Raw genomic sequence first — 72,089 nt, forward strand, 5'->3', positions numbered from 1 at the left:
ATGATGGTTAAATTTCAAGATCAAGTCTTTTAATATTGCCAATAGTCTCTGAGTATTTTGTGCAGGTCTGGCCAAAATGTTGTATAAGATGTGCACCATTTCAGCTAACCAAGTTGGAACTGTCTTGTGCAGCTGGTACCCAAAGCAGGTCTTGTTGTAGCGCTATCAGTATCATGACGTCATATCAACCAGGTGGAGTTGTTGTTATGGGGCCCCATCTTCTTCCTGGAAACTTCAAATGTCACTTCAGGAAAAACTCATTGTTCATTATGAAAAACTTAAGCATTAATCATATAGACATATATATATATATATTCAATGAAAGACATGATAGATATATTCAATGAAAAGTATGATAGATATGAAGAAAAGCAAAGATGTTTTCTAAACTCATATTTCTTTCTGTCCCACATCATGGCTCTTGACATGAGACAGAAACTCCAGAAACTCTGGGTTTTTCTCTTACTAACAGGCTTGGAATTGGAGAGGGACTGAGCCAGAGTCCAACTTCAAAACCAGCTTTATAAATTTAGAAATATGGTTTAATATTACTTACACAACCCATTCAGTTTTCTTGATATTTCCTATCGGGCAGGTATTTTTCCATCTGTCAGTATCCAAACATCCAGGGTCCCTTGAATTTCTCAAAGATGAGTGTTTTCCTGTGGAGATAAGAACAGAACCCTGCCCCCATTCTATATGTTTTTCTTACCACCTGTATGAATATCATCATTGTGGATGAGTTGTCATTTCTCCTTTCCAAGAGGTTTCTCTTCTTCAAATCGAAACTTTATTAATTTTGATGGTATCCACAATTTTTCTTCTCCTGTGGAAACAAGAGCAAAACCCCTTCCCCAACGTAGCACATCTCCTGGCTTCCACTGAGAGGTCAGCACATCTTTGAAATAAATCGGTTGATTTAGTTCAGCAGACTTTTCCATTATCCAATGTCTTTCTGCTGCTGTCGTTCCTTTCTCATTAGCGTTAAGAAAATTCAAGGTTAATAAAGCATTATGTAATCTATTTCTGGGGGTATTTTCGGTCCCTTTCTGTTTGTTCAGCATATCCTTTATAGTACGATTTGATCTTTCTATAACTGCCTGACCTGTAGGATTATTTGGTATACCTGTAATGTGTTTTATATTATAATAATCAAAAAAGCGTTTCATTTTCTTAGATACATATGCTGGACCATTATCTGTCTTTATTTGTGCAGGTATACCCATGATGGCCATAACTTCCAATAAATGTGTGATTACTGAATCAGCCTTTTCTGAGCTCAGGGCAGTAGCCCATTGAAAACCTGAATACGTGTCTATGGTGTGGTGTACATATTTTAATTTACCAAATTCCATAAAGTGGAACACATCCATCTGCCAGATTTCATTTCTCTTAGTGCCCTTTGGGTTACTCCCTGCAGGCAACGGTGTTTGATTATAGAAAGAACAAGTAGGACATCTCTTTATAATGTCCTTAGCTTGTTGCCAAGTAATGGAAAATTCTTTCTTTAGGCCTTTACTATTGACATGATGCTTCTTATGAAATTCTGAGGCCTGCAACACACTTCCAATCAATAATTGATCAATCTCAGCGTTGCCTTGGGCTAGAGGACCAGGCAGACCTGTATGGGACCGGATGTGTGTTATGTACATCGGACAAAGCCTGTTCCTGATTATGTCTTGTACCTGGATAAACAATGAAGTCAACTCTGTGTCATCTGGTATAAATTCAGCGGTTTCAATATGCAAGATAACTCTTTCTGCATATTGTGAATCTGTAACTATATTAAGAGGTTCTTTAAAATCCCTTAGCACCATAAGAATGGCATATAACTCTGCCTTCTGGACAGAATTATAAGGGCTTTGTTCCACCTTACTCAATTCATCTGACTTGTAACCTGCTTTCCCTGATTTATTTGCATCAGTATAGAACGTACGGGCTCCAGTTATTGGAGCATCACGTACAATTCTAGGAAGAATCCAAGAAGTTCTTTTTATGAGGTTAAGTCTACCACTTTTGGGATAGTTGCTATTAATTTCTCCCAAAAAATTAGCACAAGCTCTTTGCCACGGTTCATTGTCTTCCCATAACTTTTTTATTTCTTCAGTAGTAAAAGGCACTATAATTTCTGCTGGGTCTATACCTGCTAGTTGACGAAGTCTCAGCTTACCTTTTATAATTAATTCAGAGACTTTTTCCACATAAGTTTTTAATTTTTTACTTGGTTTATTAGGTATAAATATCCACTCTAAAATAATATCTTCCCTCTGCATTAGAATCCCTGTAGGAGAAATTCTGGAAGGCAATATGACTAGGATGCAGCTAAGATTTGGGTTCACCCTATCCACATGTGCCTCCTGTAATTTTTCCTCAATCATTGTCAGTTCCTTTTCTGCTTCAGCTGTCAGTTTTCTTGGACTATTCAAATCTTTATCACCATCTAAGGTTTTGTTTAAATGGACTATTAGATCAGGTGTTATCCCAACAGCTGGTCGTAGACTGGAAATGTCTCCTAACAATCTTTGGAAGTCATTAAGAGTCTTTAAGCGGTCTCTCCTAATTTGTGCCTTTTGCGTTTTAATTTTCTCTAACCCTATTCTGTAACCTAGGTAATTAATAGAGTTTCCTCTTTGAATCTTTTCAGGGGCAATTTGTAATCCCCACCTAGGCAAGACTTTCTTTACTTCTTCAAACATCCTTTCTAAAGTATCTTTATTTGAATCAGATAACAAGATGTCATCCATGTAATGATAAATAATGGACTTGGGGAATTGTTTACGAATTATTTCCAATGGCTTACTTACAAAATATTGGCACAGTGTAGGACTATTGAGCATACCCTGTGGGAGGACAGTCCATTGATATCTCCTATTGGGCTGAGAATTATTATAAGTAGGCACTGTAAAGGCAAATTTTTCTCTATCCTTTTCTTGTAATGGTATAGTGAAAAAACAATCTTTCAAATCAATAACTATAAGAGGCCATCCTTTTGGTAACAGAGAAGGCAAAGGAATTCCAGATTGTAGTGAGCCCATAGGTTGAATTACTTTGTTGACAGCTCTTAGATCTGTCACCATTCTCCATTTACCAGATTTGTTTTTTACAACAAACACAGGAGAATTCCAAGGGCTGGTTGATTCTTCAATGTGGTGAGCATCTAGTTGCTCCTGCACCAGCTGTTCCAATGCCTGTAGTTTATCTTCAGCTAGAGGCCACTGTTTGATCCATATTGGCTTCTCAGTTAGCCATTTTAAAGGTAGGGCTGTTGGTACCTCTAAAGGTTTGGTATTTGCTGTATGTTCTTGTACAGCCTGAATGGCTAGTGACCTTTTTCCATAATACCTCATCATATCCTTCCCAGAATTATGGGTTCCTGGAACTACAGGAATGTTAATCTGGGTATTCCATTGCTGTAGCAGGTCACGGCCCCATAAATTTATGGCAATATTGGCTATATATGGCCTTAGTCTTCCTATTTGCCCTTCGGGCCCTATGCATTCAACCCATCTTGTGCTTTGTTTTACACGAGATAGGGTTCCAATTCCCAGGAACTGAACATCTACCTCTTGAAGAGGCCAATTCGGATGCCAAGATTCTGGGGTAATGATACTTACATCCGCACCTGTGTCTAATAAGCCTTCAATAAAAGTGCCATTTATACAGACTCTTAGCTTTGGTCTTTGATCATTAATAGAAGTCTGCCAAAATATACGTTTACTCTGTCCAACTGGGTTTTTTGACTCATCCTCCACATGGATTTCATCATTTAGACCAGTATTACTTTTTACAGCAGAAATTGGAGCTTTTAATTTTCTTGGTGAGGCACGTTCTCCACTGTGACTGGGAATGACTGGGCCACTGTTGGCTTGGGGGCCTGCGAGAGGCCCCTCAAGGAGTTTCCCGACGGTATCGGGTTGCCTTGTTTGTCTGTTGTTGACCTGCATTCATTGGACCAATGTCGGCCTTTACCGCATCTCCTACATATACCTGAAGGCCTAGGTCTCCTATCTTTGTCATTCCCAGAGGAGATAATATTCCTAGAAATTCTGTGCCTGCAATCCCTTTTCAGATGTCCTAATTTACCACAATTAAAACACCTGGCAGTTTGATGTCTCCTCATTGCTGTGGAAATCGCTTCTCCTACCCAAGATTCATCGTTATAGCTAAACGTCTCAACATTCATCGTATGCTGAATCCATTCATCCATAGGTGCTGATCTAGACTTTAAAGGCCCAATTATCTTTTTGCATTCTATGTTTGCATTCTCAAAAGCTAGAGATTCAAGAAGTATTCGTCTAGCTTCTGGGTCTGTTACCCCTATGTCTAGAGCCTTAATTAATCTTTGCAAAAAGTCAATAAAGGGTTCTCTCTGTCCCTGCCTAATTCTGGTATATGATTCAACCCTTTTTGCTGGATCTTGTATCCTATTCCAAGCATTTAAAGCTGCTTGGTGACATAGACACAGTACTTCATCATCATAAAGAGCTTGGACCTGTGGATCAGCATATTCTCCTGCACCAAGAATTTGGTCTTGGGAAACCTCAATACCTTTTGCTCTTCCTTGCTGTTCCATATGTTTGGATTCTTCTCTGAAATAAATTCCAAACATCAAGGAAGGTCCATTATCTAAAACTGCAGACACTAACTGATGGAAATCATGGGGGGTAGCTCTAGCATTAGAAGCCCAAGTCCTTATCATTTCCTTTACGTATGCAGAGTGCAAGCCAAAATTAACAATAGCTTGCTTAATTTCTTTTAGATCATTCATTGCTATTGGCGTCCATCTAGCTTCTCTGACTCCCTTTGAGCCTTTAGAAGTTGACGCTTTGTCAGAATTAAGTATAGGGTATGCTGCTAAAACCTTTGGTAAGCCAGTTCTAATAGCTGGTGTTGGCATTGTATCCTGTCCTTGTGCCTTATTACTCTGTTCACCAGCTCCAATCATTTCTTCAATCATTTCAAGTCTTTTTATTATTGTCTCTTTTGAATCCTTAATCTCCTGACCTGCATGAGTTTCTAGTAAAGATTGTATGGTTCTTAGGAGTGCCATGATCTTCCTAAATGATAGAATATGCAAAAGAATACTAAAACCTAGTAACCAGTAAATTAAGTTATCCCCATAGTCATATAAACCTTGCATGATATAACCCATTGTATTGGTAACCAGAACAGTAAAATTCGCGTTAGAAACGGGAACTGCCATATTACCTATTATCCAGCAGGTGGCGCTGTTGCCAAGTCTTGACGAAAACACGGTCCTGTTTCAGAGTCCGCCTAGTATTTGTTAAAAACTGGAAAATGTAAGTTGCTCAACAAAGTAAATGTAATTAAATCAATTCCAGAGATGGAACCAGAAACCAGAATCCAGGGGTAGAGAAGAGCAACCTGGAAGCCGCTTATGCCTCCACGTGACAGAGTCACCCTGAGGGGTTGCAGCTTTCAGCAACCGCGTGCTCTGGTTCGCGCCACTTAAGAGCTGTGCTTGCAAGGGAGATTTAAAAACGACTCAGAAAAGAGCAAACCAGGCGGGCAGAGACTACGCGGGCCTGTGGAGTTTAAATCCACAGGCAGCGGCTGAGGAAGCAAGGGCTCCCGCCAAGCTGAACAAGCGCCCGCCAAGCCGAACTTGCGGCCGCCAAGCCGAACTTCCGGCCGCCAAGCCGAACTCGCGGCTGCGAGCCGGGAGAGGTTCTAAAACCAAACGTTGGGCGCCAAATGAAGGCGTAAGTCACAAACAATGCCACACCAGTTTGGAATTATGATTAATAGGGTGGTATTTATTTAAAGGGGAAAAAACTTACAGATCACTGTCAGCCCTCTGCGTAACCAGGAAGGAAGTCAAGTCACCGGCGGAGCAGGAAGTGAAGAGAGAGAGGAGAGGGAAGTGGCTGCTTTTTTAAAGGGAGAGAGACCACGCCCCAAGGGGCTGGTATTTCAGCGGCGATAGGCTGGAGGAGTGGGAGGACCTCCCGCAACAATGGTATTAGGGTTTTAAGGATTACTTGAAATTAGGCCAAGCTGATAGAAAAATAAATCTATATATTACATATTCAAAAGAAAAGGATTTTTAAAGTTCTGGAGTTACTTTTGTGTTGACTTAGTATCATGAAGACTGAACTTGTCTTTTATAAAGTTATGGGTGAGGTGAAAAGTAAACAGATTTAATTACATAATATTTGGGGGAGCAATTTTGTATTTTTTACTTCTAATTTAAAGGGAGTAGTATGAGTTGGAGAGCATTTTGATTGAAACATCAGATATCTTAAGTTGTCTGGGGCAAATAACACCACAGAGAACCTTTAACTATGTCAGTGTTCTCTTTCTGAGTGTGTAGGTGACAGACTACAAAGTATTATCTCACGTCTAACTGGTTTTGTTCAAGAAAATACATATAATTGTCTTACAGTGGCATTTACTTAGGAATGATGCAATTTCTCTGAAACTAAAATAATACTAGGTGAAAGCACTTGTTTAAATGTTCTGTCTATTGAACTACTATAGCATGAAAGCCTTTTGCTCATTTATTTGTATGCCTGTAAATGAAGTCATGAATCTGTTTGGTGGGAAAGCTTTTATATTAATTAAAGAAACTTTCTGAGAGTGGTGGCACATGTCTATAACCCGAATATTAAAGAGTTTGGGATAAGTTTAGTGCTCTTTGAGACCAGCTTGTCCTACATAACAAAAACTTTTCTCAAGCAAACAGAAAAAAAAATATCTGGGGAGATGATTCCATGGATAGAACATTTGCCTTGCCAGCTTAAGAACATAGGTTAATTAATGTCCATTATCCACATATGTCTCTGTATAATAGCACACATCTATAATCACAGCCACGTGAGAGGCAGAAACTGAGAAATCCCAAGAAGCTCCAAGGGCCTGCTAGGCTGGCATACACAACAAATAACAGACCCTATCTCAAAAAAGGTGAAAGGTGAGGCAGACACATGAGGATGTCCTCTGACCTCCACACATGTACACCTACACACACATGCATTGCTGTGTGACCTAATCCTGGGAAAACATGAACATAGTCCCCACATATAGGGAACGAACAACAGACTAAAATAAAGATACCACTGAAGTTCAGTTTGATGAACCAGTAAGATTATTGGGGTTACTAATTAAAGTATGAATGAGGGATTACTCACAGAAGAAGGAATGTCTCAAAATCATCTGCATCATGGAAATCCCATTCTAATATCAGTGACAGTTCAGGAATGCCAGGACTCTGGGGCCCATTGCCATCTTGCAGGCAACTCAACAGCTTCACAGTAGCTTTGCTCATCTAGTCCAGGTCTCTAGCAGTCCCTACTGTTTATATAACACTGGGTGAGAGGGCCTTTATACATCTGTTTGGTCAATTTCAAGGACTTTCTGAGTAATTTATTTCCTGAGTCTCAATGAGGCTCCTTTTAGAACTTGCTGCGTCTTGTGGAGTTTGAGAAATGATTGTGACAGCATGCACAGTACCTCAGACTAGATGAATTCCCAGCATGTTGAGGAGAGATGGGTAATTTCTATTGGCAATTGATAGCTGCTTGGGGAGGGAAGTCAGTTTTCTTCAAGGGTATAGCCCTAGCATGTCACTCCCACTCAAGCAGATTGCTACATACATGTATATGGGCAGCTCAGATTGGAGTTGATGCATTTTAAAAATAGGAGGACTCAAAGTTGAGTTGCTAGGGTGTAGTAGGACCTCCTACACCACTAGGGGAGGAAATGGGAGGTGGTTCTGGGAGGAGTCATGGGAAGAGGGTGAATATGGTCAAAATAGATTGTATGAAATGCTCAAAGAATTAATTTTTGAAGAAAGGTCTAACTTTCTTTATTAAGAGTGCTTGCTCTTTCCAAGGACCAGATCTTAGCTCCCACATGGAAGCTAGGTGCTTCACAACTGCCTGTAATTCTGTTAGCAGTTGCTGCGGTATTCCAAATTTATTGCTATTCTAGTGTTAGAGTTTTTTAAGGGTTAACAGTTGTTCTATATGTTCTGAAATACTGTGAACTTTGCTATAGTTTTTTGACTAAGAACAAGTTATTGTCATATGATTGTTTTTCCTTTTTTTCATTTTCCTGTAATTTCTCGTGCAGATGAAATTAGATTCTGTAGACATCTTGAAGCCGCTAACACTGAAAGGGAATACAATGGGCAGAATGACACACATAGACTAAACTCCAGAGAGCGAGTCCTTATCCATAGGTATCTCCAGGAGGGAGGTAAAGTACATTTTCAAAAAGCACACATGGTAAAAAGTAACATGTGGATTCTAGAACTTTCAGTGTTCTAATATGTTATGTTACATGTTTTATTTCTTTCAGAAATGGACTTGTACGGTTGGTAAGAATTTATTCCAGATCAAATGAAAGAAATGTTTAATTGATGAGTTACTTTACTAATGGAGAACAGGGTGAAAATTAACAATGAAGGCAATAACTGTTTTAGATTCGCCTAGTTGCTCCACTTTTAGGAGGCGATACAGGGATGTTAAGCTACAGGAGATCTGAAATTTTATTAATTAAAATAATAAAAAGAACGTGATCAATAACCTAACCACTCTAGCAGCCACATTTTGTTACAAAGGAATGTCAATGGGTAAAGAGAACGAGGTAGAATATGAAGACTGTCTCCTAGAGCCTTAAGAGCCTTGCTTGGAGCACTGAACATATTTTATTATAAAAATGCTGTACAGATTGTCACTGTAAAGATGTATTTTCAACAATTAAGGGTCTCTCTGGTGTATTCAACAGTTAAGCATCATCTTAACACCATACATATTGCAAGCCTATAAAAGTTTACCCAAATCTATTGCAGTCCTCATATGAATCTTTCAGGGGCTCATTCTCTAATGAGAAAGAGAGAGATTAGTTTTTGTAGGGGCAGTACAGCTAAGACAGGTAAGAAAGTCTATTCTCTTGTATTTCCCAATAAAACCTAAAATTGACCTTCATAAGCTTTTCAGAGATTTTTATTTTTTTTAGTTAAGTTGTTTTTCTGAGATAGGATTGTATGTACTGTAGGCTAGCTTCCCACTCACTGTGTATCCAAGGATAACGTTAAACTTCTGATTTTCCTGCCTCGACCTGTCAAGTGCCAATACTATCTGTCAAGTGCCAATACTACAGATATGGGTTAGTACACTGAGTTTTATGTTGTGTTAGAGATCAAACAGCGATTTTTTGCATGCTAAGAAAGCAGTCTGCCAAATGATCTATATTCCCAGATCATATTTTATAAACATTTCCTAAGCTATCTCTATTTCCAAAGCAGATAATTGAAACAAATATTGATATGATTAATAAAAAGCATCAGTTTCCCATCTCTCTTTTTATGCTGGCAATTTATTTGAATTAATTCCAACTTTGTACCATATACAACCAAATATGTCTCAACTTTGGTGCTATATACAATCAAATCTTAAATAGTGTGTAAAATGATGATTGCCCCTTCTAAGTAGTAAGTTTAGATAAGATGGGCAAAAGTGGTTGTGGAATTCAGTGAGAAAATCAGACACTGTGAGGGTGTTGAAAGAATGTTGTACAAAAACTCATTCTGAAAGCTGCTGAATTCACTGAGGTAAATACAGAAAATAATTTTTGTCAAAATAATATGCAGGATTCAGAAGTGGTGGTAGGGGAAGAAACATGAATTTCTTTGGACAAAGACTTTCAGAAAACCAGCCTCCACTTCATCTGGTAAGTCAACACCAAAGGTAACAGAAATCAAGAGTCTGAAATGTAATATTGTTCATTTTTAAATGTGTGTTTGTGTGTGCTTGTTTTGAGACAAGGTCTTGCTATATATGACAAACTAAGCTGACAAAGAACTTGTAATGGTTCTCCTGCCTCAGTCCTCAGAGTCCTGGGACCACACACATGTTGAGTGTCTTAATTACTTTTCTGTTCCTGTAACAAAACACCATGAGCTCACGGTTCCAGAGGGATAGCAGAAAGAGTTTATGTCTCATCCACAAACATGAGAGAGAGAGAGAGAGAGAGAGAGAGAGAGAGAGAGAGAGAGAGAGAGAGAGAGAGAGAGAGAGAGAGAAAGGGAGAGAGAACACACGACAGCGAGCAAGCTAACTAGGAATAGCACGGACTTTTGAAACCTCAAAGCCCCCACCCACACGTGACACATCTTCAACAAGGCAATCCCTCCTAGTTTTTCCTGTGGTGGTTTGAATGAAAATGACTCCCATGATCTCATGGGAAGTGGCACTATTAGGAGCTGTGACATTGTTAGAGAAAGTGTGTCATGCGATAGGCTTTTTAAGGTTTCAGATGGTCAAGCCCAGTATCATTCTCTCTTCTTGCTGCCTGCCAATCCAGTTGTAGAACTCTAGGCTTCTTCTATCAGCACCATGTCTTCCTGTGTGTCACCATGCTTCCCACCACGATGACAATGGTTGACCTCTGAACTGTAAGCCAGTCACCAATTAAATGTTTTTCCTGAGTTGCTGTGATCATGGTGTCTTTCCACAGCAATAGAAACCCTAACTAAGACACTTTTCAAGCAGTTCCAATAACTACAGACCAAGCATTTAAATATATGAACCTATGGGGGCCACTCTTATTCTAAACACTATACCCAACTAACATATTTTATAATAAGATAGTTTTAAATTTTGGTGATAACAGGGATTTCTTCTTAGTATTTTTCCATACTACCCTATATTTAATTTAAATATTATGTTTTTAGTTAACCTGTTATCACTGCAACTATTTCAATAAACATTTTATTTTTATTTTCAATTTTCATCAGGAATTTTGAATTTATAAAAATGTAAAAAATAGATTGTTGGTGATTGTGTCATTTATCTATCCTACATAATCATTCTAAATTTATCTTCAACCTTTTTTTTGAGACAGGGTTTCTCTGTGTATCTTTGGAGCCTGTCCTGACACTTGCTCTGTAGCCTCAAAATCACATTGATCCACCTGCCTCTGTCTCTCGAGTGCTGGGATTAAAGGTGTATGCCACCACTGTCTGTTTCTCCTACAATTTTGTATAGTTACAATGTAAAAATAGACTTAAAAATTGATTGTGTAAACCAGAAATCAAGACTAGAGAGATGTCTCTGTGGTTAAGAGCCCTTGCTGCTCTTCCAGAGAACCCAAATTCAATTCTGAGTACCAATATCGGGTGGCTCACACCATCCTGTTACTCCAGCTCCAAGGGTTTTGATGCCTTTTCTGGCCTTTGTGGACAGACACATATGTGACATCAGCCTTTCAAGTGCTAGGATTATAGGCATAATCTTACCACACCTTGTCTATATAATTATTTGTGATAGGTTTGTGCTTGTAAATAGGAAAGATCATGGTAAAGGTACTTGCCACACAAGCCTATCCAACCCAGTTGAATCTTTAGGACCGTTGTAGAAGTGGAAGGAAAAAGTAGGCTAATACAAAATTGGCTTCTGACTTTCACATGCACACCATAGCACATATACCCATACATACCACAGACACATATACACAACTATATATACATATATATAGTAGAAGTTATATATATAACACCTTTATGATTATTTCTTTTCTTAATATTTACTCTTTTTTAACAGTATTTCTTTTTTTAAATTTAGGAATCTTATAGTACTTAACTTGATATAAATAATTTCTTAGGAATACAACAGTTGGAAATGATAGCCCTGCTCATACTTAACATGTATTGTACCATTGAGCTATAACCCCAGCACAGAAAATATTCCTTACATCAACATTAATGAAAATATTGAAAATTCTGTTAAAAGGGTCTTCAGGAGATGTGCCTCAATCCTGCTTTTCATGATGACCTACTGTTCTCCCAACACTAGTCACTTAAAATGAAAAAAGTAGCATGGGTATTCTACCTACTGTACTTATTCATGTTTTCAATAGAAATACTGGAGAGTGGCTATGGATTTAGCCTTCAGAAAATCAGCTGATTTTTTCATACTTTTATTTTATTCAAGTTGTGTATATATAATATTCTTTGTACTAGTACCTTCCTCATATTTAGCAGTTACTTCCAGTATTTAACAGTGTAATAGCAGGACACAGTAATGCCAGATATAAGGATATTTTCCTTACTAAGCAACATACACTAGTTTAAAGCTTGCTTTCTTGTCACAGTTCATATTATGTTATTCATTTACTCTTTTGGACATCATAGACATTTGTCAACGTTTTCATTATTTTCTTTTATGGTGTTTCACTCTACAGCCATTTTGGTAGAAAAGCTGAGTTATTACCAGATCAGTTTGCTTACACTGCATCAAGCCAACACTTTGCTTCCTTTAGAGCATACTTCCCACTTGATTTGGTTTTTCTCCTTAAAATTAGATATTTTTTATATTAAAAGGTAGTTTTGAATGATCCCTGGACAGGGAAATAACAGAATAATTTGTAATGCTCTTCTTTGATCTTAAGAAGTTGTTTTAAGAACATTATTAAATACTCTATTGCTCTTGGGGCTGTGGAAGTACTTCAGTTGGTAGAATATTTGCCTTAGCATGCATAAAGATCTGGGTTCAATCCTCAGTACCACATAATACCAGATGTTGTGGCACGTGTTTTTAATCAGAGCACTTGAGGTGAAAGCAGGAGTTTCAGAAATTTGAGGTTATGCTTGGATACATAGTGAGTTTCTGGCCAGCATAAGATCCTAACTGCTCCCCTCCCCACAATCTATCTCCTCAATTATAAAGTCACATAGTTTGTTTCTTATTAAAAATCACAAGACATCTAATATTCCATATTTTTATGTTACATTTGTTAATAATCTTTGTGCAAGTGACATGGTACATGAGACTTCGGTCTTTAAGTTGCATCTGGAAAATAGTATATAAAATGAGTCATAGTATAATTCTAGGAGAAAGCCACTGATAGAAATGGTTTCGAGAAGCTAGGTGTGGTGGCACAAGCCTATTGAAGTATTCATGAGAATCTCAACTTCCAGGCTAACCTATACTATATACTATATAGTGAGACTCTGTCTCAAAGAAGTAAAGGGGGGAGGGTGGGATAGGAAAAGTAATGAAGGAGAGAAACAAGGGTTGTGAACAATATCCTTATGACTTAATCAAATCATGGACTATCTGTTTTATATGTATTATGTATTTGGGCTCATTTGTAGATAAGATATGACAACAGTGAAGTTCGATCAGGGTGGAATCGAAACCAATCAGAAGAGAGACATCCACAAATAGAAAGAAATCAAGTTTCCTTTGGGAGATTTCATGGCCACTCCCAATCTCGTGTCTGCCACATTAGCAGATCTCATGGCCACCCCTCCAGAAGATCTTATAGCCACGTCAGGAGCACTCCTGTCAACTCAGATAGACCACATCATGACCGCTCAGTTAGACCCCCTCATGAACACTCAGATGGGCGCCATCATGACCACTCAGTTAGACCCCCTCATGAACACTCAGATGGACGGCATCATGACCACTCAGGTAGACCTCATCATGACCACTCAGATAGACACTATCGTGACCATTCAGGTAGATCTCATCATGACCATTCAGGTAGGTTCCATCTTGGCCACACAGGAAGAGCTCATCCTAGCCACTCTGGTATAGCTCATCAAAACCATGCAGAAAGAGCTCAACTTAGCCCTGCAGGACTATCTCACCATGACCACAGAGGGAGAGCTCATCTTAACTACACAAGGCTGATTCCTTACAACCGTCCTGAGAGAGCTTCTATTAGACACATGGAACTAGCTCATCGTGGCCACAAAGTGGGAGCTCATCCTAACTATACAGGGCTAGCTCATCACAACCATGCTGGGAGAGTTAATCATGACCACTCAGGGAGAGCTCATAACAATCGTACATGGAGATCTTGCAGTCATGAAGAGAGATATCGTGGTCGAACAGGAAGAGTTGAAAGAATCCAAACATCATCAGACTCTGACTCTGAAATTGACAGGTAATCAGTATGTTATCAATGTTAGTACAGTGTTTTGAATGATATGGAAATGTATAAGCATGTTTTCTATTTCTCTATCTTATTAGCTAAATATGTCTTTTCCTAATTCAGAAATTGTTCCAATTCAGACTATTCCAGTTATATGGCTCAGGGTATCAAGAGTCATGCACATGCAGTTACCTAAGTTTGTTTCCCAGTTTCTGACCTTTCCTACGAAGCCTACCCAATAACCAAAATATGTTCACTTAGTGTCTAGTTCTTTTGCATCTTTCAAACTTGTAGGCAAGGTAATGTACTGACAAATTATGTAAAATCAATAAGATATAACAAATGGTAACAAATTTGTTTCCTTCCTTTTTCTCCTCCCTAAGGAGTCCTAAGAGTCTTTAGCAGACAGTAATCTCTCTGTGTGTATGTCTGTGTCTCTTTCTTGTTGTTAGAAATCATGCCCAAAACCTGATATATGTTAGGCAAGTGATTTACCTCTGAGCCACAACCTCCGCCCAGCAAATATGTCTTTGCGCAGCTCAGTTCCTCCATGTCCACTGTCTAACATGTGTGCTGTCTTCAGCAGGGTCATACCTTCAAGTTATGCAAGGCAAACAAGGGCAACAGCAATAGCCCACATTGTTTTGGGAGTCTCTTCTACTCTCAGTAGCAACAATTGAAAGGGATATTTCCCATTCCTAGCACTAGGCTTTTGTTAGGTTGTCTATGATCCTTGTGGGGAGCATTGGAACTTAAAATGGCACAACTTCATTCAAACTACATTCATATGTTTAAGTACATATGTTTATGTGTATTTTAAGTACATGAAACAAAATTACTCTTATGACTTTGTTAAGCATTCTTAGTGTTAATTATTGTTCCATCCTTTTCCCTCTATATTTCCTCCACACTTTCCAGTTAAATCCCCAACCTAGTTTGTGATTTTCCCCTTCACAGCCACAGTGTCCTACTCTGCACGACTCTAGAGTGCCTCCTCCTCCCACTATTGTACTTTCCTGGTTTCCGAGGTTACTTCAGATCATGTATTTTCATCTAATGATTCAGAGGACCCCCGAAAAAGAGAGAACATGCAGCATTTGTCTTTCTGAGTCTGGGTTACCTCACTTGGTATATTTCCTAATTTCGTCTATTTTCCTAGATGTAGCATATAGCTAATAACTGACTATTTTACATTTCAGTATCATAAAGAGAATTAATTTGTAATGTTCTCCTTAAAAATGTTAACTAGAGGGCTGGAGAAATAGCAGTAGAGCCCTTGATGTGCTGCACCCACACCAGATGTCCTAGTTGTGGTAGTTACTGAACTGGGGAGAGACAAGACTGGTCACTGAGGCTTGCTGGCTTCCAGACTAGCCAAGAAAAGGCAAGTCCCAATATCAGGGAGAAACCTTTCTTAAAACAATATGTGGAAATTGATTATGGAGAACACTTGGTGCCGTCTTCTGGCATCTCCATGTGCATACTCCGAGAGAAAAGCATATATACATACTTAAAATTGAATAAATCATTCACAGATGTTGAATCATCTGTCAATGATATGTTTTAGTAAAAAATTATTTTTCTGAATTTTCACCCTTTATGATGAACATCAGATTTTCTTCAATAAGAGAAATGACTGAATACTTATTGGATCAGGAACAGCAGAGAAATGAGCTAATTAATCTCAATAGAGGGGTAAGTGTAATGATTTCTACTTTCTACCTCAAAAATCTGTGTGGTTTTATGTAATGTTTTCATTAATTAGGCTTTCCTTTTGTGTCATTTTGGTTCTTTGAAAATTTGGCATTTATTTGTATTAATGATTATTTTCATGAGTTTAAAAACTCAAAAAGTTAGCAATATCAGTGTACAAAGAAGCCATATGCCATGTTATATATGCTTACAAAAATTGTTTCCAGTCTTACAGTAGAACTGCTTTTTAATTGCCCTCAGAACTGGGCATGGTGGCAGACACCTAAGTTTCCAGCATTTGGGAAGTTCAGACAGAGAGAGCTTAAATTCAAGACAGTCCTCTGAATCACTACTATAAGGCCTTGGGGAAGTCACTTGATTCTTCTCAACTGCAGTTTTCCAACATGTTAAGAAAGCTTTGACTGATTTACCTCTAAGAGCACACTGCCTATGGCATTCTTGTAAATGTATACAATCTCAGAAATTGAGTGTTGCACTAGTAATGTGACTCTGGACTGATAGTGGGAAAACCTGCATAGAACCAAACTAGACCCACTGAATTTGGGGGACAGTTGTGAGGCTTGGACAGACTGTGGGGCACTGGCAGTGGAACAAGAATTCATCCATAATGCTTGAACTGACATCTATGAGCACATTCTTTTTGGAAGGATATCTTGCTCAGTCTAGATATAGAGGGAGGGCCTGGGTCTTGCCTCGAAGTGAAGTGTCAGACTTGATGACTCCCTATGGGAAGGCTTGCTCTTTCTGAGGATTGGTTAGGGAGGTGGGGTCGGGGGAAGGTGGAGGAAGTAGGAGAAGTTGGGGAAGTGGGAATGGCGATAGTTATATAAAGTGAGAAAAGATTGTATTTTTAAAATTCTTAATAAAAAAGGGAGATAAAAGAACTTTAAAAGAGAATGAAAAGCAAACAAGGGACTGGGTGACTCCATAACAGCATGGGATATATTTGGGAAAAGACATGTACTAGGGAGATCGCTAGTTCAAGAGACTAGAGAGCCTGTGATCCCCTTAGACACAAATAGTTACAGGGTGGCTACTGCTAAGAGTTACCAGTTTGTGTGAACATAGTGTCAGGGGATCTTGGCTAGCCACTACGGGGATTGGAAAGCATAGGGTCGGCAAGAAACTAGGAAAGCAGTTTTCTTTAGTTCTAGGAATTGAGTCACTTTAGTTTGGGAATTGCCATGGTTAACCAAGATGAAGACACTTTACAAGATGACCAAGGCCAGAGCTAACACTATTAAGAACCAAGCAAAGGGAATATTGTCATTTAAATGCTGAGAGTTGCAGTTTAGATTAAAAAACAACACCTTGTACTGAATAAAGATGTCATTTCAATAATTTGTTTCAACTTTTTTCCATTTAGATGATAGAAGAAGGCTATAGGAGCTCTGCTGAAAGTGATGATAGCTCTGACAGGTAACTTTAGACAGACTTTGTATAATTCTTAAGGGGAAAATATGAAAACTGGCATTGGATTTATATTTAATGTTATGTTATCATCTAGCCCAGAGCCCTTACAATCTGACTTTGAAAACAATCAATTTGTGTAAATAATCCTAATAAGAATTAGAAAACTCTTTATTATGACTGCTTGGCTTGGATTTATTTTTACTTCTAAGACTTTTATATATCATATTCTGATGTTATATCTTCAATATAATTTTGGAATCTAAACTGGCTGTTTTTATCTACAGGAATTGTCACTGGGGAAATCAGAACTATTTAGATTTTTGTCTTCATTTCAATTTTAAGATTGGAAACTCTTGTGTGCAATTATAGGGTCTGCTAGACAAGCTAGATGAATTTCAGTATGCTATTTTAGCAGCAATAGTAGCAAGACTTGGTATCAGGGAGGCAAGAATTCTATGTTCCTTTACCCTTTCTTAGATGTTATTTGATATAGATCCCTGTAAAAAATGTTGAAATGTGAGCATAAGAGAAACAGAAGTTTCGTAACATGACTGTGTGCTGTACAAGTGGTAGGTAATGAGGGTCCCTACCGTAAGGACAGACTTGAACATGGTCTGTTAGATTTTGTACTTAAATATCATTCTCCCTGAAATAAACAGATTTGGGGAAAGGCCTGTTCAGGGAGATAGTCAGGAAAAGAATGGAAAATGAGATCTACATTTATTACTTATCCTTCTTTTTGCAGGGCACGAAGGGGAAACACTTCTAAATGGAGATTACCTTTGCAGATGTACACATTTCTCTCATAAGAGGGAGGCTTTGATTTTTTTATATTTATTTATTTATTTTATTATGTATATAGTATTCTGTCTGTGTGTATGCCTGCAGGCCAGAAGAGGGCACCATACCTCATTACAGATGGATGTGAGCCACTATGTGGTTAATGCTCTTAACCACTGAGCCATCTCTCCAGCCCCAAGACTTTGATTTTTTTATTTGCTTTTCACAGCTTCCCTCGTGTCTTGTGTTTTCCAAAAGGATTGGCTCAGCATAATGGTTACAGGAAAGAGGCTAATTATGGATAGTATACTTTGGCCTCTTACAGTGGAATTTAAGAGTTAGCTTCTTGCGGTGGATTTTGGGGGTGGCTGTCTAAAATTCGTTCAGTGATACTGGGAGAATTTGTGCAAATGGGAAGGCAAAAATGTTGCTATACTACTGTTTAAATGGGCATAACCAAAGGAACTAATGAAATAATTGAAAGCTGTAAGTAAACACTTTTATATTCATAATTTAATTTAGCTGTAGAGTTCCTTTGTGGTAAGGCATTAGCATTTCCATATTACAGAGTGATACATTGAAACTGAAGAAGGGGTGGTTGTTTTTTCTGGTACTACTAGAGATAAAACCTAGAATCATGTGCACATACAAAAAGATTTACAACTCTGCCATGGAGTGCCACTCTAGGAAAGGATGTTGTAATAGGAGCGGTGGGGCTGCGTCCCCGGCACCCCGGCCGTCTGGCTAGCTTATGCCCTGAAATAACAACACACAAACTGTATTCATTTAAACACTGCTTGGCCCATTAGCTTTAGCCCTTACTGGCTAATTCTGATATCCTGATCAACCCATCTCTAATAAACTGTAGCACCGGTCTTACCGGGAAAGATTCTAGCCTATGTCCATCCTGGGTTGGAGCTTCATTGCGTGTGCCTCAAAGAGCAGAGCTCTCACGTCCGCCCTGGAGAGGGGAGCATGGCGTCTCTCTGAGCTCACTTCCTCTTCCTCCCAGCATTCTGTTCTGTTTACTCCTCCCACCTATGTTTTAACCTATCAGGGCCAAGCAGTTTCTTTATTGCTTAACCAATGAAATCAACAGATTGATATATGACACTCCCACATCTAAAGGAAGGTGATTTTTTTGTTTTGCTTTGTTTTTGTTTTTTTAACTTCCCCAAATCATACAACTAATAAAAGTTCAAAGGTACATTCAAATAGTTTGTGTCTACAAAACCTATGGGACTAAGCAGTGGTGATGCACACCCATAATCCCAGTACTCAGGAGGCAGAGGCAGAGACAGATGGATCTCTGTGAGTTCAGTGCCAGCCTGGTCTACAGAGTGAGTTCTAGGACAGCCAGAGCAACACAGAGAAATCCTTTATCAAAACAAAACAGAACAAAACTTTCTTGTTCTATAATGTCTTTTAGTAACTACAAGTACAAAGGAGGTCTAATATTTGCAACACGAGAATATTCACTTTCTTTTGTTGCTTAAAAATTTACTATGGCTATAGGCAGTAGATTCAGTCTTGATGAGTCAGAAAAGGATGACCACAACCAGGTAAAAAAAAATTGAAAAGAGGTTTATTAATTGAACAAGTTCTTGATGAGCTTAGCCTTGGAGGGCTAGTGTCATGGAAAACTCAAGAGCCACCAAAGCCACTGGCTTTCTAGTTTGTGTCTTAAAATTTGAAGAGCAAAGTTCATGGGTCACAGAAGGTGAGTTTTAAGAAGAGTATTTTGTTAGAGCTAGCTTAAAAGAAATAATGAATAGTTCCTTATAGAGGAAGAGTGGGTCTCCAGGGACAGAGGACCATCAAGATGCTACTCTGGGCATATTTTTAAGAACTTTGAAAAGAAACTGGTGTGAGGTATAAGGAGGGGAATACACTGGTCAGTCCTGTAGGTTACCCAATAGGAGGCGTCTAGGAACCTCCTCTCTGTCTCAGTCACTCCCTCCTGCTGAGCTTCCAGGCAAGGCTAAGAGGTAATAAGAAACCAGGAAACAGAACTCTGTCCAATGTTCTTGGCCTTCAAAGAGGACATTCTCAGAACTGCTGCTTTGAAGCCCAACACATTATAAGACATGTATCATATGATTGAGATCAGAGATCATATATCATATGTTAAAAAACAAAACAAAAACCCTGCCAACTGCCTCTAGGTGGAGAATTTAGTACAATAATCAGTAAAGTATATTCAAGGTCAGCTGAAGTGAATGAGTCACAGACTGAATGTTTCTCTAAGAGCTTTAGCTAAAACAGTAGCACAACAAACATATTTGAAAGCTGGGGGCATCTAAAAAGTCATTCAAAAGATGAATAGCCCTTTTACCACAACCACCCCATATACATGGAAACTTGCCCACAATGGGCCTGCCTGGCATCTACCTTTACTGTGCACAGCGACTTAGAACAGAACCCATTCATCATCTCCCAGTTTGGCAGCTCAGATATCCAGGTTTGCTTGTCTGCTAAACACTCACATGCCTGGAATCATGGTGTTGCCTGGGGTACCCTCTTATTAGAAGTTTCTAGGGAGGTACCTACTACCAAGATCATTGTAGTGGTTGGCAGAATCTAGTTTCTGGCTGCTTGTCAGCTAGAGTCCATTCTGCAAACAAAAACATCTGAACTACCCAACTTGCCCTCTTGTAAGATACCAGTTCTATCTTTAACATAACGTGCACACACATTTTCACCAAAATCACATCCTTCTCAGTGTCAGTCATTCCGACTTTCACCTTTCACCTTGTCTTATGATTTCATTAGGCTAAATCAGGTACATGTTGTTAAAGGGAAAAATTAAGAAAAAAAGAAAAGGCCAGAGAAAATGAACAATAATTTTACAAGGAAATTTAACATTAAAGGATTCGGTTCAAGGGCTTGCCTGGATTTATATATAGCCCTGAGTTTGAGGCCTAATGCTGTAAAAAGAGGAATGGCAGACAAGGAAGAAAGGAAAGAAGGAAGGAGAGAGGTGTACGAAGGAAGGGAGAAAGGAAACCATTATATATCTCATTATTTACTGAACTCTCATCCCCCCCCAAAAGCAGTTTGGGGCCACTCAAAACCAAATAGGAACAATATTTATAGCAAGACAAAAAGCTATTATAGAAAACACTTTATCTATATAGAACTGCTGACTAGAAAATCTCAAGTGTTGTGTGAGCTGCGGGTTGTGTTCCTGCCACCCCAGCTCCTGCACGGCTAGCTTTACACCAGAAATAACAACACAGAAATTGTATTCTTTTAAACACTGCTTGGCCCATTATATCTAGCCTCTTCTCAGCTAACTCTCGCACCTGGACAAGCCCATTTCTAATAATGTGTGTAGCACCCCTAGGTGCACTTACAGGGAAGATTCTAGCCTACATCCATCCTGGGTCGGAGCTTCATCGATCGCATCTGCCCGGGAGAGGGGAGCATGGCCTCTGAGCTCATTTCCTCTTCCTCCCAGCATTCTGTTCTGTTTACTCCACCCACCTATGTTTTAACCTATCAGGGCCAAGCAGTTTCTTTATTACTTAACCAATGAAATCAACAGATTGACATATGACACTCCCATATCACTCAAGTAATAATATCAAGACAACTACATAGCCTTTGGACCTTTGTTGTATTATGGAAAAGTGTGACTATATATGATGAACTTACTCCCTGATACTATTTTAGCTACCCAATAAAAAATTTCCCCTTGGATTGAGGGTATAGTCCAGTTGGTAGACTGCTTGTCTTATATGTATGAATCTTTTGATTCATTCCCTAGAAGGGCATAATACCAGTCTTATTGGCTAATGTCTGCAATTCCAACACTCAGGAGCTAGAGGCAAGACCTTCCAAAGTTCAAGGTCATCTTCAACTATTTAATGAAATTGAAGTCAGCCTAAGATACATGAGATGCTGTGCTGTTTACTGACAGAAAGAGCTATTAATAAGGCAAAACATAACCCAGAACAACTAGCAGCCACCCATGGGACCCTTTCTGGAACACTTCTTTGCAACATGGCCCAACAAATTTCACAGAAATCCAAGCTTGCTTTCAAATTCAAGATACTTGTGCCTCAAACTCTTGGTTTGGGATATTCTACATATATGCTACCACATTGTTTTCTACTAATTTTTTCTCTTGGGAGGGAGACACCAAGGTCTTGATATCATGGGATGGTTTCTACCTTCTATGTAACCAGGTTGCCCTTAAACTTGGGATCCTCTCACCTTGCTCTCCTGGTTTGGGGGCATCTAGGTTTGTGCTACCCTGTTGACTTTTAATTCAATTTTGATTTAGGATTTTTATGGTGTGGAGAATGATACTTGGGGCTTCATACAATCTAATCAAGTATTCTGCCACTGTTCTGCACCCTTAGCCCTCCAGCTAACATTTTTGTAACTTTCTTCATTTTGCTTAAACATAAGGACCATTTTATGAGTTAGAAAAAAGAAATAGTGACAGGGCAGACAAGTTGTAAATCTCAGCAGCTGCCAGGAGGAGGAAGATGGAGAAGCAGAAGAGAGGAAGATGTCTTTTGATGTAAGGTCCAAGAAAACAAGCATATTTATAAACTTCATGTGGAAGAGTAGGCCTCAGACTGTCTGAACAAGCTCAGGATTTTAGCCACTATCAAAAGTGATAGAAAAGGGGAAAGGGAAGGTTACATTTTTAAAGTCGGGACTCAGAAAAGTAGGTAGGCCTAGTGGTGAAGATAGCAAGCAGCTGCTTGCTTTGGATTTTTTTTGAGACAGTCTCATATATTCAAGACTGGCCTCAAACTCTATGTTGCCAAGGATATCCATGAACTCCTGATTCTTCTGCCTGTACCTCCTGAGTGTTAGGATTATAGCCACAGTTTCTAATAGTTTTACTAAGCTACAATTTTTATACTATGTAGTTAAACTGCACAGTTCTGTGGCTTTTAGTATATTAAAAAATGTAGAGTCTTCATCATAGTCTGATTTTAGAACGTTTTCACAGTCATTCCCTAAAATTTTATACTCTTTATATGTGACTCTTCATTCGGACCATCCCTTCCCCATATTTTCCCCCATCCTAGTCCAAGGCAATCACAAATCCGTTTTCTTCCTATGAAAGTTGCAATTACTTTTGTTACAAATATACAATACTTAAAGCAGAGTAAAACTGGGTTCCTATCTAGCAAGTAAAAACTCATCTAAAGGGGTAGTGATATTTTGTTTGTAATCTAACAAATAAAGCTTGCCTGAAGATCAGAGTACAGAGCTAACCCAATAGTTAATCATAGAGGCCAGGCAGTGGTGGCGCACATCTTTAATCCCAGGACTCCATAAACAGAGGCAGATTTATCTCTGTGCGCTCAAGGCTACCCTGGGCTACACAATATTGAATCTGTTTAAAAAAGAAACAGCTCATACAGAGGTGTTCCCAACACTCTAGAATCCCATGCCTTTAATCCCAGCACGAGGAGGTGGAGACAGTAGTGATATGGCTGAGAGAGGAATATAAGGTGGGAGGAGACAGGAGCTCAGTGCAGTCTGAGGCAGCAGCCAGTCTAAAGATGCAGTCTGAGAAAGTAGTCTGGGACAGGATTGCTCTTTTGTCTGAGCATTGGTAGAGATAAATAGCTGGCCGCTCTGCCTCTCTGATCCTTCAGCTTTCTCCCTGCTAGCTGACTCTGTGTTTTTATTATTAAGACCAATTAGAATACGTGCTACATAAAGATGTGAAGGAAATTAGGGTTTGGAGTATAGTTCAGTGATAAAGCATATACCTTCTTCAATTAGACCTTTAGAAATGAGACCTACAGACACTTAAGTTGAAGGCCTCAAAGTTGATCATCTGATTAGTGGCCACTGTATCTACTTATTAATTATTATGTTTTAATTGACAGTTTATGGAGATATGAAGTTGATGCTGATTTCCTGAATGTTAGATACACCTCAATTAGGACTTATCCACGTCATTCAAAAGGAGTAAGACTGAACTTCAATATCGCAGCATTTAATAATCAGGTACTTATAGTGGAATTACACAATTGATTGCTCACTAGATGTTAAGGAAGCCATGTTTATTTTAGGTCAACTTGAAATATATAACTTGAAATATATCTTTTACATATAGGAAAAATTATTACACAAGAAATCTTTTCCTGTCTTCTACCTTTGTGAAAGAAAGAAAGTTGGGATAATGAACCAACCATACCATGATTATTTATTTTTATATGTACTTATGTCTTGTCTGTCTGCCTTCCTGCTGTGTGTGTGTGTGTGTGTGTGTGTGTGTGTGTGTGTGTGTGTGTCTAAGTAGAAGAGTGTGCCTGATCTTCTGGAGCTGAAGCTACGGGCACTAGTGAGTTACCTGATATGGGTGCTGAGAAATAAACTCAGGTCCTAACTGCTGAGCCATCTCTCCAGACTTTCAAACAAACCTCAGTCATAGCATGATTTAGTCCATATTCCCATATACTTAGTCCTGTGGCTACATAAATGTTCAATATGATCCTCACAAAGGAATCATCCATGTTTACCAGACTGTGTACTAAAGTGAAAAAGCAAACTAATGCATGTCTAAAGACTTTTTATAAGGAATTAAAACTAAAGGAATTTTATGCCATTCTTCACTTAGCAATGGGGTGAAATAATCCAAGTATACTATTCCATCTGTGTTCTGATTATATTATGCATAGAAGTATGTAACTTATAAGTAAGGCATGGTAGTATGGTGATTGAGAGATCAAGGACATCCTGAACTACATAGCAAGACTGTGTCTTAGAAAGTCAAAGAAAAGGAAAAGAGTGTGTATGTGTGTGAATCTTAAGTGGAAAACAGAAAACAAATGACTTCTAGCTCAGAGCAGCACTAACCCTCTTTCTGACCTAGGTTTTGAGATGATGTTGTAAAGGGTGTGTCTGAAAGATGGGGAAATAAACTTGGGCTTTGTGACCTTATATAAAATGAAATGGAGCTGTATCCACTGCCCTTCACTACTATTTTTGAGACAGTATCTTACTGTGTAGCCCAGGTTAAACTAGAGCCGGCAATGTAGACTTGTCTGGCCTCGGGCACATAGGGACACTCCAGCTTTCCTGAGTTCTGGATTAAAATCATATGTCATTTTGTCTAGAAATACTTTATTTCAATGCAGGGTCTCACTAAATTGTCTAAGCTGACCTTGAACTCTCTGTGTAGTCCAAATAGACTTCAAACTTCCAATTCTCCTGCCTTCACCTTGTCCATGTTGCTGACACACTGAAGCTATAGAGCTATAGGCATCACGTACCAACAGGTCTGACTGCCTAATTTGGTCTCTCTTTCTCTTTCTCTCTCTCCCTTCCTCCCTCCCTCCCTCCCTCCCTCCCTCCCTCCCTCCCTCCCCCCCCCCTCTCTCTCTGTGTGTGTGTGTGTGTATCTGTCTGTCTGTCTTTGGATTTTTGACTAACAGCCACAGGTAGCCAGGGTGACTTATAACTCAGTATTATTGTAGCTGAGGATGACCTTGAATTCCTGGTCTTCCTGCGTCCACCTCCCAGGGGCTGGAATTACAGGTGTATGCCACCACAACTGGCTCCCTATTCTACTTTTAATAACCAAATTCAAGAGTATTTTAATAAACTGCTAAACTCCCAAACTTAAAGCTTTTTGTCTCTTTCACAGACTAATCTGTTACTCCACACTAGATTCACCATACTGAGGAATTTGGGACATGCCAGAATGAACAATATGAACCATAGACACAGAAGACATGACGACTGAACTGTCGTTTCCTGTCAAGGATTTCTGCTAATAGCACTGAACCAGACTTAGGAGCATAAACATTTTCTTAGAATTTTGGACTTAGGACTGTTCTTATTAAAGTACTTTCTTAGGTAGGTTTTGATGTCAGGATTGGATTGATATTAAACAGTTGGAAGAAAAATTGTTTAGCACTGCTTGTATAAAAGAACAAGGAGATGAACAAGAAGAAAGCTAGCTTAAGTGGGGTTGTTTTAGGAAAACAGCTATTTTTAGAAATACATGGTTTTCTCACGTTAGAGAAAAGTGTTATTTACTGTAGTCCTTAAGCTCTGGAACCTATGTAACTGGTAAGAAAGCTCTGTCCACAAAAGTCAGTTCCTGTGAGCGACTTTAGCTATATTGTTATTAAAATAGTAGACTTTTATACCTTTACATTTTGTAGAAACTTACACTGTAGCATAAAAGCTTACTTTTGTCAGAATTCTAAATTTATCATCTTTGTAAACACATGAAAAATAATAAAGTATGTGAGCATTGTTTATTTATTTATTTATGTGTATAAAATTAAAAATGTAATTAACGCAAAGAACCCAGGGCCTTAAGCATAGTAGGCAATAATAATATTTAAATATAAGTGTGATTCTTTCCTTGACCACTGATAATTGAAGTCCAAAATAATAATGGTCCTGACACAATGAGTCATCAAAGTATAACTTGGGCCTCAGCCCCCATGTCCAGCTAAGCTTATGGTTATGTATTTTACAAAGTGGTACTGTAATTATGTGGTATTTCTGTATAAGGCTGGTGTGATTGTTAATCTCATTTGTCATCTTTATGAGGTCTAGTATCAACTGAAAGAGGGCCTCTGGGTATGCCTGGGGGGAATATCATGTTTATGTTAATTGAGGTAGGAAGGCCAGCCCACTGTGACTGGAAGATCTCTCCCTGGGCTGTGATTTTACTGTGTGGAAATTACAAAATGAGTTGAACACAAGCATCCATAGCTGCCTCAAGTTCCTATTGCTATGTGTGATTTCATCACCATGCCTGTCTGTGATCTCAAACTGTGAGATAAAAATACATTTTTTCTTCCCTAAGTTGCTTTTATCTGGGTATTTTTACCAGTGACATAAAAAGTAAATAAGGAACTAGTACTTTTAAAAATAATTTCACAACTCTGGTCCTCACATTTAGTAATTACTTGTATATGCACAATTAAGTGCAGAGTGGAGACAGAAGAAAATGAACACTATACTTTGGCACTATTTTTTAGATTAACAGTAATGACCCATAATTATTTATAATATTGTGCTGAAAAACAAGTGTGTTCATTTGGTGTCTAAACCATTGATTCTACGTTTATTACAAAGACCTAGTTCTTATTACAGAGAAAGATAATGTGCAGAAATCAGGTTGGCCTCAAATTTGTGCCAATCCTTCTGCCTCTGCCTCCTAGGTACAAGGAATGTACCATCATGCCCTGCGCTAATACCATTCATATGACAAATACTTTTGAGAGAGCATATCCTCTTTTCAAAAATTATATTAAATTGTTTTTATTGTGAAAGATTTTTAAGTATTTTTATTTTTTGAGACAGGATCTCAGGTATTCCAGGCTGGTCTCCTGCTTGCTATGTAGCCCAGGATAACTTTGAAGTTTTGGTCTGCCTGGTACCATCTTCCAGTGCTAGGGTTATAGGTGTGTGCTATAAACCGTTTTATGGAATGCTGGCAACCAAGCTTAGTGTTTTGTGCATGCTAGCTTAGCACTTTACCAAGTGAGCTGCATCTCCAGCACAAGAATATTTATTCTGGTGCAAAATTAATACATGGTCACTGTAGAAATTTGAAAAAGCATAAAATGCAAAAATATTTACACATACCCACATATTGCAATTGTAATGTCAACCCATGTAATAGAAAGGGCACAATATTATTCCTATTAGAATCTTAAAATAATTCCGTGCAATGCTGAAAGGCTATAGTGAGAGCACTGCACTTAAGTGATTCTTGTGCTATAAATTGGCAAACTTCACTTAACCAGTATATTTCTAAGAATTGAAAAATGTTCTTACTCTCTGTGACTCATTGAAACTTTGACATTAAGTGAAAACAGCAGAAGAAACAAAAGCTGTTTTACTAAGCTATTCCTGACAATATTAATATTCATGAAGGACCTAATGACCAATGAATAAATTAAAACAAGTCACTGGATGTTGAGAGCCACCTTTTTTGGGGGGACTTCTGTAATAGTAGAAATAAAACAGTGCCATTCTCCCAGTGATGGCAACAAGCAGCAGGCCACAAGGCACTGCGCTTCCCAGTCAGGGAGCCAAATGGTGGGCGAGAGACCTCAGCAGGTCAGCATGAGGTGCTATGGCAGGTGAGAGACAGAGAAAGATAGGCATGCCATAAAGAGTGAGGTTGGATATTTATTTACTGGGTTATGTAAGTGAAGAAAGGGGAGAGGAAGGGAGAAGGGGAATGAGGGGAGAGAAAATAAAGGGGAGGGAGTAAAACAGATTAGAAACTACCTCTTCAGGAGAGAGATAGAAAAGAAGGAAAGAGCTCAGACTGGAAGCAGAAAGAAGATCCACTCTCTGATGGGGGGCAGGGGGCAGTGGTCAGGGCTTGTCTCTCAAAGGGACAGGACAGACCATTACATCTTCTGCCGTGATCCTAACCACAGCAGGTTCATACATTCCAGTGTGGGAGTGTGAAGATTAGAAATGTTAAGTATAGCCAGGTGGTGGTGGTGCACGCCTTTAATCCCAGCACTCAGGATGCAGAGGCAGGTGGATCTCTGTGAGTCTGAGGCCAATTTGATCTACAGAGCTAGTTCCAGGAGAGGCCCCAAAGCTGCAGAGAAACCCTTTCTCAAAAAAAAGGAAAAGAAGAAAAGAAATGTTAAGTATGAGGAACAGAAATAAGAAAGAAATACAGAGACGGGATAGTACTAGGAGGGCAACTCTGAATACTGAATGTTAAATTCTCAGTTCCAAGTTCTGAGTTCCCCTGCATTTATTTTTCATATAGTTTTATATCCCAATACAAAAGGGGGAGAAGGCAAAAAGACTTCCTTAACATGACACAAAGAACAACAATACAGTTAGTTGTTTCAGTTCTTGTGACATCAAGTCATTAATTCCTGAGAAAAGTATTTGATGTTTGGGCATTGAAGACACCCTAGACCTGTTGAAGGAGCAGTGGGCTGGCCTGCTTTTTGTCCCGGCTCCTGCACGGCTAGCTTAGCCCTGGAAATAACAACACACAAATTGTATTCTTTTAAACACTGCCTGGCCTATTAGTTTCAGCCTCTTATTGGCTAATTCTCACATCTTGATTAACCCATTTCTAATGATCTGTGTAGCACCATGAGGTGGTGGCTTATCGGGAAAGATTCAGCATGTCTGACCTGGCGGCTGGCTCCATTGCGTCTGTCTCACTTCCCTTCTTCCCAGCATTCTGTTCTGTTTACTCAGCCTACCTAATTTTCTGTCCCATCATAAGGGCCAAGGTAGTTTCTTTATTAACCAGTGAGAGTAACACATAGACAGCTGACCCTCCTCCATCATACACCAAGTATCCTGCAGGCAGCTACTCCCTAAGTCAAACTTCCTATTTTAAAAGAAGGAGCAGAAGCATGCTTTAATTCTCTGATCTTTGGTGAGGTGGAGAAGATCTACCTCTATGGGCCAGCTTGATGTACAAAACACCAAGTAACTACACCCTAGGTCTGGATATCTTGCAGTCACCTGTTGTCAACAACTTGGAGAGATCAATTTCAGTTAAAATTCTCTAACATTTAGACAAGGTGGAATAGGCTTCATTTTTGGGTTCCCACAACTGGGCCATAAGAGAGCTATCAAAAATAAATACAGATGAGGGTACCCCTTCCTCCACAGCCTCTCCAGCAAAGGCTATCATTGGAGTTTTTTATTTTAGCCATTCTGACAGGTGTAAGATGATATCTCAAAGTTGTTTTGATTTGCATTTCCCTGATCGCTAAGGAGGTTGAGTATGACCTAAGTGTCTTTTGGCCATTTGAACTTCTTCTGTTGAGAATTCTCTGTTCAGTTCAGTGCCCCATTTTTTAATTGGGTTAATTAGCATTTTAAAGTCTAGTTTCCTGAGTTCTCTTTATATTTTGGAGATCAGACCTTTGTCTGTTGCGGGGTTGGTGAAAACATGGCGAACAATGAGGGCTGATGAGAAGCCAAGGACGATGGCACGGGGTTTTGATTCTACTTAATGTGCTGGTTTTGTGGTAGCCTAGCCAGTTTGGATATTCACCTTTCTAGATATGGACGGAGGGGGGAGGACCTTGGACTTTCCACAGGGCAGGGAACCCTGACTGCTCTTTGGACTGGAGAGGGAGGAGGAGAGGAGTAGGGGGAGGGGGAGAAGGGTGGGAGGAGGGGGAGAAGGGTGGGAGGAGGGGGAGGGAAATGGAAGGCTGGGAGGAGGCAGAAACTTGTTTTTTTCCTTTTCCCAATAAAAAAAATAAAAAAAATAAATATATAAAGATCTTAGCAATCCAGGCATAAGTGGAACATCTATATTGCATCTCTAATTTGCTTTCTGTTGTGATGAAACATAACCAATAAGAGGATGGGAAAGAAAGGATTCTTAAGCATATACTTCCAGGTTAAAATCCATTGGAGGAAGTCTGGGCTGGAATTCATATAGGAAATATGGCAGAAAACATTGGAGGAATGCTACTTACTGGCTCTCTAGCTGACTCGTAGTTTGCTAGCTTTCTGATACAGTCCAGTGTCATCATCTTAAAGACATGGCTCCTCACAATGGACTGAGCCCTCCGACATCAATCCTTAATGAAGACTGTTTTACACACAGGGCCACAAACAGTCTGGTCTGGGTAATTAATCAATTGAGGTTCTATCTTCCCAGGTGAAGATAAGTTGTGTCAAGCTGACAATAAATACTAACACACCCAATCCTCCAAGATTGGAGGGACATCTTAGGAGAGGGGTCAGAACAATTGTTAAAGTGAGAAGTCAGGGATATCAGCTTGCAGCAGTGTCTTCTGGATATTACAGGATTTTTGCCCTCATGTACTGACAGCAGCCGTTGATGCCTGCACAAGACTTAAAGCCAGCATGGAAATATAGTAATGTTGGTTGAATGCACAAAGCCCTGGGTGAAGTAGGCCTGGTGTCACACATCTGAAATCCCAGCACTTTAGAGGTTGAAACAGAAGAGTCAGAACTTCAAGGCTAAGAAGGAAGTTCTAAGCCAACCTTGGATACAGGACAACCTGTCTCAATCCAATACATTAATAAACACATAAAGATTGGGGGCTGGGAGTGGTGATGTCTCCCAGTTATCCCGATATTCTAAAGCTGAGGCAGGGAGAAAAAAAGTCTTCAATGCCAGTCTCAGCTATCTAGCAATATCTAACACAAAATAAACAAATAAGCAACACAGGACCAAAAAAGAAAAGAAAGAAGAAAAGAAAGAGGTGAAGGAGGAAAAAAAGAATTGCACCAAGGTGTTGAACTGAGAAGTGATGGGAAATTTGTACTTTTCCATATTTACTTTTTACATATTTCTGAAAGAATCATATTTTACTTAAACCGTAAAAAAGTAAGCAATTTTTGTGGGTAAAATTATGTTGATTCTGGCTTGTACCTCTGAGGCCCTTGCTGTATGGGGGGGGGTGGGGTGTTGTTTTTGTTGTCTGAAAAGCTGCTCTCCTCAACGCAGGCCAGCAGAGGGCAGCACGCAACTTTCCCAAACTAGCCTGTCCCTAACTTAGCATGAACCGCTTTTACAGAAAAATGAACAAACATTTTGCAGTTAAATGCATTTGAATACTTTAGAAATGGACATTGGAAGGAAGTCGGAGAGTAGTTTCTCCTTGGGGCTGTTTCCCAGTTTAATTCAGACAGATGATTTGGGGCCATTTAAAAACTTTATTTTGAAAGTTAACGGGCAACTAGAGGCATGGTAGAATTAACTAGCCTTTCTCAGAGCCACACTTGACAGCTGTCCTCGAGAACAGCCTTCAGTAAATATAGTTTGGCAGCTGCTCAAAATAATAGGATAATTTTGAGACCCCCCCCTAAAGAATATTCTGTCCCCACAGCTTTAACTAATGCTGCCCCCAGCTACTTTCCCTTCCCAGGTAACCAGGGGATATGAAACATTTGTTCTCTTTTAAAATTCATATATCCTAGAAGAAAAAGGCAGAGTCAGAGAATTTTAATGTTGAAAAGTAATAAAGTCTCATTGGTTTTTCTGTTGTTGTTTTGGAAAGAAGTCTGAAGCCAAGAAGTTTAACAACATATCCATGAGTATGCAGCTAGCAAGTGGGGGAACTAAGTAAAGCCAGGCCTCCTCTCCTGCCTCCAAGGCTGTGTGAGCTTCACAGCCATTTGTGTTTATAATAAGAAGAAAAATGCAATTTCTTATGAATATATATCTAGAAATGGCACATTGTTTGGAGCTGTATTGAAGTATTTCAGCAATAATTCAATAAAGTACTTATCAAGTAAAATACTATAAATATAATCATAATTATATGTAATATTTAAGTAAATGTCGCAAGTAAAACAAGCAACATTTGAAAACTCTACTGTAAAGTTTATCAAGAATGTATCTTTTTTTAAATTTGTGAGGTTTCCTGTAGCACAGGCTGGCCATTACTCTCTATCAGGCCTGGATATCCTCATATTTTTTGTTTTTGTTTTCCAAGATAGGGCTTCTCTGTGTAGCTTTGGTGGTGCCAGAACTCAATTTGTAGACCAGGCTGGCCTTGAACTCAGAGATCCTCTGGCCTCTGCCTCCCAAGTGCTGGGATTAAAGGCGTGGACACTTTTATTGATTCTTTGTGGGTTTCACATCATGCATTCCAATCTCACTTATCTCCCTGTCTTCTCAAATCTGCTGTTCTGCCCTTACAACTCCTCACCCCAAAAAGTCAAAACCAAATTTAAAAGAAAAACCAAAATCAAACAAAGAAACAAAACAAAAACAAAAAAGGAAAGAAACTTATCATGGAAACTGTAGTGTGACCCAGTGAGTCACACAGTTTACCCTTTAGTCCGTTCATCTTTACTTACAAGTGTTCCTTGCCATGAGTGATTGGTCTGACTCAAGGTCTCTTGTTTCTGCTACACCACCAAAAACAGGCTCTCACTGGGGCTCCTTTAGGATATCCTGCTGTTGTCCTATGTCATGCTGTTGTTTTGGATCTGTAGATTCGTCCCCTTCACATGCTTCAACATTTCATAGATTTGGAGGATATTGGGCCAACTCACAGGCCTGGGTAGTAGCTGAGTTGGTCTTCCTGCTAGCTTTCCCTCATTGTCACTTCTCCAGCAAGTTCTCCAGCACTGTCTTGGCCAGCTCACCCAATGCAACCTATAGCAAAGAGCGGGGCCAGTTCTCCTACTCTCAGATCCTCAGGTCAAGATCCCCCATACTCACATCACCAGAGCCAGCTCCACTGTTTTGCCCAAGCAAGGTGTAGGGCCCTCTCTCCTGATTACTACTGTATGGGGAGGGGTGTGGGGGACAGGCCCAGCTCTCCTGCTCTCATGCACATAGGGCTGGCTCACTTGCACCTGAGTCAGCTCTAGTGTGCTGCCCATGTAGGGTGTAGGGCCTACTTTCCCGTTAACGCCTGAAAATTCTGCTTTACTTAACTTTATATAAGAAAGCGTGATTTTTAGTCATATGATCAACTTCTTGATGGAAGAATGGTTCCAGGTGATTTATGGGAGGGAGGGAGGGAAGGAAGAAGGGAGAGAGAGAGACAGAGACAGAGACAAAGAGACAGAGAGAGACAGAGACAGAGAGAGAGAATTTAAAGATAGATAAGGACAATAAATTTCAAATACAATAAATGCAAGTTGAAACGTGTAGTACATGCTGTTTGTTGGTAGGGTCAACTAATATATCCATACTTTGCGACTACACTTTAGGATTCCCTTTAGTAGCCCATGAGTTGGCTGAGAAGTCAGCAGGTATGTGTTCTAGTCCTAGTTTAGTTGTCCTTGGTTACTTTTGTGTGTGTCTCTGTTGTTACATGCTTGAGAGAAAGATTTGTTTTAGATCAAGGTTTTAGAGAGCTCAGTCTCTAGTCACGATACCCCATGTGGAGAAGACAAAGAGGTGAGATTGTGTGGTTCAGGAGCTTCTCCAGTTCCTGGTGACCAGGAAGCAGAGAGACTGCCTGCCAACCTTAGCCTTCTCCTACCCTGACTCCCTTTTATTTTTATCTGAGTACCAGGACCATGGGAAGGTGGTGCTCACACTCAGCGTGGCTCTTCCCCTCCCCAGAAATCACTCCAACAGATGCTGTGCTTTATTAACCTCTAGGTATCTCTCAATTCAGTCAAGATGAATGCTCACAGTTGTTAGCTAGGCATGCAGTTATTTGAAAGGTAGCTCTCCCTATAAAACCATTGGAAATGGGAGTGGTACATCTTGACAAACCATTCCTAGACATCCTGTCTTTTTACTCTACTTTTCCATCATCCCCCCACTTAACACCCATGCTATGCAGAACGTGGCTTTCAGCCAAGCAGAGCTTGTTAGAGAAAGAATCTTGAGTTTCATTCCAGACCTGCTGAATCAGAATCTGCATTGTAACAAGATTTCTAGGTGATTCATCTGCACATTAAAATTTGGGAGGGACTTACCTAGACTAATTACATCCTTGGAGTGGGTTGTCTCCATTCTGACTCCTTCTAATATGCCTTCTATATTACAGCGAGGAAATTCTCTCCAGTAGGCAATGACTGTATACTTCACTATTTATAATCCCCCAGGAGCTCCCATTATAAAACTGCAATATGGAAAGGGCATAGGTTGTAAATTAAACATCAAAGTGCTGAACTGAAACACTTATTAGCTTTGTAACTTGAAAAAAAGAAAAAAAAGTATAAAATGTCATCTTGTGTAGCCAAGGCTGGCCATGAAATCAGAAGGTAGCCAAGGTTGGCTTTGAATTTCTTATCCTCCTGCTTTAACCTTCCAAACACCAAGATTATAGGTATGGATCTCAGTTTCTGTTCCCTCATTTTTAAAATGTTGATTAAAATGCCTGTCTTGTAAGTGTGGAGTGATGACTAAGTGAGTCCATATGTAAGAAGTTTTGCAGATGGAAAGGCAACACACATTATTCAGTTGTGAACAATCCATGGGGCTGGGGACAATATGGAAGAGGCAGACAGATGTTTGATGGTAAAAGTCTAAGAATACAGATAATTCATAATCAATGTAGCAAAATGCACGTTGTGTGTCTTCTAAAACAAAGGCAGAACAGGTCATGACTGTAAAAGGTCAATGTAGAGACTACCATGCCAAACTCCTCCATTCAGATATTCCATTTCCATCAAGGTACCTCATGGAGGATGAAGTTCTTTGGGTCTCCAGGCCAACCTCTTATCAGCAGAGCACTGCTGAGTGGTCCTTAGCTGGTGCTGTAAGAAACAAAGTGACTCAATTCTTAGCTCCCTGGATAGTGGGCTATGGTCAAAGCCTTGTTTTATTTCACTAAATTTGGGAGGATAGCTTTCCTTAGTGCAATGTAGTAGTCACAGATGATGTGGAATGCAGTCCCATCAGAAACATGTTGAAATTTAATGCCTATTGTTTGATAGTGGAGGTAAGACAAGACAGTCCATTTAAGAGGCACTCAGGACTCTTCTGCTTGCGTAACTTCATTCCTGGATTAATGAGTCTACTATAAAACTCAGTTTTGCCTAGGACTCTACTGCTTGCATGGATTAATTCATTCCTGGATTAATCTACTATAAAATCCAGTTTTGTTAGGTCACATATAAGCTTTTTGGCTCTAATCATACTACCATGGAAGTCTGCTAGCAAGAAGGCCATCATCTCCCAGGCTGTTGATGCAGACCCAGGAGGCTGAGGCAGGAGGATCACAAGTTCAAAGAATGCCTGGACCATTTAGCAAGTCCAATTCAGAATAAAACAAATTGTTTTTCTCTTTTGGTTTTGGTTTGTTTTTCAAGACAGGCTTTCTCCCTGTATCCCCCTCGACTGTCTTAGAATTCACTCCACAGACCAGGCTGACCTCAAACTCACAGAGATCTTCTTGCTTCCTGATGGGATTCCTGCTGGGATTAAAGACATGTGCTACCACCACCACCCTGCCAAATTTTTTCTTTATAGAAAGAAAGTAAGGAAAGAAGAAAGGAAGAACAGAAGGAAGGAAGGAAGGATGAGCAAATGAACCTGGGTATATAGTTTAAGCCATAGCACTTGCCTGCCATTTGCAATGCCCTAACTTCAATCTCTAGCATGGCATAATTAATATATTAACAGGGGCAAAGAAGAAAGACTGTCACCAGCTATAAAATTTTAGCCTTAGACCAGAACCAGGAGCCAAACTGAACCTCTTCTCTTTTAACTTACCCAGTCTATACATTACTGTAGCTATCTACAGAAAATAGGGATGTGTAAACTGAGACTGCTCATTTGTTCCCTGCCGCCCAGACCTGAATAATCACACAGAAACTATATTAATTACAACACTGTTTGGCCGATGTCTCAGGCGTATTTTTAACTAACTCCCACGTCTTAAATTATCCCATTTCTATTAATCTGTGTATCTCTATGAGGCTGTGTCCTACAGGTAAGATTCCGGCTTCTGTCTCCTTTGGTAGCTACATGGCATCTCCTTGACTCTGCCTATTCTCTCTATGTATCTCTGTTTGGATTTCCCACCTGGCTTTACTCTGCTAAGCCATTGACTGAAACTATTTTATTCATAAACCAATAAAAGCAACACATATACAGAAGGACATTCCACATCAGGGATTGTGGTGAAGCTCAGCATTGTAGCATGGATTAGGTCCTAAGCCAGATGACCAAGGTCATTAACAACAAAATTAGTAACAGTAGAGACAAAACATGAAAATAACTGGTATGCATTGATAGTTGTCAAAGCTGAATAATGACTATACCTAAGCTCATGATAGCATTCATCTTACTTTTTCATATATGGATGCTTCTATAATAAAATATTTGAAAACAACATGAAAAATACTCAGCTAAAAGTATTAGTAGTAGTTGATGACTATTGTAATTGCAATGAAAATTGTCCATCATGGTGATCTATCATTGTGAAAAGAGTGAGGTGTACATTGGATAGCACAACACTCAAAGTCCTCCTGAGAATCCCTTTCCTCTTTTGTAGTTTTGCTTTTGTTCTTTTGAAGATAAGGTCTCATGCTATAATCCAGGCTAGCCTGGAACTCACTGTTTTGTGCTGGCTCGCTTCAAACTCTCAATACTCCTCCTGCCTCAGTTTCCAAAATATTGAAATTACAGGTGTGAACCACACACCATGTCCAGACTAGTTGTTTTCTTCAAATTCTTCTCTCACTAATCCACATACTCTAATCTTAGACATTCAAGAAATGACCAGAATACTTACAGTCCAGAACACAATCTGTCATTTCATTCCTCCATGCTACTGTCTGGTGCTTTTTCTCCTCAGGAGCATGGCCTTCATATGAGCTTCACGAATCAGCTCATGTTAACCCCCACAGGGAGCCTGGTTCTGACACATAGCAAGAGAATTTTTTCCTTCTGTTGTTAGGCCCCTGCTCTAAACAAACTCCTGCCAAGTCATCCGGACTAGTTTATTATGTTTCTGGGTGTGCCTGTCTGTTTCCCTTTACCAGACTGTAACATCTTCAATCTCCTGAAGCTTACAGTGCAAACAGAAGATCCAGACGACAAATAAATTAAATCTGTAATTGGATTGGACTGTGATAAAGTTCTATGAAGAATACAATCGGGAAGCTGTGCAAGCATGAGGACCTGTTTTCAATTCCCAGAACCGATGTAGGAAACTTATGGTTGGTGGTAATGGGTACACCTGTAATCCTAGGCCTGGGAGTGGAGAACACAAGGTTCTGGGCACTAGTTGACTAGCCAGTCAAGCAAAATGGGAGAGCTCAAGATTCAATGAGAGATTTCATCTCAAAATAATAAGGTGGCAAGTTATTGAGGGAGATAACTAATGCAATTTCTGAACTCCACACTCTTTCACACATAGACACAGAACACATACTCAAAAAGAGAATCAGGAAGGGGTGAGGCTACATTCTGTGTGTGTGAGGAGAGACATTTGGGTTGAGATGGGAGGATGAAGCATTCACCTTATTTAGATGCTTCATCCAGAGTAGAGCACACAACCTGGCATATAGTAGAATGCATTGGATACTAAGGGAACCTGCTCTTCCATCTTTAGAAGGTTCTTCTAAGGATCACAACTGATAGCATCTGCAAAAGTCCTTTGGAGAGGAAAAAGTCCAGCTCAAATGCAGCTTTGTTACAGGCTGTATAGTGAGAAGATAGGAGGCAGCATTCCCTCTTTCATCAGAGTGAATTTCCACAGACAGGCAAATTGTGCCCCAGCCAAGTGGATCCAGGCATACAGTCTTCTTCCTAAAGATTGTTTTCCCATTCTGTTTGGATCATCAACATCACCATTAATGAGATACAGGAGGGAGTAGACACATGGCTTGTGTGGGTGTAGGTTTGGATGGAGTCCTGGGGTGGGAAGGGAGCCAGCTCTCCAGTACATTGACTTGAAGATCCAAGCGGATGATTTTCAGGGGGAGGGGATGCTAAGAAGAGTGGAAAATTGGGGAGGTAATTACGAGTAGGAATAGGAACTCCATGTTTGTCTCTCCATCTGTTCTGATTCAATGGCCAAGTGTTTAGTTTCCTCTTTCTGGTTCTTTTACTTCCCTGAATTAAAATATTTCTCATTTCCAGTAAGACTGGAAAAGAATTGACATGCATTTAACATCTACTGTGTAAAAGACACTATGGCATGAAAGATGTAATTTCAGAAGTCAGACAGTCTAGACTTGTACCTCTCACATCACTGTACATGAATCCAAAGTATCCAGGCACTTTATTCAACATAGTACTTCTCAACTGTAATTACTGCTATATAGAAACGGTAGATTATTGTACTGTGTATAAGTTGTGTGTTTTCTAATCCCAGTTCTTTCTGTCTAAGGAGGATGGCACAAAGCAAATTGATATCATTCTCTGGAACTCAGGCCCATCTGTCTGTGAGGACATAGAGTACATAACATAAATGATTTTCAAGCCATGTTTCCATGGGAAGCTGAGTTTTGAACAAGATATTACAAAGATGCTATGAGAGTAAAAAACAGAATTTGTAGAAAAATAGACACACCCACCTTGCTTCAACAAAAGGAGCTAAATTTTATTTCTATGTCTGTATTCATCTTTCAGGTAAAAATTCCATTGGAATGCAATTTTAAATATGAACTATGTTTTCTAGTCATTGAACTATCAAAGACCTATTTCTGTGGCAATATTCTATAGCTGTAACATAATTCATTTAGGGGAGTTGGGGGTATGTACCTTCCAGTGTCTGACTAGTCCTTGCAAGGCCCTGTATTTATTGCCCAGCACCAGGAAAAATGAAACAAATCAGAACAGGGAAAAATATTTGACACTATTATCTCCTTTGATACTCCCAAAGTTCCTAGCTTTTGAAGAATGAGAGAGGAAAAGGAGGGAACTTGGGGCAGAGATATGTCTCAGTCTGTAACTCCCAAGTCTTCAGAGCTGAGTGTCATCCCTGAGCCCCATAAGTGAAAGGACATGAGCTCCCACAAAGTTGTAAGCCCATGTCTGTTACCTTGGAGACTGGAAGACTAGAGGAGGGGACAGTAAGAAAAATGCTTTCCACCCTGTAGTCACCAATGAATGATTGGAACAGTATCAATGCTATAACATTAGTAGAGCAATACTGCTTAAAGGTACCTGAGGAAGGCAGGGATAATGAAAAGGAAAACAGTGGGTGTTAAGTGCATGGAATAGAAATGGCTTAGAGCATAATTAGTAGTCAACTGAGTGACCAGACAGCAGTCCTGTTGCATGGCCTACCATTTGGTGGGCTAGATATTCTGAACTCCCTCCTACAAAGCTGTTGATCTTTCACAAGTCTTAACTATTGCTCTCATTTTGCTTAGTCCTCAAGATGCCACAGGAATTCGGTTAAATAGGGAATCCTTTGCTTGTTGGAAACATGAATTTTCAGGCATTATGGGAGGATTAGTGACAGCTGGAAGGACTTCCCAAAGGAGGTCAGCCCTCATCCTGATTAGGGTACATGAGAAACAAGGGCATCTAAGTTTTAAAAAAGAATTATGAGCTGGGCTGTACAGATCAGTGGTAGTTCATGAGCTTAGCATAATGGAGGGTCCTGGCCTCCAACCCCAGTAACCCCTGCTCTACCATATTTTTTTCTGAGTTAGAAAATTTGGTGAATTGTTGTGAGAAAAATCTGAATTTAGTTGTGAGTGCTGTGGATGTGTTGACTAAATTAACATTGCTGGCAAGGAAAGCAGATAATCCAGTTGTTATAAGTTATTTCTATTAAGTGTCCTCCAGCACTTCCCAAGGAGAGGATACACTGACTTCAGGTTACTGGGTACAGGTCTCGACAGAACAGGTCATGTGGTAGAACAGCTAAAAAGACCTCTTACAGCTACCTCAGCCAATTAACCCTGATTTCCTATCAGTCAAATATATGTACCACCATAGAGGATGTAACTAGTGATGTGTTTCTGTGAATGGACATCCTAACCAAGAAGATGGTCTGGACAGAGAACAATAGACAGTGGAGTGCAATACAAGATTTTGGTGCAGTACAAATTTGAATCATTGAGAGCTATTCTGGGGCTTGACTCATCCTTAAGTAAGTTGGCTTTCGGGATTTTGGATCCACAGAGCTGGAAGATACTTTACCTTTGAGATTCAATATTCTTGTCTCCCTACCCCATGTATCCTTAAGAAGCCTCTGTGCAGACATTGTCAACACACAGACACTGTCAACACAGTCTGCAAATACCATTGCCACTGAAGTTCAACAAGCTTTACTTGGAACCCCATAGTAGGTTTTAAAGTTGAGTCACAGACATACTCTTCCAGAGTACTCTATTCCATATCCTGCTGTGTACAATAAATAGGAATTAAGAAATGCAGCTCACAGGCTGTTGTGTACAATCACTATGAAAGTATTGATGGGTGCTTTTTAACTATTAAAATTCTCCAAATCTAACCTCCTTCACCACAAACCAAAAAGCTTAGAATCCATTTAATAGTGTTTTGTCATTTTAAGTACTAATAGAAAAATGACCCTTGCACATATTCATGTTTTTCCTTTAAAAAATAAATAAAAGAACAATTAGCTAATGACTGTCTGCAGGAAGTAAGGCAAGGCTACTAAAGGGATTTAACTTTACCTATGCTCTCAGAACTAGTAAAGATGCTAATAGGAAAGAAGTGAGAACAAGTAGGTTAAACGGGACTGGTACTAGGCAACCTTCTATGGCTGAGCTGTATCTAGCATGAAGCCACTTCAAGACCATTTTCAAACTCAGTAACAAAAAAGAGCATTAGTATGGACTTCACAGGTCCACTTCCACAAGAAATGGGGTTCCTTGACAAATATAAAACTAGAAATTTGAGGAAAAGGTAAGTGTGGCTGTTCAAAATAGAATGATCACAGTAGGCTCATATAGTTGAATGCTTAGTCTAAATTTTGTGGACAGTTTGGGAAGGATTAGGAGGTGTGGTCTTGTCAGAGGATGTGCATCCACTAGGGGTGGGTTTTGAGGTTTTTAAAACTCCTTGCCATTTTTCAGTTAACTCTCTTTCCTCCCACCTCGTGGTTGTTGTCTCAACATGTAAGCCCTCAGCTACATTCATAGAGCTGTACTTGCCTGCCGCTGCCATGCTCATGGTCACAGTGGCCACGGATTCACCTACCCTCTGCAACTGTGAGCCTCCAAATTAATTGCTGTCTTTTATAAGTTGCCTTGGTCGCAGTGTCTCTTCACGGTGATAGAAATGTAATTAAGACAGCAAGGTTGATATATGATAGAGACAAGTTCTCCAGCAACATAATACATAATCACTTCTGAGAATCTGTAGACTAGGGTCTAGCTTTCTCTGAGGCTCCAGGATCGAGGTTGAGCAGTGCCCCCCTCCTCAAACTTAATATCATGTGTCACTTAGAGAAGATGGGATAGCGTGGACTCTTTCACATGTTGCAGAATACATGCAAGGAAAGGTAGGGATGATGCCTATTTCTATATCATGTTTCCCAAGGAACGACCAGGCTAGAGTGTGGGTGAAGTACAGATGCAGTGCAACTGTTTGGTGTGGCTCTTACTCGATTTCTTCTTCCTTTTCTCCTCCTCTTCTTCTTCCTTCTATAACTTGAGACAGGGATTCACTTGGTAGCACAGGCTGGCCAAAAATTTGTTACATAGCCATGACTAGCTGCAGCTCCCAATCTTCCTGAATCTGCATCTTGTAGGATTATATGTGTGTCCTGGACTGACTTCTCTTTTCCACAGGTTCAGAGTATCTTATCTGGAAAGACAAGCCCACATTTGATACGGGGGGGGGGAGGGTAAGCATGTTTGGTTTGGTTTGGGTTTCTTATAAAGTCTCCATATAGTATCTGGGACATTTTTGAAGATTCATGGGTCAAGCAATTTTCCGTTCTCAGCCTTCTGAGACTATTACAGGCATGCCAGAGCACCCTGTCATAAAAGAGCGCCTGGGCACTCTTTTTCTTGCTATTCTTTTCACCCAAAACTTCATTACCTTAGAGATAAAGGGTAAATAGGGGTTGGGAGTAGTGTTATGAGCTTGTAATTCTAGCACCTCAAGAGGCAAAGGTGAGAGGATTGCAAGTTCAAGACAAGCCTGCGGGAAGGATTAGCGAAGTCTGTGAACCATAGCTAACTGGGTGCCTGGCTCTTTGGGGTAACTTGTGGGGCCCATTCAGATGTGTGCCCCACCGTCACATGTGACACACTGCTTTCTTCTGGCTCCCCCAAAGAAACTAGTGCAAAGCACTAGCATAGCAATTGCTGTCTGCTGCGCGGGGGGGGGGGGGGGGTCACTTTGCTTCAGGGGTGTGGTCCCTCACAAGCCACTCCCACTCTAGTGAATGGTCTTATACCCTTGTTCATATAGGCAGCACTAACTGGACTGACAGGAGGGCAATGATGATGATGATGATAATGAAATAATAAAAATAATGATCAAATGTTTAAAAAAAGAAAGCAGAAAAGCCCACAAAAAGACATGAAGTTTGAAAGGGAACATGTGGGGGAGTCTGGAAGGAGTTACAGGAAAGACATAATGTAGAGATGATCAAAATGCATTGTATACATGAAGGTCTCAAAGAATAAATTAAATATATTTATTTAAATGTATGTAAATAAATAAAGAATAAATTAAATATTAAAAAAAAAGACACGCCTGAGTTACACAATGAGAAATACCCTGAAAGCCCTCACACTAAGAATGGATAAATTAAATTAAAATTAAAATAGGGAAATATTAAGTGGGCCAAAAGCATGACAACTAACCAAATATTTTCATTAAAAAGAAAACCTCTGCTAATTGCCACTTTATTATGGTTTTGCTTCCAGTGTGTTAGCTTCCCAGCTGACTGACCCAGATAACTGCTGAGATCATTTAAGCATCTAGGAGTTAAGCAGAGGGGAGCTCGATTTTCTATTTCTTGCCTTTTTTATTAAAATTGTTTTTTATCTTAAAACAGTGATAATGAGGACACTTTCAATGCTTCAGAGTTGCTTTGATGTAAAGATCTTGGCTTTTCAGACTGCACTTTTGGTAGTGGACCTCAAAGCAAGATGAATTTCAAATATGATATGCCATTAAAATAGAGTCATTACCACCACCAGCAGCAACAACAACAACATCATCATCATCAACAACAACAACACACCAAAGAAGCAAGCAACCATGGGGTTTCTGGAGTCACTGGAGTCCTAAGTATGCTATATTATTAGTTAACATATATTTAACACTTTCTAGGAATTAGCCACTGCACTGATCATTTTACACAGTTTCCCACATTCTTGAGGCAATGGGAATTGAAGTTAAGCCCTTTGCACATGCTAAGCATGTGTTCTATCACTGAGCTATATTGTCAAGCCCTTCTTAACATTTTATCTCAAGAGTCTTACTAAGCTTCCAGGCTGGCCTTAAATGTGCACTTTTCCTGCTTCAGCCCCCACCCCTTGAGTACCAGATTACACTTATAGGCACTGGCTACCACATAGGTGATTAATCTTTAAAACAGCCTTCCACAGTGTGTAAAATTATTTCTTTTCTTTTTCACAAGCCGGGGAAATGTGGTTTACAGTTAATAAGTGGTAGACTCCCAATCACTTTGCCTTCAGGCATATGAGTGATGTTGGTTATAATGTCTTTGAGAGAAAAACAGTAATAGTAGTTGATGTTATTATTTTTAATTTTTATTTTATGTGCATTGGTGTTGGTCTGTAGGTATATCTGTGTGAGGATGTCAGATCTTGGAATTACAGACAGTTGTTAGCTGCAATGTGAGTACTGGGAATTGGATCCAGGTCCTCCCGATGAGCAGGCAGTGCTCTTACCTGTGGAGCCATCTCTCTATTTTTATTTTTAATTTTTTTATTACATTCATTTTTCTTGTGTGTGTGTGCGCGCATACCATGAGAGCATGTGGAAGCCAGAAGATAATTTCCTAGAGTTGGCTCTCTCCTTCTACCGAGTTCCAGCGATTAAATTGAGGTTATCAGGCAGTGGCAAGCATCTTTACGCACTGAGCCATTCCTGGCCCAGCAATTAATAATATTCTTAAAGCTTTATCATAGACATAGACACCATCTGAACCACTCTTCCATAACAACTCATTCGTCATCTCAATCTCACGACCTCATAGAGAAGGCTTATGCATGACCCTGTATTACAACAAGAAAAGTAGGACACAGAGAAGTCACTGAGCCACCTAACTTTACAGAAATCAGTGGTGCTGTCCTGAACTACAAACTCAGGCATTATGACTCCAAAGAGCAGCCTCTTAATTGCTGGGCTCCAACAGAGATCATTGCTGCAGGAGGAAGCCCACGTCCAGGGTCAGTTTTCTCTTTTAAAAAGTTGGTCCTGCAGCTCCCAGAGAGCTTTCAGAAGCCAGTGGTGGAGTTCCAGAGTCCAGCTAGCCTACAGCTGTGGCTCTTGCTCCATCTCTTCCCCAGATGCTTGTCTGCCTTTGCCTTTAACCTGCATCTTTGAACAAGCTGATCTACGGGGAGTTCAGCTATGGCATGCCTCAGCTTCGCCTTTAATGTCTGCGGAGCCTGCTAACACACCACAGTTTCTCATTTGATCTGAAAGGGATCTAATGAGAGATCATTTCCTGATAGCAGTCTGCTTTCAACATCACTAGAAAGGCCATTTGCCGCAAACAATTTCTGTTTTTGCTTTAATTGCCTTTGAAAGGCTAGCAGAAGAATCAGAAAAAAGAAACTCCTTGGCATTTGGGTCTGATTTCCTGAGGTGTTCAATTTCAGAAGAGGCCCCTGACAACAGGCAGAGAATAAAAACAAGTGTGGTCTGGGGCAGACAGTGTTTTTCAAACAGTTGGCCAAATCTCTGCTGGCAGCCGGGAAGCAGCTGACTCATCTAGGCCTCTAACGAGATGGAGACTAAGCTGCATGGATAGAGACTTCAGAGCAACTGTGAAACGCAGAGAAGCTGTGGCCTCACTACCACTGGCTGGCTTTCAGGAGGGTGGCCTGACTGAACTGCTGCCCATAGCTGCATTCGTCTGCTCTCTTTTTGCCCTTCTCTTTCCGACGGCTCACACAGTATTTCCTTTTCTTGGGTGGAGTACCTGTGTCAATTTTGGGTCACTTCAATTATTATGTCTGCTCAAGTTGAAATGAGTCCTCTAGTTAGAAAGCCAAAATGGTGGAGTAGAAAGTCTTTGAGACAGAACACTCAGGAATGGACAAGAATGGGCAGTGCCTCCCCCCACTTTTTTTCCCAAGAGGCAGGCATTACCTATACATTCACAAACTGAAAGCCAGATGTGTGGACACAACTCTTGACTTGATTTGAATCACAAATTTGTTGATATACTTTATAGAAATACTTTGACCAAAACTTTAGAGAAGGGTGGAGAGATGGCTCAGAGGTTTTGAATACTATTCCCGTCCAAAAGATCAGCTTTTAATTCACAGCACTGACATACAGGCCAACAACTGTCTACAAATCCAGTTCCAGAAGATCTGACACCTCACCCAGCTTCCAACGGCACTAGGCATATACATGGTGAACAGACATGCATGCAGGCAAAACACTTGTACACATAAACTAAACTTTAAATTAACACACACACACACACACACACACACACACACACACACATTGAAAAGTCGAGAATTATGGGACAGACCTAGGCAATGCAACTTGGTTTATATCAGAAACAAATGTTTGGGCTCAGCTGCTGTGGTTTCAATATCAACGTCCTCCCTCAATTTCATGCTGCAATCTAATCCTTAATGTGGTGCCACTAAGAGAAGGGGTGTCGAGGGAGATTGGATCCCCCTGACTCATGAGTGGGATCTGTGACCTTTACAAAGAGGTCTGAGGTGGCTTGTGGACTCCTTCCACCTGTGAGATTACAGCAGCAAGGCTCTAGCTAAGAAGCTGAGAACAGCTGTCACTGGAAATGGAACCTCCTAATGCTTCAGTCCTAGACTGTTCGGAGTCTACAGAACTGTGAGGAATGCATGCTTATTATTTACAAGTTCCTCAGAGGCTGTGGGTGCCCTTCAGGGGTAAGACAATTGCCTGCCATGTGTAAGGCACTGAGTTCAATGCATACTACTGGGTGGAGAAAAAAATCTATCAAAAATGAATCTTTGTTTTCTCACATGATTGTCTGTAGCATGTCCAATTCCCGTTTTTAACCATGAATGAGCACCAGAAATACTAGCTGTTTGCTTCTCAATGCTAGTATGCATATGACTACCATCTAATTACATTTGCTCTAGATAAAGAAAGGGAAAGATCCAATGTCTGTCAGTACCACATTGAGCAGTGATCAGAAATGGGGTTGCCTATGCAGCTCTTCCCTCAAGTAACACTGCAGAAGACAGAGACCTTCTTCATTTTTATCAGTGAACAGGGAGCTCACAAAGGTGGGTAGAAACTAGAAATAACTTGGCAATTCCACAATATAACCCACGGTATGGAGTCCAAAAAAAAAAAGAAAAAGAAAGGAAGAGAACTTTTTCTTCAGTCTTTAGCAACAGTATTTCTTTCCCAATATTTTCTTCTTCCTCCACCGGTAACAATGGAAATACTGTCTGTGTCTATAAAACTCTAAGGGACCTTTGGAAGCAGGCTTGAGAGGATGGAGGGAAGACATTTGCTCCTTTTTACAGATGAAAACACTAAAGTACAGAGATCTTAACTGACTCATCCAAAGTTCCATGGGGGATTTGCAATGGAGCAGGTACACTAGGCAGTTAGTTCCTCCTTCTATAGGCCAAACCAGGCAGTGCTCATTGCCAGATGTCCATGTGCATGACAACCAATGGAAGAACATTTTACAAATGAGAGCATGTGGACTCAAATGCAAGACATCTGGTCTAATGGTCTGGGATCTGCACTTCTATCAGGATCCGGGCGCTTCTAAAGAAGGTAGTCTTTAGACTCTTCTTGAAGTGGAAATGGAGACAAATCCATAATGTGGAACTCTTCAGAGATCTCACTTAAATCCCTAGAGAAATCTGGGATTTTTAGCCCATATAAGAAAAGAAAAAAAGTGACAGTATTATTGTCAAGAGGATGATGAGTAAGCTGGAGATGTAGCTTTGTGGGTAGCTCAGGTGGTAGTGTTCATCCTTCGGATAATACTCAACCAGAGAAGTTTTATCTGTTGGGGCTGGAAGAGATGGATCTGCAGTTAAGAACACTTGTTGCTACAGCAGAGATTTGGGTTCAGTTTCCAGAATACACATAGTCACTGACAACCATCTATAACTCCAGTTCCAAGGGATCCAGTGCCTTCTTATGACCCCTGAAGTTATCACACGCACATGAGGTTATGGGGTAGATGAACATACATATATGTAGACTAAACAATGATGTATATAAATATAGTAAATCTTTTATTTAAATATTTTGAATAAGAAGACCATGAGTTGTGAGGGTCACAGAGAGTGGACATTCTTTGGTAAATCACCACTGTTTCCCAACTCCCTCTCTTTTCCATGTATCATTAAATATAAATGAACATCCAAGGGAGCCTTGACATGGCTTGCTTAGACTGCAGAAGGCCCTCATTTTGATTCCTGTTATTGAAAGCGAAGAAGAAGAAGGAGGAGGAGAAGAAGAAGGAAGGAAGGAAGGAAGGAAGGAAGGAAGGAAGGAAGGAAGGAAGGAAGGAAGGAAGGAAGGAAGGAAAGGGGGAGCCTTGAAGATGGCTCTTCAAGTAGCACAAGAACTGGCCAAAGAAAGAATTTGCATTTATGCTACAGGGGTGCACTACCTAAATAAGACTTGGATCATTATTTAGCAAAGTTGGTAGGTTTTTTTTTAACTCTAAAGTCAAACTGCTTTAGGATTGAATATTCCCACTGTCAGTTCCCACAAATCAATTGTCGCTTTGGGCAAGTCACTTTGCGTTTCCGTGCTTCAGTTTCTTCATCTATGCAGAGGGGATAATTTCACTTCCTGCTTCTTAAATGGCTGTAATAATTTAAATGAAATGATGTTTGCAAAACTCCTAAAACAAAAACTAATGTCTAGCAGGCAGCAATAATGTTGTTCTTAATTACTGTATGCCTGAGTCCTTGCTGAGCCACAACCCATAGGAGATGACTGAGCCTGTAATCAATCCTTTCAGTACTTCACATTTGTCTTGGTCTGGGCTCTAAGAGCTATAAAAGATGTTGGTGTAACAAAGAAAGAGAAAGGAAGACTGAAAAAAGGAAAGCCCTAACTTTCAGGAGGCCATAGTTTCAAATGTCAACACACTAGTGTGTGTGTGTGTGTGTGTGTGTGTGTGTGTGTGTATGAAAAGTAAAAAAAAAAAACAACAAAAAATGTGAACTTCAAGTATTTCTTGGCAGCAGCATCATAGTGCAGAGACATTTGATTTACTCGCCATATTATAACCTTTCTGTCTGTTTAATATTGAATAAAAAACTGATTAGAGCTGGTGAACAACACAGGATATGTTCAGAAGGCTAGGGCAGAGCTATTCACCTTTCAACCTTTTCATCTCAAAACAAAACAACTCCGTAGATGACAAACTATGGTAAAAGCAGATGCCAGGAAGCTGAGACACCTTGGAGAGGATTCAGAAGGCTTATGGGGTCCCAGTCCTCAGTTAAGTGCACATAGCTGGTTACAGAGTTGTGTGCAAGAACTGGTTTCTCACGATTTTCTGAGGGATAATATTTAGGTAATTTGGAAGAGTTTCAAAGCTGATAGATTTGGGGGCGATGTATTAGGTGTTCGGAGACTCAAGAGATTAGTATAAAGCACAGTGTATATGCGAAACAGGAGCGGGGAGAGTGCAAGAGAGAGAAGGCAACTGAGACACAGAGAGCGATGACATAAATGTTGGGTAGGAGTGAGGGTTGAAGATGGAAGGTGAGAGAAATTAATCTTTCAGTAGGGGTGATGAGAGACAAGGAGGGGCATAGCACTGTACCTAGAAAATGAGGGAAGCTTCTGGAGTCTATCATGTCTAACAGGGGTAATTAAGTTTTGGTCCAGTTTGTGTGGGCCCACCTACCAGCAGCCTTGCTCTCTGCTGCATGTTCTCTCATTCTTGCTCACAGGCACATCTGCTTCAGTTCCCCAAACCATTTTATGGAATATTCATCTGTACATTTGCTGTTCATGTGATCGGAAGTCAGGCAGTGCCAGCAAGCAGTCTGGGTTGAAGGGCAAAGCAAACACCGACAAATGCAAAGTACTTATAGCCATCAGCGTCTGGTGCCAATTACAGAAGCCAGCCTGTCAAACACATGAGAGGCTCAGATCAGTGGTGCCAGTATTGGAGAGCAAAGGCTTGTGTCTTTGATTATGTGCATGTGTGCATCTAAAGAACACACTTGTACACAGAAATCTTTCAGTAGCGGGCAATCTTCCTGAAAGTGATGTAAGAAGGATATGTTCATTCCTGCTTTTTTTGTTGTTCTTTCAACAGGTTCAGTTACATGGTTCAGACTGTTAACAGATCAGATCATTTATTCCCCAACCAGTGTACGTTTGGCAGAGGCCCAAGGTTTGTGAGGCTGGAGGGTGATGAGGCTGCAGGAGACGCTACTGTGTTTCCCAAGCACATGCAGCTCCCACATTTTACCCTTGGAATTGGATAGTCCCTTGCAGAGTACACTGACTGGACTTGGAAGAATTCCCCCATACACTCTGCACCTGCCAAAACACACCAAGGCTTTTCTTTATGATCTGAATCCATTCGAACTTTGACTAGGTTCTATGTAGACAGAGTTCACTTTAAGCTCTTAAACAGAAGACTATCATGAAATATATTTTCATGTTATACTTAACTAGGAGACAAGCTCCAAAAAACAGAAAGGTTTCAGTATTTCTTTTCCTCTACTAGACACAAACCTCTAACTCCTGAACAGACGTAGAGTTGAACTAATGCTAGAGTTTATGTAAGGCCTGGTTAGAAAGTGAGAATTAACAGAATTAAAGGTTTTGCTGTTTTGAAGACAAACTGAATGCAAAGAACTATTAATCCAAAGTCAATTTTTTCAAAACACTCAGTGAACCAGGGGATATTCCTTTCACAACTAAAGCTTTGGAGCTGGGAACGTAGCTCCAGTGGTAAAGTGTTTATGCTACATGCACACATGCTGTGGGATAATGCTCTTGCACACTGTAAAATTTGTCAATCATATTGATTTAATGAAACACTGATGCCAGGAAGTACAGGCAGGGTGATCAGACTAGGAGAATTCTGGGAAGAGGAAAGGAACAGACAGAGTCACCAGCAAGACACTGAGGAAGAAAGATGAGAATGCCTCACTGCGAAAAGGTACCAAGTCATGTGGCTAAACATAGTCAAGAATTATGGGTTAGTTTAAGTTGTAAGAGCATGTTGTTAATAATAAGCCTGAACAATAGGCCTAACAGTTTATAATTAATATAAGCCTCTGTGTGTTTATTTGAGATTGAATGGCTGTGGGACCGGGCAGGACAGAAACTTCTGTCTACACACACAGCCCAGCACTATATACACCAAGCACAGTAGTGTATACTTCTACTCCACACTTTTATTCCCAACACTCAGAATGCAGAGGAAGAGGATCAGAACGTCAATGTTATTCATTGCTACATAGTCAGTTGCAGGCCAGTGTGAGCTACATAAGACTCTGTCTCTAAATAAATAAATTGGCTTTGGAGATGCCACCATTAAGATAATCAGTGGAATTTTACATGCTTTGGTATGGTTTAGAAAAGTAAATCAGTCAGTGTAGTAATATGAGCGGCAGTGGGGCTTCGTCCCCAAACACCCCAGCCGCCTGCCCTGCCCGGCTAGCTTATGCCCCAAAATAATTACACAGACACTGTATTCATTTAAACACTGCTTTGGCCCTTAGCTCTAGCCCTTACTGGCTAATTCTCACATATTAATTTAGCCCATTTCTAATCATCTGTGTAGCGCCCCTAGGTGCGCTTACCGGGAAGATTCTAGCCTAAGTCCATCCTGGGTCGGAGCTTCATAGCGTGCGTCTTCCCTGGAGCAGGTAGCATGGCGTCTCTCTGAAGGCGTCTGCTCCGGAGAGCAGAGCTGTGGAGTCTGACCTCACTTCCTCTTCCTCCTGGCATTCTGTTCTGTCTACTCCTCCCACCTATCTTCTAACCAATGAAATGGGCCGAGGCAGTTCCTTTATTGCTTAGCCAATGAAATCAACAGATTGATATATGACACTCCCACATCAAGTCAGCCTGATGTTCAGGTTATATATTTCAGATATTGATTGTCATTGGACCAGTTATGAAACTATTCACTAACCTGGTCTACATACCTTTAAATAAATTGGTGATAGAGCTTGATCTTTCTACCCAAGGTAGAAAGCCAATTTATTTGGGTGGTGACGAATGTTTGCTTATTTATTTTTAAGTAATTATACATTAGATCACTGTTGTTCATAGTACACTGAAAGATCACTGATGGTAAAATTTGCATTACAGTTGAATTTAAAATACCACTACTGAGGCTGAGAGTAGAAAGTGTTTGACTAGTATTCCAAACCTTGGGTCTGACCCCTAACATGTCACAAAAAAAAAAAGACAAATAAAAAGAAAATAAAGCACCATCACCAAAGATTCTGTATGACACTGAGCAGGTAAAAAATACTGATTTTTCAAATTGTTGACATAATTCAGTCAGTAAAATAGGTGAAAATTGATCAGGAGGTAGTATAAAGTGAACATTAAAAATATAGTCCCCCAACTAGAGATGTGACTCAGTAGGGAGAGTGTGTTCTTGATAAGTACATACCTCTGGATATGATTCCCTGCATGACAGAAACCAGACATGATGGTTCATGCCTGCAATCCTAACATTTGGGAGGTGAAGGCAGGAGGACTAAAGTTAAAGGCTGGCTGTAGAGATGGCTCAGCAGTTAAAGGCTAGGTTCACAAAAAAATATAAATGTCAAAAGCCACCCCAGTACCAGGCATGAAATAACTCCATATGAATTGTTGGTCAAGGAAGTTGCAGAAGACCCCAAAACAGCATAAGTTCTTGTCATTTCTCTTGGTTTCCCACAAAAACCAGGTAATAAGACTGAACCTATTGCTGAAGATACCACACACCTAGGTTGCAATATGTAGAGATGTCAAGCTGGAATTTAACTGGAAATGTCCTAGCTGCTAGAAAGTTTCTATGCACACTGCTAGAAGAGAAAAGACACCAATTGCCTTAGCAAACTATGAACTCTATAAACTTCAATAACACATACCAGCCATGATGTGCCCACTTGTATAATACTGACACAGCTATTATAGAAATAATCAGTCACTCTTAGCTTGTGCTTACACAGGAACCCATGCCTGGAACTGTAAAAACTTGATTTACAAAAGAAAAAAAGTGACTCAGGAAATCATAAGCCCTAGGGGTGAACTTAGTACTTTTTTTAAAGTTAAGTTGATGTAACATCAAACTGCCTCCTAAATTTTTATGTTTATGCTCTGTGATAGATAATTTTATGTCAACTTGAAACACGCTAAAGTAATCTGAGAGGAGGGAACCTCAATTGAAAATTTTCCTCCATAGGATCTAACTAAAAGCAACTCAGTGGGAAATTTCCTTGATAAGTGATTGATCGGGGAGGGTCCTACCCATTGTGGATGGTTCCATCTCTGGCCTGGTGGTCCTGGGTTCTATGAGAAAGCAGGCTGAGCAAGCCAGTAAGCAGCATCCCTCCATGTCCTCTGGATCAGCTCCTGCCCCCAGGTTCCTGCCCTGCTTGAGTTCCTATCCTGACTTCGTTTGATGATGGACAGTCATGTGGAAGCGTAAGCCAAGTAAACACTTTCCTCCCCAGCATGCTTTTGGTCATAGTGTTTCATTGCAGCAATAGAAACCCTAACTAATATGTACTAATAGGCAAATATTACTCTCAACCTTAATTAGAAAAACCTCTCTTCTCACGCTGAACAGGACTGAGTATAGAGGCTCAGGACTGCTCAAGATGTTGAGAATGAGTGACAATTGAGTGTCCCACCCTAAATAAGACGTTTATATTATGGCCTCTAAGACTCAGTGAACATCATAAAAGACAGGGAACAGAAAGAATGTAAGACCTAGAAGATGGGGAAAAGGGCTGGAAAATTCCATCTTTGGGGCATGACTCACCCATTGCAATAATAAACTTCCAGCTGCTCTGAGTCAGGGCACTAAGCCTACACAAGACCAGCCCCATCAATAGTCAGTTTTAGATGGGGGAGGAGCTCATGGGACCCTACCCCTCCCTGAAAAACTATTGGCTACTAAAACATTCTGAGTCATTGGTTGGGTACCCATGAATAAGTCCACAAAATTCCAATTGGTGATGCCAGAAGCCTGGTCATGCAGATTGTCTTCGATAAACTCAGTGGTTCACAAAACAAGACAAAAAGACATGGTTGTGAGAAAGCAAATTGTAGGGAGGAGGAGATATTGCAGGATCGGGAGGGAAATTAAAGAGAATAGGAATGAGAGTAACTAAAATACATTAAGTAAATGTATGAGAAAGTAAATGAGCCAATTTAATTAATTAAAAAGAATAAGTAAAGAAATCATGAGTTTTAAATGTTCGAAGTCATTTTTGCATCACAGCAAGTTCAAGGCCAGCTTCACAAGACACCTAACTGAAAAAAGAAAAAGTGGGAAAGAGTCCACTTTTAAGACTGCATTCCATTGTTTGGTTTACTGTTTTCTGTTCATTATTTTTTTTGTGACAGAGGATCAGTTACATAGATGAGAATGACCTTGAACTTGGGTTTAGAAATTTTGACCTAATTCCTTGATATGTTTTCCAGTCATCTGCATTATTATGACTTAACTTGCTTCTGAACCTTTAAGCTCAAATCTGTTTGCTTGTTTTTTATTTTTTTAAAAAAAACTTCTTTATTGAATCTTTAGGGGTTTCACATCAAGAACCCCAGTTCTGTTCACATCCCAGTTCCTCCATATTTCCCCTAATCCCTGTTGCATACCCCCACAAAATAATACAAAGTCAACAAGCAAGCAAACAAATGCAAGAACAGCAACAAAAACTAATAAACTTAAACAGAAAGAAAACCACACCAGAAACAAAAATATCTCTGCTTCTCCTTCTCTCCTGCCTTTCCATGACCTCTTCATCTATCCTGATGGCACTGGAGACTTCAGTGTGCCATATAGTATACCCTTTTGTCCCATCAACTTGACTGACAACTGCCCATTGCAATGAGTCCTTGGTCTGGTTCAAGGCCTCTGGTTTTTGGTACATGAACCCCCCTGGTTCCTCACCAGAGCTCTTCTTGAATGTCCCATGTCTTTGAGATCTTATGGGTATCACTGTGCAGGACCCTTCATGAGATCCAGAAGGACCTAGATGGGGTAGTGCTAGGGGACAACCCAAGGCCCAGCTGTGGTCTTGGGTGTTAGCCAGACATGTCAGATTGAGCCACTGGGACCTCCTGCCTTGGGTGTGAAGAGTCAGCTCTCCTACATGCATGTCCTCTGGGTATGTTTATCCTAGCGTGTGGTGAGGGGTGGGGGTGGGTTCTCTTTCTCTCTCTCTCTCTCTCTCTCTCTCTCTCTCTCTCTCTCTCTCTGTCTGTCTGTCTGTCTCGTGCAGGCACCTGTGCTCTTGCTCCTGAGAGGAGGGGGCAAGGCCAGCTTTTTCAGAGTAGCAAAAGGAAGAACTGTCTCAGTATAGCCCTCTGATTTCACCTTGCATGATTACTGAGGCCTCCTGAGATGACATTAGCTACAGATACCAACACAGACCCCAGCTATGGCTGAACCCAGACATGGCCCTAGGCAGCAGCTTCAACCTGGATGACATCCTGGGTCTGGGTGGAAGGAACCTAGGTGAGGATAGTTCTGACAGTCATGTGGTCACCGGACATCACCAAGGCCTTAGGTTGCCTATTCAACCCTGGCAACAGGAGTACTGGACATTAGCACAGACCCTGGCTGCAGTGGGGCAGCAGTCACTGACATGGCCCTCAGCTGCAGCACAGGCCCAGACATTGCAATGCCATTGCACAGGCCACTCAGACATGGCTGCATCCTGGTCATCAGATACCAACCCAGACTTAGGAGGCTGGTTTGACCCCTGGCTTCTTCATGGCATCTGGTGGTAACCTTAGCCATGTATGCCAATCCAGACCCTCATTGCTAATGGCCACGGACCCAGACATGACCCTCAGTAGCAGCCTGGGCCTAGCTAACACCCTGATCCGGGGTGGTAGCACAGGCCACCCATATCTCTATGACCCCTGCTATGGAGTGGCCTCTGACTCTACCCATGACACAGGCTCTGGCCCAGGTCCCAGACCCCTAAATGGGGCCCTAGTGGTAACCTATGCTACAGAGTTCAATGCAGACCCTGGCTTCAGCTGGATTATGGACCCAAATATGGTCTTTGGCAGCAGCTTAGCCTGGTCGACATACTTGTTGTGAGTGGTAGCTCCATGCACTCAAATCAGGATTGCCCTGATTGGTAGCATGGCTCCTAGACACCAACAAGGCCACAGGATGTGGTCCAGACCCCAAGCTTCATGTGATCTTTGCTAGTACCATGGGGACATGGGTATCAACATAGACCTCAGCTGCAGTAGGACAACAGGCACAAACATGATCCTTGGCATCACCCTAGGCCTGGCTGTCACCATGGCCCGAGGTGATGGCAAAGGCCACTGAGATCAGTAAGGTCCCAGTGGTAGCACAACTCATCTACCCGAACTCAGCACCAAGAGTTGCTCCAGTCCTCTGGAGTCAGTATGGCTCCAATGGCAACAGGAGCCATGGATATCAGCACAACCTCTGGCTACTGTAGGACCAGAGACCTACACATTGTCTCTGCAGCAACCTAATCTGGAAATCGCCATGGTCCCAGGTGGCAAACAGACCTCCCTCCTCAGTCTACTTCTCACTGACATCACAATGGACACAGGTGGCAAGCTGCCTTCCAGCATCAGCCTAATCTCCTCCATCTACGTTCTTCCTTTATGTGTCTTTCCATGAAGTATGAACCATTCTGCTTCCTTAACTGTCCCAATTCTCCATCCCTATTTTCCTTAAAATGGGGGGGGAGGTGCACAAGCCTGATACTGTTAGCGACCAGACAGGCCCCTTGAAGTCCTCCCACTTCTCACCTGCTGTCAGGCTAGGCCCCATCTGAGATCATTGGGCAAGTTCAAATCTGTTTTATCACTACTGCATATATAACCCATTCTCACCAAGAACACTAAGGTATAAATGTTTCTCCCTTTCCACCACATTTTATGTGGTTTTTTTTGTGTGTGTATATGTGTTTTGTGTTTTTTTTTTTAAACTTTGTACTCGTTCCTATAACTGGTATATTCCCTATGGATCCATTGGAAGTCAGCAGAAGCTTTAAATGACCTAAAAATGATGAGGTTTTGCTCACTCCAAGATTCATATCCTTTTTAATGCCTTGAAAAAGATTGAGAAATTATTGGGCCAACAATTAGAATGACATACTTCTAGCCTTGAACTGATGAGAACCTAAAAGCTTGATTTTGGAGTTACTTAAATTCTCATTGCAAATCCATTTCCTTGATTGGAGGGATTGATTTGATTGATTCAAACCTATGTGTCAAGCATGGTACATGACACTGTGTAAATAGGGAAATGTCTCTAGTTGAATCCAGATATAAGTTTCTGTTCTTAAGGAGATTCCACATCCAGAAGGACCAGACTTACAGACACAAGATCTAATATAGTGGTCCACATTTGCCATCCCAGTACTTGTAAGGTAGAGGCAGGAGTACAAGGTCACCTTTTGCTATGGAGCAAATTGAAGACCAGCCTGAGCACCTATATTAAACAAGAAATAAACAAAGAATTAGATATACCCAGAGGATTGAAATACAAAGTAAATGGATAGGTCTAAACATTTTGATAGAGGATTGGAGAGATGGCTCAGTGGTTAAGAGCAATGGCTGCTTTTCCAGAGGTCCTGAGTTCAATTCCCAGCAATCATATAGTGGCTCATAACCATCTGTAGTGAGATCTGGTGTCCTCTTCTGGTGTGCAGGCATACATGCAAACAGAACACTATATACATAATAAATCCTTAAAATAAACTTTAAATGAACCTTTAAAAAATTTTGATAGAACAACAGACAAAATTGATCACAGCAGTCCCATTGCTTTCCTTCCCCAAATAGAAATACTACAATTGCTTATTAAAGTGTTTTCTTCATTGAACTACTGTATATAAAAATGAAATTTCATTTCAGTGATTTGGGCCCCCAATATGAGGAAATAAAAATGGAATATTGTACAAAATGGTTCACTGTGAAGTGATCAAAAGAGAAAAGATGATTTAAAATCAGCTGTGGGCTGGAGAGTTACTTCAGTGAATAAAGTCCTTGCTGCAAAAGCATGAGGACCAAGGTTTGGAAGCCCTGTACCACAGAAACGGCAGTGCCGCCCAGCAGCTTGCCTGTAATCCTAGGCCTTGGGAAGTAACAATGGAAGATCCTTGGAACAAGCTGCCTATATAGACTAGCTGAAGTGGAGAGCTCTAAGAGACCTATTTCAATACATAATGGAACACACCCAATATCAGCCTCTGGCCTCCATATATACAAACATACATATAAAAGTACAAATAAAAGTACACCCCAGAGCTGACACACACACACACTATAAAAATCACTTATACTATTTTGAAAATGCCTGTTTTAAAAATAATTTTAGACCAAAAAAAATGAATCACATGTTACTCTGTCTATACATCTAGCCCTCCTCAAAAGGTCTCAGGAGTTAGAGAACAAGATAAATGTGTGATTGCTCTTCTTACTCTGTTACAATAAGGGGCCTGCCATTCTGTAACATGAGGGCTGTCTTGTTGGGGTTAATGTCTCGCCCAGTACCCCACAGCCCACAAGCCCCAAAGAAAATCACACAAAGATCTCCATAATTTTAAAACTGATTGGCCCATTAGCTCAGTCTTCTTATTAGCTCTTGTAGCTTATATTAACCCATTATTTTTATCTATGCCAGCCATACGGCTCGGTACCTTTCTCAGCCAGGCAGGTCACATGTTGCCTCTTTGGTGGTCTGGGCTGGACTGAGAGGAATGGGCTTCCTCTTTCCAGTATACTTCTGTTCTCCTCACCCCATCTCTACTTCCTGTCTGGTTGACCCGCCTATAGTTCCTGCCCGGCCAATCAGTGTTTATTTAAAATATGATTGACAGAATACAGACAATTCTCCTGACTTCTATGACTTCCAGGTGTGGTAGCACATGCCTTTTATCCCAAAGTTTGGGAGGCAGAGGCAGACAGACCTCTGTGAATTCAAGGTGTGGTGGTGGACACCTTTAATCCCAGCACTTGGGAGGCAGAGGCAAGTGGATCTCTGTAAGTTCAAGGACAGCCTGGTCTACAGAGTTATTCCAGGACAAAGATATACAGAGAACCTGTCTCAAAAAGTCAAAAAATAAAAATAAAAGAAATAGAGGTTAAGGTAAAGCCATATAAAGATGGAAAATAGACAGAGAATCTCGATACTCTATGTTATTATGCTCTCTTTGAATTGTTTGAATACTGAGGAAGGAGCAACAGCTGCTAAAAGATATTTGTTTATAAATGCTGCTGAACTAATCCAAGATACATATGATGGAGGAAGGTCATTGGTTAAATAAAAAGAAGCTGCTTGGCTCTCATTGGTTAGGAGATAGGTGGGAGGAGTAAACAGAACAAAACGCTGGGAGGAAGAGGAAGTGAGGGCAGACTCCGCAGCTCTCCTCTCCGGAGGAGACGCAGGAGAGACGCCATGCTACCTGCTCCAGGGAAGACGCACGCTCTGAAGCTCCGACCCAGGATGGACTTAGGCTAGAATCTTCCCGGTAAGACGGGCGCTACATAGATGATTAGAAATGGGCTAAATTAATATGTGAGAATTAGCCTAGAAGAGGCTAGATAGAAATGGGCCAAAGCAGTGTTTAAATGAATACAGTGTCTGTGTAATTATTTCGGGGCATAAGCTAGCCGGGCAGGCGGCTGGGGTTTTGGGGACATAGCCCCGCCGCCACTCTTATTACTACATACATATTTTGAAAATACCTTGACTTCAAAATTGAAGTCAAAAGCTATGTTACTTTGGAGAAGAGATTTGGCTTTTGTTTCCATAGGAAATGAAAAACTGTGGATTCATTCTGAATTAAGAAAAATCAGGTTTTACCAAGGAAGATCACCTGAGAAATCTCCAATAGGAACAGATATGGCCCAGATGTCAGAGTTCTACATCAAGAACAGATTCAAGATGCTGCCTGAGGTGATCAAGACTCATAGGATACTCCAGTCAGGACTTGATGACTTTTTTAGGTCCCCATAAGATTATCAGTGCCCACCGGGCAGTGGTGGTGCATGCTTTTAATCCCAGCACTCAGGAGGCAGAGGCAGGCGGATCTCTGGGAGTTCAAGGCCAGCCTAGTCTACAAGAGCTAGTTCTGGGACAGGCACCAAAGCTATAGAGAAACCCTGCCTTGAAAAACCAAAAGAAAAAAAAAGAAAAAAGATTATCAGTGCCCCCAACCAGCAGGGGGTAGCCTGGAATACTACGCCCACATTCCCAAAAAATGAACTATGGATTTTTTTTTTAAAAAGAGAGGGAAGTGGTGTGGGAGAATTGTCTGTATTCTGTCAATCATGCTTTAAATAAACGCTGATTGGCCAGGCAGGAAGTATAGGCAGGTCAACCAGACAGGAAGTAGAGGTGGAGCAATGAGAACAGGAGTATTCTGGGAAGAAGGCTTCCCATTCCCACCAGTCCTGCCCAGACTCCGAAGAAGCAACCTGTGATCTGCCCCTCTGTGAAAGGTACTGAGCCACATGGCTAACATAGTTAAGAATAATGGGTTAATATAAGTCATAAGAAATAATAAGAAGTCTGAGATAATGGACCAATCAGCTTTATAACTTATAGAGATCTCTATGTGATTTTCTTTGGGGCTTGCTGACTGTGGGGTACTGGGCAGAACAGAAACCCCAACAAGCAGGCCCCTTCATGTTACATCACTCTGATATACATATGGGTAAGGAGATGAGGGAAGACTTAGCTATATAGACTGTATGATAAAAAGACTCTGGTATAAAAGAGCTTAGTGACAATGATACCATCATATGTTCCAAGAGAAGAGACACACTCTGCTGGTGAAGAATTCTGTTTGTAAATCAACAGGACACTTCCAGCCATGTGACCTGGGACATATTGCTTAACTTCATTGTAACTCAGTTTTCTCGATTGTAAAGTAGGGATGATTATAGAACAGGCTGTGCGAGGCTATTGTGAAGACAAAATGAATTGGTACATGTAGAAACAGTGACAAAGATTGTCTGGACCAAAGAATTGCCCAATGTTGATTTTAGTAATCAGGATGAGTTGGAATTCTAAGAAAGAAATATAAACCCAAATATTTAGAGCTGACAAAAATAGAGGGAAATAGGCACAGACATAAAATCTAGTTATTATTTTAACCTCGGAGGAAAAAAATTAACAACTATACTTAAACATTTGTACAATATGTATATAATAATGTTTTCTGGGCATGATGACACATGTCTGTGATCTCAACCACTTGGGATGTAGATGCAGGGGAATTACATGGACACATGAAATCCTGCCTGGAAATACAAAATAATGAAAGAAATAAAGCAATAAAATATATCAGCAACCAACAGCTAGCAGCTAATGATAAATAAGTAACTAGAACATGCATGGCTTGAATTTTCCACTTTGCTATTAAAAATTGGTTGTGAGCCTAGCCTTTAATGGCTGAGTCATTCCTCTAGTCCAGATGGCTCAGCGGTTAAGAGCACTGCCTACTCTTTCAAAGGTCCTTAGTTCAATTCCTAGCAACCACACAGTTGCTCACAACCATCTATAATCAAATCTGGTGCCCTCTTGAAGAAGAAACCTGGTCAATCATCCTCAACTTAGACCATGAAATCCAATATGGACAAGTTCAACGGAACTGCTGTATACGGGCTGCCCATGTGTCCTTCAGTGTTGCCAGGGCATAAATTTAATTTTTTATTTTCATTAAAAATCCTTACCAGAGACAAGGCCATGGTGGCACATGCCTTTTATTCCAGCACTCACAAGGCAAATACAGATAGGTCTCTATGAGTTCAAGACTAGCCTGGTCTACAAAGTGAGTTTGAGGACAGCCAGAGTTGTTTCACAGAGAAACCCTGTCTCAAAAAAACAGAAAAAGGAAGAGAAAATAGTCCTCACCAATAATCTTTGAATATCACAGGGCTGTTGAGCTTTGGTGCATACATCATAAGCATACGTTTTTCGACTCTATTATTTGCTAAGATCAACAATATTTTGACATGCTATCAATTTTCAATGAATTTAACAGTGAGAATTATTTCAAAGTAGCACAATACGACCTTTCCAAAGTTGTTAAAAGTGGACAAAGTATTTGATTAGCCTTGTGCCTTTTCTCATTATAGTTATATTATGATGCCTGGCAAGGCAGGTTCTGTTGATATTGGGGACAAAATGTATTTAAAATATAAGATGCATTTCAACAAATGGTAAAATTGTAAGAACCATGCTCACCTACCAGATTTGGTTTCAAGGAAGAAAACTATGTATGTTATTACATAGTTTACATGTTATTTACTGTGATTGTATGAACTACAGACATACTACTTTTCTGAACCATGAGCAAACAACAGCTTCATGAAGCAACCAACAGTCCTACCCAACTCTGCTGCCTATAAACCACAACAACAACCAGCATGGCATGATAATCCTAAAGGCATAGTAGTGGTATTCATACCTTGGGGGTAACCAACAACTCTCTCATTGACTTTAGACCCACTCAGCAAGAGGGAGACCATGCTGTATACTGGAAATCTAGCCAACTACTTTGTGCTGATAAAGTCACATTAATTGGAGGAGAATCAACAACCAATAATTTAGTAAGCCAACATAATCTATAATCACAACCTGTATGTATCTGTCCTTATACCCAAAGATAAGTGTAGTCTTCCCCCATCATCAAAGAAACTTTTTTTGCAACAAATTGAAAATCATTACAGGAAACCATAATCAATCAAAGTTATGGAACCCAATTCCAACTAATACATCTACAATTCAACTCCCAAAGCTAAGGCTCAGAGAACACTGAGAAAACCAGGTTGAAAGATTGCAAGGGCCAGAGGGAGTTTGTTGTGATATTGTATCTTCTAGGAAAATCATATGCTACCCCCATAAAGTCTCACCAACACAATTCACTAAAAAGGAACTGAACAATGACAACAACAATAGATTGCTAAAGTAGACAGGAGAAAGACTGCAAGGCCTCAACCATACCCCAAAGAACTACTGGCAACTGAAGAATGCTGAGAGGAGAAATAGTCTTCCCCAGAGTAGAGCACACAAATTGGTTAGCCAATACCTAATGGTCAGCCCTAGAATTGTACATACAAGTAATATTATATGGACTGAGCAGGTTGTATTTATGTATTTAGGAATGTGTATGCATGTGTGTATACATATATGTATGTAACAGCAACTAATGAAAATAGGCCATAAAATTCAAAGAGACCAAGGGGAGGGAATATGTGAAAGAGTTTGGAGGAAGGAAACAGAAGAAAGAAATGATTCAGTTATATTACAATCTCAACAAAAAATCATTTTTAAAAAGCAGCCTCATGTTCTACAACACACAAAAGTTGTGATAGGTATCACATCCACTTAAGTTTGCACAGACCAGTTTGGGAAAATTAATATAGAAAAACCCCAAAGCACTTTCTATTTAACTTCCCAATGCAATTACACTTGTTTTGAGTCATTGTTACTTCCCACTGAATGGAGGCAGCCACAGTCTCTTCTTAGGGCTCCACAGGAATGGAAAAACTCACAGCAGTATTTGACCTCAAGGTTGTCTTAACCTGCCCCTGGCAATTACCCCTGGGGTCCTAGGAAGGCAAATTTTTCAGAGCTTAGAAGAAAGGAATGGAATTCGAGGCATTTTCTGAGAGAAAGAAAAACTTGGAAGGCATTTGAAAGACTGAACACTTTAGAACTGAATTCTATTCATAGAGGTTGCCTTTTTGATTATAGCCAACACCTATCAGAAATGAAGTTCTTCCACCCCTCCTCTGTAATCAAAGACTTCAGTCATTAATGCTGATTGACCTCAGAGGGTGCATTTGTCTTTAGAAGATGAAGAACATGTCTAATCGTTGTAATTAATAATTTAAACTTTTCAAGTTGATTGGGAATCATATTGGGATTTCTGGGCTTTGAAGGCAGGTTCTCTTAAATAAACTTGAGGCCTGAAATATGACCAAATGATATGCTATGATCTTGGAGCAGAAAAAATTACTTCCTCCAAAAGACCTTAAAGGAAATGTTAAAAAAATGTCAGCTATATCTTATGATAAAAAATAATGAGATGCATTTTGAACCAACAGGTAATAGAAGACAGGCATATAAAAGATGCCATGGAAAACTAATGTCTCCCTGATGTCTAACATTAATACATGCTTTCCACAATTAAACATTCTAAGATCTTGTCTTCCCATCTGGAGGCAATTTCAAATGTGAAAATATGGCAGATGAAACAGATAATTCAGGTTGCAGGCCATGGATTCAGTATTCCTTCCCCACTACACACTATTTCCCTTCCAAGATACTGCCCCAGAGGTTTGCCAATTACAACAGCATGGCTATTTTAAAAGAATGCTCACTGGAGTTCCCAACAAAAATAATTTCAAGGGGCTGTGGCCATTCAAAACAATTCACAAATGAACTCCATACTTTATTACCTCAGTTTGGGGCATGAATATTAAGACAATATGATTTTCTCATTCAAAATATGGCTTTGTCTGAAATCAACAACAAAAGTCATGCTCTCAGCTAGAGAAAAAAAATGCCTGAAGATGGAAAAGCATGGACTAAGAATGTCTACTGCTAAAGTGAACTTCTTAGCCTTGATACTGACAATGCCGTGAGCATTGATTCTTTCCTCTGCCACAGCAAGCCCTCTTTAATGGCTCTGGCCATTTGATGGTTGCATAGGTTTGTAGCCTGCCTAATATCTATGCTCATAGCAAACCACTGTACTTAAAACGTATAGAAGAAAGAGAGACTGTGGTTTATTGGAAGCATAAATGAAACTGAACTCAGCGGGGCTTTGGGTCTATTTCTGGCTTCGCTTTGGACACCTCCTATCTACCTTGACCTTGACCAAGTATTGTGTCATCACTCTACACCAAATGGTGGAATTATGTCTCATTAAAGACTCCAGTGCCACATTTTTTCCATAGCATAATTTATAAAGTAAGAAATAAATGTATAATGCATTAATAGAAGCATTGCTCATTTAAAATGCTTCAAGCTTCACTATATAATGGTACTATCAAAAGTACAACTAAAAACCCAAGAAATGCATGGTTCTTTATACTTCTGGGTGATATCTGAGGACTCAGAACCAAAGTTATTCTTCCTTTACTTTCTTTGTTTGCATTGGAAAGGGAGTAAGAACTGTTAAATGTCACTTTCATCAAGGATGCCCAGGTCTACATGAGCAAGTCAGGAAAATAATAAGGGTAATAGGGAGGATTTTATGAATAAGCGGAAGGAGAATGAAGGGTTTTCATTGACACCTTTGTGTATTATCGAAGTTTCACAAGGGGAAACTGGTACACTTTCCTGCATGTCTGGGATTTCTAGGCAACCAGGCTCTAATCCAGGCTGGATCTTGATGTTATATCTGGGAATGCGGCACTTAAAAAGGCTAAACCTCAGAAACACAGCTTCAGATGCCGAGTATAAGATAGCAGCAAAGCCAAATTTATTTATTCAAAATTGCTGTACCAGACAGAAATCAATTTGAGGGATGTAATTATTTTATATAGCTATAGATTGTTAGGTCAGATGATTCCAAACCTCTGATATGTTTCATGGCATCAAGTTAATTTAGTATAGTTGTATGTGGATCCCTACAAGTGCAGAGATGGATCAAAACAAATGAGCACATGCATTTCCAGGCAAGTAAATTGAGGCACAGATAAAAGTAGTTTACTCCCAGTACCTAAACTGGAAATCAAATCTTTTGAATATCATTAGAGCAGTAAGTATACAATTGTTTTGATGTGGCATCTTACAATTTGACAAATTTCGAGAGGTAGTGGCTCTCAAGTTTCCCTTCTTCCTGTAGGATGCTGTATTCGAAACTGGTTACTGAGACCATATTCAGCCCTAGCTAGAGTTTTCTCAATTTTGATTTTGCCTACAATTCATCTGCCAATATGACATAAGTTATTCATTATTATGATTTGTTGCTAGTCTCAAAACTGAAAACAGTAGAAAATAATGAGAGTGAACTACATTGTCCAACAAAGTTACAGGATCTTCAACAAAAACAAAAACCCATAACAAATAAAATTGCTGGTGGTTTTTCATGCAGAAAGGTAACAGGCAAGAGGAATCTTCACCAAAAATGTATTCTGTAAGTCTGTAGCCATGCTGGCTCCTTTCCCACACCTTCTGGAAAATGCTAAGAGGCACTTGCTATAGGCAGAAAACTTGGGAAAAAAGGTTCCAACTTAGTGGATGAATTACCAAAGGACAAAGTCACTGCTTGTGCCTGTGAGACTTCCTCACCTCCTGCCCATGGACCTGTGAGAAGGGTGAAGGGTGATTTGATACAATTTTAGCAGAGAGCCTTAAATTTTCAGTCTTTATACCACAAGCTGTCACATCTATCTGGATACTTGTTACTAGTCATAAGTTAATATGCAGCTGTGGAAAACACTTGGCTTGAGTTTACCTGGCTTTACTTCAATATCAACAAAGACAACAGGCCCAAATCTCTGTGGTATGTATTATTACATCACCAAACACACTGACCAGTTCCTACTGATTTGCAGATTGTTCTTTTACCCTCCTCTGGCCAGTCAAATCTTCGTGATGTTGCAAAGCTTTATCCAAGCTGTGTTGGCTGACACATTCCAATCTTCAGTAATAGTTTCTTCCTTACATCCCCCAAGACTCATTGTCTGTAGAGAATTTGGCATCAACTCGGGGCTGAGTGGAATTTGGCCAGGGGCCTCAGTAGCACTTCAATTGCTAAGAGACACCAGACATCTGCTTTCCTGCAGGAACAATTTCAGGGCAAGGCAGTCTGGCAACTCCCTACCAGAAACTCTGCCTTGTGAGGTGAGGTGAACTGAGAAGGCAGATTGAAATTGCATAGCTGCTCAGTGAACCCAGAGTGGGCAGATACGACCAAGAAATTGAGGGTATTGTAGGTCAGATACCCAAACACTAACAGATCTTTCCTTCCTTCCACCAGATGTGTGTGTGTGTATGTGCGTGTGTGTGTGTGTGTGTGTGTGTGTGTGTGTGTGTGTGTGTGAGAGAGAGAGAGAGAGAGAGAGAGAAGGGGGGGAGAAGGAGAGAAAGAGAGAGTGACAGTATCTGTCTTCCAAGTGATGGAAATAGACCTTTTATCAATTCCATTACATGGACCAGGAAAAAACTGTAGCCTGCTTTAAAATATGAGAAAAGGGACTGGAGGCATAGCCCAGTAATAGAGTAAATTGTTTAGCATGTGGACATTCTGGATACTCAGAACACATAAATAAGTCACTCAACAGATAAGGTCGAAAACAAAGGTAAAAAAATACACACTCATGCTCCAGTGTATCGGTAGGTGCGTCTATGTGTTTGGTCTGCGTATATGACAGGGAGAGGTGAGTTGAGAGACAATGAGCTACATGCAGGTAGCAGCACTGGTAGACAGACAAATGGATGCCGCAGCTTGCTCAGACCAACCCTGGCACATGGTGCATTTAGTGAATGGAAAAGAACCTCCTCGCACTTTACGCTCTATTCATCAGCAGATGGAGCAGCCCTAATGCCATCATTCTCTGGGGGATCTGCTAAATTCAATGGCGAACATACATTGAAGTTCAGGTGATCTCTGAGTCTTTCAGTGACATTTGTCTTCATCGCTAGAAAAATTAAGAATCTACGTGGAGCCATGTTCCATATTCATGCTGCTTTTATCTGTAAAAGGACTTGACTGGGGCCCAGAGTAAATAGTCAGTCAGCATTTGTATGGTTGAATACAAAACCAAATCCCTAATTTTGAATCTCAATAAAATATGCTTTAACTGATATAAGGATAATTAACTGGCATATTATGGTCAAAGAATATGGAAAAAATTAACAATTGGCAATATAGTTTACCAAGTGTCATTCCATTGGATGAAACTTGGCAAACCTTATAATCACAGGCTAGGCTCTGTGAGATAATGACCCTTCTTTATAAGACATGAGGGTTTTTTTTTCTGTCTGGAAGAAACAGCCATTCAGGAATTGAGACAATCACTGACAGAACAAAAGCTGTGTGTTGCTCAGCTGTTTGTAGGAAATTGATTCCAACAACTCATAATTTTCAGGATTACACATTTGGGAGCATTAAGCAAAGTGGTGGCACCTGGCTTCAAAAGCATCCTCTCTAAGACAGCTACTAATTTGTATGAGCTAAAATGGAAAGTGGCCCCTTCCCACTAGCTACATGTAATGTTTGTAAAACAAGATGAGAATGATAGCAAGGGGATATGTATATATGTATATATGTGTGTGTGCATGCATATCACATATATACCATATATATGTGTGTGTGTGTGCATGCATATCACATATATACCATATATGTGTGTGTATATATATGTATATATGTGTGTATATGTGTATATATATATATATATATATATATATATATAGAGAGAGAGAGAGAGAGATTTTGTGTGTATTTCATGTAACTTTCACAAATAAAGCTAACAATGAGCTGCACTAAGGAAATGCTCTGACATCTGCAAGATGGGAGTTGAATATATAACGGTCAGTGTAAAAGGAAGACATGAAGAATGATGGAACATCAAAACAATAGAAGCGAAGATCGCAAGGTTATCAATGAAGGTATTTCCATCCACTTAGTAACTGGGGCTAGCAACTAGAAAGCACAAGTTCCTCTATGTCTTTGAATCACCAGCTAGCCATGTCTCTGAGAGACCAATAAAAGTAGAATTTGCCAAGGAAAAGGTGGTTGAGGGAGGCTAACCTGGATTGAGTGTGAGAGGATCAATAGGGATTGATGGATGGGGATTAAAAACAAGGAGCTAGGTTTCACGGAGTAGTTTCATCAAGTGGGCATTTTATCATTGGCCATAAGTACTCACTGAAAGAAAGCTTATTGGGGCAGCCTAAAAAAAGAATATATAAGAAGACATATAACTTAACCACTTCCCACGAAGAACATATCATCTAATGAAGATAAAACTGATAGTGAGTAATGAAATAAACTATACACTAAACAGAGCTTTATGTACAGTATATGGTACTTATGATATGATCTGCATAACATCCCTTAGAACTAGGTACTATTATCCACCCCCCATTGTAAAGATGAGGAGGCTGACATAAAATAGGAAATGCATCTTGTTCAGAAGTTATTCATCCAGTAAGGGGCAGAGTCATGATGCCAACTGTAGCCTGAATCCAGACTGTGCAGCTAATCATTAATGCAGAGCCAGCTGTAAATAGGGCTCCACATGGTGTGGAGCATCGATTTGATATGAGGATAAATGAGGTAACATGAAATCTCCAAGTCTGGCATGCATCCAATGTTAAAAAAAACATGCAGGTATCATCATCTTTAAGGTCAACAGTGGGTCACCACATCCTGAAAGTATGAATTGTCTTTACAACATCCTTGACAAGTAGTTCCCAGCTCCTGATTATGCACCTCCCCAGGGACCGGAAGTCCAGTTTTCTAGCAAGCTGCTTCTTTGTGCAGCATCTCAAGCTATTCAGAGGAATTTCCTTTGATTAGCTAAATCTGACCTTAGAACTCTGGCTACTGGCTCTAGATCTGCCATGGAGAACCGCAAAGAATAAGCTGACACCTTCTCCCACTTGACAAGACAAATTAAAAATGACAAGAAACAGGCAACCACTGAGGGCTTTTGAGCTGATGATCAATACAAGGAATGAGCAAACAAAAGAAGCTGAGTTTGGTGAAAGCAGGTTGAGCTGCCCTGAAAAGCAGTGGGTCTACAGACTGGGAGACCAGTGAGGTGGATGCAGCAGCGACCCAAGCTAAATGGACCAAGGCAGAAATAGTGGCAGGAAGAACAGAGAAGCAGCAGAGCAAAAGGAAACATTTCACAGGGGAAAGTGGCCAGGCTGGGGACTGGATACAATTAAGGGATTAGTAAATAAAAAAAATCTTAGCAAGGGCCCTAAGTTTTCAAAACAAGCTACTGGAAGCAGCCATGTTTTTGTTTGTTCAATATTTCGTGTTAAAGGGTAGGGTGTGAAATTGGGACTAGGATGATTTGGGGCATGAGTGGACAAACAACAAAATAGAAATAATTAGTAGAGGTATATGGGCTAAGATACACAAGTTCTAGGTAATCAATCAAAAGAGTTGGCTGGGAGTGGTCAGTGAAGGACTTCACACAGTGAGATGAGAAGCCAAACAGGGTCCCTCCCACATGTAAGGATGGGTTTTTTTGACACAGTTAAAGGATTATTGGGGTGAAGGCGTAAGTCACAAACAACGCCACACCAGTTTGGAATTATGATTAATAGAGTGGTATTTATTTAAAGGGGAAAAAACTTACAGATCTCCGTCCCAGACAACAGCCCTCTACACAACCAGGAAGGGAGTCTAGTCACCAGCAGAGCAGGAAGTGAAGAGAGAGAGGAGAGGGAAGTGGCCACTTTCTTAAAGGGAGAGAGACCACGCCCCAATGGGCTGATATCTCAGCGGCTATAGGCTGGAGGAGTGGGAGGACCTCCTGCAACACCTCCCCCTTTTGTTTAAATAAGAGAGTTCTAAACCTATTATGAAATTATATACAATAAGTACAAATATCCTATTCTAACTAGCTTAGGTCTTGTATAATAAATAACTTGGCCAAGTCATGAGAGAAAGTAACTACATTTATATAGTCTTCAACCCCATCAAAGTTCCGAGAAGGGAAATAATGTTACCTGGGTAATTAGGAAGTTCAGTAAAACAACTTCCAAAACATGCAACAAATCACAGAGACAACTAGCTACCTGGGCAATCACCCAAAGTACATTAGCAGCGTTAAAGCGACCAACTTTGGCTAAGGCCTAACATAACTTACATACCATTTTCAAAGGCAAGCAACTTTTCAAAACTATCTTACCCTGTCATGGCAGGATATGACCGTCCTGTTTTATCCATTGATGCATGCTCTGTATCTCTGTCAGTGGTTGAGGTATGGGCATTTCTTTGCCCAAAGGCCAGTTCTGCCAAAAAGAAAGGCTCCAGGTGGAGTGTCTTTGGTGCTCAACATTCTCTCGGGAATAGAGTGGTATTGCCAGGAGCAATTGTGTCTCACTACCACAAAACTCTGAGTTAGATTAAAGGCCATTTTCTACAGCTCTTTGAAGAAGTTGAAGATTATCTATCTATACTGAGTATAATCTCTATATATCTAAAGAATCTGATTAGTCTAATTATAAATGACAAACTTAGATGACTATTAATCTATATAATTCTCAATATCTATCTAACTTAAAGACTAAGAAAATAAACGACTGTGAAACAAATGAGGACAATGACCTCCAAATATAAACAATGAACAAATATACATTGCAGTAGGTAAAAATATATCTATACACAAACATTATATAAGTATCTTAATCAGAGGTAGAAATGTACACTGCAATATGGTAAATATATACAATATATATATATATATATATATATATATATATATATCAATACAATATATGTCAATACATAAAAAAATGTTTTAAACAGAGGTAGAAACATGCATGCGCCGGGCGGTGGTGGAGCACGCCTTTAATCCCAGCACTCGGGAGGCAGAGGCAGGCGGATCTCTGTGAGTTCGGGGCCAGCCTGGTCTACAAGAGCTAGTGCCAGGACAGGCTCCAAAGCTACAGAGAAACCCTGTCTCAAAAAAAAAAAACTAAAAAAAAGAAACATGCATGCATACAATAGTCAATATTATTTAACTTTGTATCAATATACAAGAATCTAAACCAATATATTTGTCTAAGAACAGTAACTCACAATTACAATCTATTATCCCATCATCCCTCTTTTTTTTTCCAAAATGTTCCCTGAGCTTATAAAATTCCTCCCCCAACCCTCAATCGTATACTAATTATAATCAACCCCTAAATGATGTCCCTAAACCCAAGGGCAAACTTTACTGGGAGAGGGGACGTCGTCCTCTAGAATTACTTCCAGCTGTCATAGGGGTGACGTTCTTTCTGGGGGATCCTGTGAAAGTAAAATGATGGTTAAATTTCAAGATCAATGTCTTTTAAAATTGCCAATAGTCTCTGAATATTTTGTGCAGGTCTGGCCAAAATGTTGAATATGATGTGCACCATTTCAGCTAACCAAGTTGGAACTGTCTTGTGCAGCTGGTACCCAAAGCAGGTCTTGTAGTAGCGCTATCAGTATCATGACGTCATATCAACCAGGTGGAGTTGTTGTTATGGGGCCCCATATTCTTCCTGGAAACTTCAAATGTCACTTCAGGAAAAACTCATTGTTCATTGTGAAAATCTTAAACATTAATCATATAAACATATATATATATACATACATATATATATATATATATATTCACTGAAAGGCATGATAGGTATATTCAATTAAAAGTATGATACATAATGAAGAAAAGCAAAGATGTTTTCTAAACTCATATTTCTTTCTGTTCCATATCATGGCTCTTGACATGAGACGGAAACTCCAGAAACTCTGGGTTTTTCTCTTACTAACAGGCTTGGAATTGGAGAGGATCTGAGCCAGATTCCAACTTCAAAACCAGCTTTATAAATTTAGAAATATGGTTTAATATATTTTAC

The 72,089-nt window shown here is 40.1% G+C and overlaps 1 protein-coding gene across 1 annotated transcript; it reads left to right on the forward strand.

Moving 5' to 3' along the window:
- Window positions 1-9,645: 9,645 nt before the first annotated feature.
- LOC142841569 (uncharacterized) lies at window positions 9,646-49,791 on the forward strand. The gene is made up of 6 exons (XM_075958506.1): window positions 9,646-9,696; window positions 13,121-13,601; window positions 13,713-13,920; window positions 15,522-15,603; window positions 16,988-17,040; window positions 49,620-49,791. Exons 1-6 carry the CDS (start codon window positions 9,646-9,648, stop codon window positions 49,789-49,791), a joined length of 1,047 nt encoding a protein of 348 aa, XP_075814621.1.
- The last annotated feature ends 22,298 nt before the right edge of the window (window positions 49,792-72,089 follow it).

Source organism: Microtus pennsylvanicus, chromosome X, assembly GCF_037038515.1.
Source record: "Microtus pennsylvanicus isolate mMicPen1 chromosome X, mMicPen1.hap1, whole genome shotgun sequence".
NCBI classification, from domain to species: domain Eukaryota; kingdom Metazoa; phylum Chordata; class Mammalia; order Rodentia; family Cricetidae; genus Microtus; species Microtus pennsylvanicus.

Bases quoted from the DNA above. Each gene is read 5' to 3' on its own strand.
- LOC142841569 (XM_075958506.1), top strand. From the start codon at position 9,646: ATGAATTTCTTTGGACAAAGACTTTCAGAAAACCAGCCTCCACTTCAT. The intron at 9,697-13,120 runs GTAAGTCAACAC...GCTCATTTGTAG, and splicing joins ACCAGCCTCCACTTCATCTG to ATAAGATATGACAACAGTGA. The intron at 17,041-49,619 runs GTAACTTTAGAC...TTCTTTCAACAG, and splicing joins AGTGATGATAGCTCTGACAG to GTTCAGTTACATGGTTCAGA.